Genomic DNA, 59,054 nt, shown 5'->3' on the forward strand with positions numbered 1-59,054 from the left:
ATTTCTAAACTCTCAGAACTGGTATATGTTTCCTTTTCAACAGCTTTTCCTTCAGTGATTGATACACTGTTAGCAGAGGAGGATTTGGCATTAAAGAAGCGATGACCAGGAGGATAGCCATGCTTCCTATAGCAAACTTCAATTGTATGACCTGTCTTCCCACAATGTGAACACATTTTACCACGAGTTGAGGCACCTTTGTTGTTCTTAGTGTCAGAATTGTTGGCAAATCCGTGTTTGCGATAACAATTACTCTCAATGGGACCAGTGCGACCACAAAAATTACAAACAGAAGCAGTGTTAGCAGTGGCATTAACAACATTTATAGAAGCCTGTTTTGTCTCTGCATGAAAAATGTCAGGAATAGAATATTGTCGTTCCTGTTGTGCTACATATGAAAAGATTTTGTTAATTGAAGGTAACGGATCCATCAATAAGACATGAGATCGAACATTAGCATACTGATCGTTTAATCCACGAAGAAACTGCATAGCTTGATCTTCCAATTTTCTTTGAGCAAGAATTGAAGACACTTTGCAAGTACATTTCACAGCACACACACAAACAGGATCTGGCCTAAAGTTTTCTAGTTCATCCCAAATAACACGAAGTTGAGTAAAATAGTCGGTGACTGATAGATCACCTTGTTTTATTGAAGAGGCTTCAAGCTGTAGAGCAGAAATTCGAAGAAGATCACCCTGCGAATACCGGGACTTGAGATCTCGCCAAATCTCCTCTGCACAATCCATCCAAAGAATGCTCTACCTGATTGACGAAGAAACAGAATGCACGAGCCAGGAGACTACCATGTTATTACAGCGCTTCCAAGCTCCGTAAAGACGATCAGATGCTAATGGCTGTGGGGCACTTCCATCAATGAACTCTACTTTATTCTTGGCGCTGAGAGCAGTGATCATAGATCTGCTCCAGGAATGGTAATTTGTTGAATCAAGTGAAGGGGATACCAATGACATTGCAGGATTTTCATTGGGATGAAGATATAGAAAACTGTGGACATTAAGAGAAGGATCGGTTTCATTACTCATGGCAGCAGAAGTAGGTAAGAGTGATGGGGAAGAAGAAGATCGTTAGGCTATGATACCATAACAAATAACAGATAGAATATGGCAGGGTGATGCGTAATGCGAGCACACATCGTGTAGCCCCTTTTTGTTTATATATATATATATATATATATATATATATATATATATATATATATATATATATATATATATACACACACAAGGTGAGATGAGAGAGAAAGCAAATAACAGAAAGGCAATACAACACAGCAAGCGTGAACCCAAAACTAATTCAAAAACTAATTATTGTTAAGAAACGTCGTGAGATTATTTTTAACCTGAACGGATATAATTCCAATTAAATAATACAGGAAAAAATTATAATGAGAATAAGGCAACTCTTTCTTCAATTCTACCAACAAAAAAATGATATTGTACAAAGATAGTAGTACCTTGGATACGTACTTGTGCTGTAAAAGTTTACTGATAAATTAACATTTGCATCCACTCTTTCTTCAACTCTTTCTGCATTAGTGTCTTTTGAGTGATTATTTCAATAATGGGTGGTACTGTTATCCCTGTTGAAACTTTGACTTCAGTGCTTGACTAATTCTATTGGTGGTACTCTTATCCTTGTTTTACACTTTTTATAAGTATTTTGTTTTTATTTTCTTTATCTATTTTTCCATGTAATAAACTCTTTGTTTCCTCTTCATATAACCAACATTGTAGAAGCTGAATTGATTGATCAAACAACTGCAGAAGCGGAACAAACTAAAAAGTCTGTAGATTGTTGTTGTAACATGTATGCACGATTGTTGTTGTTGTAACATGTATGCACTTATTCCTGATTTTTGTTGTCCTCTTTCTCTGTAGTTGATTGGCATCAGGGCAAAAGCATATGAACGAGCTTTCATCAAGAACTGCATTAAAGAAGATCCTACTGTTTGTGCAAACATAGCTCTTCCTCTTCCAAATGTAAGAATAAACTTGATGTTCCAAATGTATGATAAGTTTTTTGACTTTGATAATAACTAATAGTGTAGGAAAACCCATTGATTTATATAGAAAAAAAATAAAATAAAATTTAAGGGATCATTTGAATTTTGAGGACAAAAGCTTGCATGGTGTGCTAGGCAAAAGATTTAAGTTGGAGCAGCTTGTGGCTTGAGATACCTTCATTCTCAGGTTGGAAAATGAATGCACATGCATTTCGTGTAACTAATTAAAATTTACCTTCATTTATTAAAATTTATTTTAAAATTCAATTTTCTTAATTTGTTGTAATTATCCCTAAATAGTATTTTCTTAATATGTTGTATTTAATATTAAAATTTAATAATTAATATTTAAATGATAGATTAAATATAAATAATACATAAACCTCTTATTTTTATTTAATCTATCATTTAAATATTTATTTATTAAATAAAATTTCGCATTAATATTAATTACAATCATGCTAATATATGTTATTTTTAATTATTTATTTTTTTCTGATGGGATATGAACCAAAAAAAATATCAATAATTAAAAATAATATTGAATTTAAGGATGGTGTTTACATCAACAATGTCTTTGAAAGTGGACATTCAAAGACGGTACTTACGTCAGCACCGTCTTTGAATGTCAGCTTACTAAGACGGTGCTTACGTTAGCAACGTCTTAGAATGCCTACATTCAAAGACGATGCTGAGGTAAGCATCGTCTTTGAAAGTTGTTCACTTTTTAAGACGGTGCTTTCAGACACGTCCTTATAATTTGTAACTTCCGACGACGTCACATTCTAAGACGGACGAAAAACATTGTTGTATCTCACTTTGGACCATCGTTGAAGCCCTTTTTTATAATAGTGACTACTTCCTTTTCATATATCTTTTTATGTTTTAACTTTTAATTTTTTTTCTCAAAACATTTGATATTTTAGAATTTTAAAGCCTAATTAATACATTTTTTTCAAATGTATTTTTATTTAATACCCATTATTAGTACTAGTGCAAGTATTAAATAAGAATATTTTAATTCAAATATAATAATTTTAAGTTTTATTAAATGTTTCTTAATGTAATATATGTATATTTAAACATCAAAACATATGAAAAGGAGGTAGTAACTATTAGCAATAAACAAATTTAAGATGAGGGAGGATTTCATACTTTCTTTTCAGCAAATGCAGGCAACTGATTGGTGACGAACTTTCTGGTTTGGGTATTAATCAGCTAAAGCATCTGGAAAATCGACTGCAAATGAGTTTGAATAACGTTCGCATAAAAAAGGTACCATGATTCAAAGTCAAAGCAAATCAAAGCTCCTCCTTAAAGCACATGTTTGGTTTCCATTAATTATTTTTAGTAAAAAAAAAAAACGACCTTTCAATAAAATTTAGATTAGAAGTTGTTTTGAATACAAAGGCAAATTCAAATATATAATACATGCGCCATCGTTTATTTCATGCACGACTCTTACACAATCATTTATTTCATCTGCAGGATCTCATTTTCAGTGATGAGATCAAGGAATTACAACAAAAGGTTCCAGCTGCATCAGATTTTGTTTCTTTAATACTCCACAAATTTGAAATTTTGGACCGATCTTCATTAACAGCATTATTATTTGCAGGGAAGCTTCGTTCATCGACAAAATGAAGAACTTCAATTCATAAGAAGATAGACCTTATCCATAAAGAAAATGCAGAACTACAGAAGGTAAATCATCAAGAAATTAAAACATACTCTATAATTGAAGTATATGCATTCATACTCAGTTTGATAATGGAAAATGTTGATAGGTACGGTACGAATGAAACCTAATTTTGTAAAGGACACAGTGTGAAAAATAATTAAAAAAAACTCAAAGTAATAATCTTTTTCTCTCTATAACTACAAGCATTTTTCTCTCCATCTCCTCATTGTTATAAAGTCGTTCTTTACACCTTTAACCAAAAATCATTCATGCATAATGTAATGAAATACCTAAACACACAAATCCTAGGCCTATAGACGCAAAGGGCTTCAAGTTAAGTATCCAATAGATTTTCCTCATATATTTAGAGTATGTTTGGATACAAAAGCTAGAAGAGTATTTTTCTCTACTATTTTCTGTAGCAAAACTCTTTAAAAGTTTTTCTAACTTTGTGTCCAAACAGACTTTGGACCGTACGTGCTATTTAATTATCTAGAAGCTGGAAGCTTCAATTTTATTTTAGCTAAACCTAAGTTAATGATTTGGATCCTAGGTTATTGAAGCAAGGCATAAAGAAGAAGAAAGGGCAACACTCAATCCTCCACATGCTATCAGAAATGGATATGATATACTGAACCCTAACAGTCCGCAACAAAGCCAGCCTCAGCCTCAACACATGCAGTGAAACACCAGCAGAAGCGATGATTCTGGGATACTCCCTCAAATTGAAGATGCAAAAAATTTAACATGCATGTGATGTAATTTATTTTAGAGAAGTATTCGCTTGTTTTTTTATCAAAAAAAAAGTAGAAATCTTTTAAAAATAAAAGCGATTATTCTCTAAATTTAAACTGTACTAAACATGCTGTAAGTCTATAAATTTTTATCCTTTGCTTTCGTTATAAAGTAACAAGCCAAGTGTTCATTGCACTTGATTACAGCTGCATTGGTGAAAACCTGTTAGAAATCGATCGGACCCATATATGAAGATGAATATGTTTGGTTGATATGATTTCTAAATCTGTACTACTGTAAATCATGAATCACGAAACGAATAATAAATCTTAATGTACATCTATATCTATATATTGAACACTAAAGATATATTGTGCCTGGGTTTTATGATTTCTTAATTTATACTGTTTATCATGTATCATGAAACGGAATCCAAACACAACTCCCAGTACCTAGGCCCCATATCTTTTAAGTTTTACACATCAGATTGCATCCAGAAATCTCAGCCCACACCTCCTTTAATTTTATCACAGTAAGATTAATTCTGAACGAAGATTTTGAATTCCAAATTAACTCATCGGAAATTTACAAGGAGCCTCCTTTCATTACGGAAAGGTTAATCGAGAACGAAAGTTTTACATTCCAGATTACCTAATTCAGAATGTACCTTTGAGATTATTAGGGTGCAGGAAGAAGAGGCCCAGAAAGAAAACCATGCAATTTAACAACCAATTCAGAGTACACAATTACTTAATGTACCCATTTTTTGCATGGTGTACCCCCAAAATTCTTAATATTCCATCTTTACCCTTCCTCTCCCAAGCAAACCTTGCTACCTCTCCCCCAAACCTTCATGACCGCTCCACCCCACCTCCACCTAACCACCCAACACCAACACCGCACTCAAACATCACCACCCAATGCAATCTTTACAATGCACCAAATTGATGGCCACTCCGCCGCCACCTAATTATCCACCATACCACACGTATCACAATTATCCTTGAACAACCACACCTCACCGAACCATCATTCCTCTGCACAAATTTTATATAACTACCGATTACTCAATCTATAATGCATTTGATTTCTATTTTAGAATGAATTTGTGATGGAAGAAAAAATAGAGAGATAAAATATAGATGTAATAAGTATAGTTAATATGATAAAAAAATAAAATGGAAAATAAAATAAATATGTTTTGATAAGAATATATAATAAATATATTGATAGTGTAAAAAAAATTATATTTCTACTTAGCTTACATATTAAGCTTTTTACAAAAAAGAGCATTTTTAATAAAACAAATGAATTTTTATTTTTTTATATGTTTGTCTAAAATATTTTTATTTAATATAAACAGTTTTTTTAAAAAAAAATACTTTATTTAAAAGAAAGAGAAAAAATAAAAGAAAATTTAAAAAAATATATTTAAATTAAAATAGAAAAAAAAATGTTTTAACTAATGTAAATTTTGAAAAATGCTCTTCCTTTCTATTAAGCTGCGAAATGGATCATTCACCCAAGTCCAACTCAACGATTCAAACGAGAAAAACAAACGAATCATTCAAATGAAATGGGGGCAGGACGAGCCTCCCTTTCTCTCTGTGTGTAAGGGTTGGGAGAGGGAGCAGAAGCCTGCGTTCAGATGCGGCATTGGAAGCCATAGCCAAAGCTTCAGAAGACAGAGTTTCCAACATCATTCTCTACAACTACCCTTCCTTTTCTGGAGCATTCTCCGCTCTCTTTGCTCACCTCTTCCACACTCGCCACAATCTCCCTTCCCTTATATTGCCCTTCTCTGCAGTTCCCTTTCTCGCTCTCAGGTTCATTTATTATCCCCCTTATGCTTCTATTCAATAAATTTTCTTATCTTTTTGTAATGGGGTTTTGTGTTTCTTGTTGTTGAGCATTTGAAGTTCCAATTTATGTGCTTTACTTGACTTTAAGTTTGAAAACTTGAGATGGGGTCAAATGGGGTGCTCGAAAGTTGTGGTTTTTTTTTATTGATCCCTTCATGAAGTTACATATTTGTGACCACAGGGTTGAAGATTTGTGCTTTGAAGGCCTTGAGACGTGTTACCTACTTGACTTTATTCCTCCAAAGGAATTCCTTTCCGACCTTTCTCGTAAATCAAAATGCAAGTAGGATAATATTCATGTCCTGTTATTGTATAATTTCTCACGTGGTTTGGTTTTGTTTGCATATTAATTTGATTGCTTTTATCTATTAGGATTATTGGGTTTGATCATCGGAAATTGGTACTTAGACATATTCCCCCTGCCAATGATTGCCCCGATAATATTATGATTAATGTAAACCTTGAGAAGAGCAGCTCCAGTGCTGTTTATGAGTACTTTGCCAGCAAATGTGAGGATGTTAATAATTCTTATGTGAGTAAAAATATAATTTTTTTATGTGCTTTATTTCTCCAGTATCTCATACAACAATGACTGAAATTGAAAGATGCCTGAATTTCATTAAGGGTGCAGCTCCATGTTTGGTGGAATCAAAATACAAAGGCCAGGTGCAGCTGATGCTTAAGTATATTGAGAATGGAGATCTTCGCCGATGGAGCTTGCCTGGCATTAGGGTCTTTAATATTGGACTGAGTGAATGGCGGTCAAGGTTTAACTGCATTTCTAATTCATGCATGTACAAGCAGGCATGAGTGATCAATCATCTTTTAAGATTGTTTGTGTTAATGTGTTCTCTTATTGTTGTTGTTGAGCAAAAATTTAGAGTTTTACTTTAATTCGTATAAAAAAAATGGATTAAGAAACAAATTTATGAACCCATAGCATTTTCTTATTTCTAAGAAGTATATAGTTTACTTAGGTCATGTCAAATAGCTCGGCCAGGCTAACTGAAGAAACTCCTCAGTTTAATTAAAATGAATGTGTTTCAATAACAATAGAACTGTTATTCTGTAAGATAGAGATTGTAGACAAGCCTTACCATTTTTTTCCTGTCAGTTTTGTCAATTATTTATTTCCTGCTTGGGAAGGGAAAAATACATTTCAATAAGTTAATTGGTTGTTTGAAGTGAGCATGACTAGTATAAAGTCATATTTTTCTTTTCTATTTACACTGCCATAGTGTCGGATACTAATATTACAAGTCTTCATGCCATAGCAACATCTACTGTGTTGCTTCCTTGCTTTTATATGCCTTGCTGTAGAATATTCCAATTCTTGGTGCAAGTTATTGTCAATTTCTCTATAGTTATCATGTCTTTGCTGAATTTGCTCTGTTCTTTGAAAAATCTTCATGGCAGTTGCTGGAATTAAGTGCTGAAGGTTTGATTGCTAAAGGAAATTCATGTGTTTCAGCTCGCCAGAATGCTGCAAACAAATTGCTGGAAAAGGTTTTCAGGGTTCGACTAGGTAGAGGATTTTATGGAGAGTGCCTGGTAATATTACAAAATTACAATCATCTTACTTCTATTGTTATTGTTATGCCTTAATTTTTTTTTTTTAATTTTGGTTGTTTTTAAACTAATCAATTATGAATGAAATTCAAATTTGTGCCATGAACTTTATCCCCTGCTTTTTTTTAATGTTCAATGTATAACTAATTCTTGTCAGTTTTATCGATATTATGGCATCATGCAATGTGGTGCCCCCACCCACAATTTTGTGATTGAGATTTATAATCAAGTTTTGTTGCCATGATTGCTGTGTAGGGAGTTCGGGCAGATGGGAACTCCAACTTAAGTGATGAAATTGGCAAGCTTCTTAGTGTAAAAAGTGCTGCTACTGGTCTTAGGTGAGGTAATTTATTGAAAAGAAAGGTTTATCAAATTTATGTTTAATTTGATGATATATATATATATATATATATATATATATATATATATATATATATATATATATATATATATATATATATATATATATATATATATATATATATACATTCATACAAGATTTTATTATCTTGAAGATAAATCCAATGAGATACTATGTTGGTTTCAAATATATGTTGATTCTTTGTCTGATTGTAGCTATCAGAGAATCCATAATTATGTCTCGAGTATCCTTGTTTGATTAACGTTTCGTAGGGATTAGGTGAAGAATCTAAAAAATGTACTTTTAACAGATTATTTTATAACCATGATATCTTGCCACTACCTTTTGTGGGATTTTTTATTCTATCAAAGAATTATTGAATTATATAATCTGATCAATTAGATGTATTCATCAGTGACAGGCCCATAGGTGCTGTGATATTCATGCAACGGAATAATCTCAAAATGTGCTTGCGTAGCACTGATAGTTCCACTGATACCTCTGAAGTTGCAAAGGTATGCCTTGCTTGTTTCACACATGGATACATCTTTGTCTTACCTTTTGATTGTTTAACACTTAATACTGCTCTTGAAACCTGAAGGGATATGGCGGAGGTGGTTCCCCAAGTTCAAGCTCCTTCATAATAAGGATGGATGAATATAACCAATGGATTTCAGGGAACTCATCATGATGATTTCTGGGTTTGAGTATCTAATTTTGGCTTTTACTTTTTAACATTGGTGGCAATGTAAACAAGATTTCTAATCCCGAAATTACTTGCAAAGCTGGTCATTTGATTAAAAGGATCTATTCAGGAAGAGACAGATGAGGTAAAGACACTTGCATTGATCTATCCAAGGTGATGGCAGTGTTATCATAAGAGATCCATAAACAGTCCTGATATTGATACAGCACATGATGAGACTAGGATAAATAAGGTGGAGCCTGACCCTGAGCAAGATGGAAGCATTGATCTTGGGGTAAACACGCCACTGTTGGGGTCGACTTCAAGGACATAAGTTGAAGATGATATTCAAGTTAGCCAAGAAAAAATCCTGACAATTGATTTCTGATGAGTTTCTGGCAATGTTTTTTCAACCATCAGTTGCCAACTTTACAGCTTTTAGTTGCTGTTTCTGATTACTGTTGCAATTTTTATCTTTTTCAGCCCAAATCTTGATTACAAATATTTATGGAGTATTAAATAATAAACAAGTTTAGTGACTTTTGCTTTCTTCTCTTCTTTAACTTGCATCCGCCACACATAATTTTGCTTGCAAAGCGTGGGTTTTTACCATCTCCACAGGGAAAAGAGAGTGAAATTGAAATTTTACCCCCATTTGTTTGGTCAATAAATTTTACCCCTGGATAGGTACATGGTTGTTGTGGCTTATACAATTTCACTTTGCCAGATTAATGAGTCCTTTTATGTGGTCATAGTCCATCGTATCAAATAACTGATATATGTGGTAAACTAGCATGATCAATTTTAGCAATTTTTATCACTTGCTGTGGTGATATAAAAATTCTCTTTGGTTGTGTTTATCATGCAAGTAAAGTAGATTGAAATAAAATTATAGAAAGGTGTAGGATATTAACATTGTATTTGGTAACTACATAACTAATGATTGTGTTCCATTTTGCATTTTTTTTATTGTTTAGTTCACCATGACATTGGTGTGGAACACCTCCTATTCTTCCTCTGTATTGTCTAGATATTTGCAATGATATTAAAGCAACCAGGTAAACACTGGCAATAAATTGTGAAAGAATAAACCTAATTGAAAAATATAACACTGTTTTCCTGGGGAAAAAATTTTATACACATTCTTCATTTTCAGTACTAGTTCATGAGTGTTGCAACTGTAATGATAGAACAAAAACAAAACCATTAAAAGAAGCTTTCATCAATATACAGGGCAACCATCAACCACAATGCCCTTAGCCGTTGGGCAAGTTGCAAGAGGGCAATGCTCCCCAGCAGTTCCCCACCAATTAAGACTGGTGTTTTCCAGGCCAAGTGTGAAGTAGAGCAGAACAGCCATAAAAGCAACCCCTGCATCAAGTGCTGCTGATAGAACATAGTTGTATCTCTGCCACCACTTCTTCCTGTAGCGAAAGATAAAGAAGTTGAAAATCGTTCCAACTATAATCCAGGCATTGTAGTTCAGTGGTGTTGCTGGTGGCATCATTCCAGTTGCCCCCAGAAGGACTGGAAGATTGATCAAGGGAATCCATGACTGCTTGGGGAATGACTTGTGCAATATCCAAACTAGTATTGGCCCTATTGCACCTCCAAAGAAAAACCAATTCAATGCTTGGTAGTCTCCATGAGAACCAAAGATCCTCAAAGGTCCTACCAGACCCCAGATGACTGACGCATCGAAGAAAACACGGTCACTTGGACATGTCCAGGGACTGCCTTCAGGAAGGAGATCTTTATGACAAATGTTGTTGATAGAGTTCAGCAACCACCATGCTACACAAATGTTGATGGTTCCAGCAAGCATTGTACCAATGAACTATACAAACACATGGAGTGAATTAGATACTACAGAAGAAATGTAATATCAGTATAGTGCAAGCTATTTGTGTGTGACACAAAGGTTAGGCATAGAAGGGGATGAGGTGAGTGGAAGTAAATATGATGAATATACCTGAACTAAAAACATTGATCTTGGAGGGATCTTCATGTAGTGACCAAGCTTGAAATCACCAAGGAAGGAGACAGCCTGAGCCATGCTTATGTAACCATAGGTTTTGAAGCATACATTTGCTATTGGTCTTCCGGGGTAAATTATACCAAAGAGATACTCAGTAATAATATTTAGTCCTGGTGTCTGTAGGCAAAGCATAAGATTAAACAGGTTATAACTTCAAAATTTGTGGTCCTGCCCCTATGAAGGGAGCACTTTGTTACTTAAAACCACAAGTTGACTGTACAGCTAAAAATGTTACCATACAAAATACAAACTTCATGGTTTAAGCTTAAACTATCCTTAAATTCACAATTAATCATCGAGAAATCATTTTAAGCTATGCATTCATATGCTATGATCTACATTTAGTTTGACAGAAGAAGCATGGAAAGTGAATCGAATTGTCTGTGCCATGTCACAAGAAGGAGACGACAAATTTTTTTTGAACACAAATTTGGAACAATTAGTTCTCTTTGATTTTTGCTGTATTTTTTAGATGTGTGCATACAAAAAAAAAAAGTGTCAATTTTAGGGAACTGAAAGGAGATTATTGCATTTTACATGTACTGGACATTTTAGGGGAGCAAAAGTTGCAAGATATTAACCTGGTTTGTGGTGGCAGTTATGATGCTAATTGGGAGAGTAAATATAAAGGCCAAGGCTGAAGCAAAGATAAGTCCCCACCACGGCATCTGAACCTGGTTATTTAGAAAGATGCATAGCACGAGAGAAACCACAAGCGTCACGCCCATCATCACATAAAACCACCAAGTAGGTATGTCTTTGTATTTTTTCATCAGTTTTGTGTGGATATCTTCTTTGCCCTTTGCCGAAGCACGATACCGCTCCATAACCTCCCTGCATGTTAAGTCCATATTACCACATCAAAATATAACAATTTTGTTGTTCCTTTTTCACGTGCATATTCAGCCGCGTTAAGGCATACACATCTTAAGATTTAACATTAACTTTTAATACTAACTAATAAGAAAATTGTTGAAAAAACGTCACATGTTCAATATGATCTCTCTTTTTAACACAAACTTGAATCACATGTCATGAATTTTCTTTGAATTCTATTGGCATTCAATGCATTGGATGTCAGGTAATCATTTTGTACATTATGCAACTGCAGGGTATTTCTAAATCCAACAAAAAAAAGTAGAACTCATAAAATTATAAGACTATTGCACCATCTATTTGTTCCAACTTAATACTATCACATCCCTGACAAGAGAAGATAATAATATCCTTTGTGCTTGCCTATTATTAAAAAGTATAATAAACATAACCAACTGAACAACATTGCTAAATAATTTGAGTATTGATTCATAAGGAGAGCATTAATTACCTTCCATAAAAGCATACAACATGTGTAAGGGTGGATGCTACGGTGGCAAATCCAAATCCGTAAGTCAAAGAGAAAAACACACTCAGATGAATTCGACCTTGTTGATGATACTTGGCGATATCTAGCTCAAACTTTTCATTGACAATAGCAGATATGTTGTACTCTTGGCCTTGGGAAGTGAACAAGTTTGATGAGAAAATGGGAAACATATGTGCACTGTACACATTGAGGCCCCAATATGCAATAGGAATCACAACATACACTACCAGTGTGTACCCCACAAAGATATTGACAATGGCAAAGAAGGGTGAGATAAGAGGGCTGAACAGGAATGATGCTACAGCAGTCCAGTCAAGTGTGAGTGCACCAAATCCTAAGCCGTTCATGCCTGAGCCTAGTTGCTGAGCAGTGACTGACTTGGAGAATATCCAGCACACCCATGATATGTTTGTGAGTGTTGAGAAGAAGTATCCGGGGATCACATACCATGAAAAACTGCAGACTAGTGCGATAAAGAAGAACTTTGCCCGCGAAAATCGACGCTCATCTTTCTCATGCAAAGCTCTGCACATCAACAAGGTTAATTTGTATGTAAGTAAATATATATAAACTGCTTGAGAAGGTCACAACAACATTATTTTCTTTTTGGCTCCATCTGGCATGAGAAGCATTTAAATGACTGTGATAAGGAAATAAAAACATTGTTGTTATCAGAGAGTTTTGAGAGGTGATATGTGACACCAACTTGGTGTGGCCATAGGAAATCATGGTATTAGATTGACATTGACTGAATTAGATGATATGAATATAGAAATACAGTATTTTTAGGAGATGAGTATTTTTTTTGTCTTAATCCTCCAGTTCATCCATCAGGGAAAGGAAATATTGACTAATCCAATGTTCGGCCAGGAAGTAAGTAAAGCATGACAAAAAAATATTTTCGCCAAGGATCAAACTTAGATAACATCCCACGAATAAACTGAAGCTGATTGCTTAGCCAGCCTTACCATTTTGCTTATTTTGTTACAAAGATATACATGACTCCTGCTGAAAATTCTAACTGTTTCTCACGGGCTACTGTGCATTTTCTATCCTCTGTGAAACCAGAAATCATGTGAAATGAGACAGCAAAGAGATAATCCTATAGATTGCCACGATCATATTTTGAGAAAAGGTGATGCGAAGCAATCATGATTCATATCACATTTCTCCTTTGTATATATGGATTATTTCCAAACCCTCTTATTAAAATTGAAAACGATAATTAACAAGAAATTGTTGTCTGTTACAACCTAATAAAGTTGTCTTAATTCTAAGCTGAAGCACTTTGTTTCAATAAAATTCCTCTTTTAATATTATATTATTTATTTTTAATTTTTAATAAAAAAATTTATCTTTTAAAAATTATATCAATTTAAAACTAACTACAAAAGTTTTAATTATTATTAATTAAAAGTATTTTTTCTAGAAATTAAAAAATGTATAAAAATCATATAAACATTTTTTTCTACGTCATTTTATTATTAACTAATTAATTTAATGTACACCAAAAAAAAAACTAATTGATTCAATAACTAATTTTTATGAAGCACTTCCAATTCAATAAATTTAGTTTAGTACTATCTTTTAAATTTTTATTTAAAAATTATTTTTTTCTTAACCTTAAGATTTATCAAGCATAACCTTATTGGGTTTAAACAAACTATAAATAAGCTTTAATGCTTTAACAGTAATCAGTGATAAGCAGATCATAACTTTAATTTATAAGCAGAAAACAGCTTATAAAGGAAAATAACAACAAAGCCCGTCTGGTGTGAGAAAGAAATTAATGCATACATTTTAAGAATTTCACGGTGATGTACTGAAAAATATAAATTAGATATACACTAGTGTTATCTAATCATAAATATTTATTAATATATTTTTTAAGATAATATTTTAAAAAAATAATTTCTAATAGAATAATAATAATATAAAATCATTTCAGTATTTGTCGTGCTGGCATGAATGGAAAGTATAGAGCAGAAGAGCCAACATCATCACTAAAGCACATGCAAAAAGGAAAATTATTATGAAAAATGAAGTAAAACGCTTTACCGGAAAAGAGAGACCTGGACGAGGGTACTGGGCCACCACATATGAGCAGGCTCCACCACGTACTTCCTCAGCAACCCCGCCCACCCGTATCCTAACACCTGCACTCACAAACATGCACCCAACCCATTATCTTTCACAAATTAAATCTCAACAAATAATAATAAATAAATACATTCAAGTGCCAAAATAAGTTTTATGTTCCCTGTATCTTGTACTATTGTTTATTAACTATTTTTAAAAGGAAAGATCTTTAGGGAGAAAAAAAAAAAGTAACACCGTGTAATGGCAAAAGCAAACAACAAAAATTTACTTTAATTTGATATTGAAGAGAAAAAACAAAACAATGTAACCATGAGGACTGACCATGAAAATGACTCATTGCTATTTTGTTTTATAGTTTGTGAATTGTAGAGGTAACTCATCATTTCAATCATCATAATTTTCTTTTTTACTACAGTATCCTTTTTCGAAAGGAATTATGTTTGAAGCCATGATAGACATTAAATATATTATGACCTTCAAACCTTAATTCAGCATGTTACAAAAGAATAGTCTTTTTCAGTAGCTCTAATTCATTCCTGTTTATATTTCAATCATTATTTCTAAAACATTTTACTCCCCTCAGTAATTTTATATTATTTAATTTCATTTTCATTTGTAAATTTTGAAGACAAACAAAAGGTTGAAAGTCAAGACTGAACATAATCAACAATAAAATTTTTCGAGTCTCACAGGTAAAAAAATAAAAAATAAAAAAAGTTAAAAATTGGAGAATAGGATATAAAATAAGAGTAGAGAGTTGAGGCCTGAGTGGTGATGACGAGAAGCCATGAAGAAATGAAGGATATCTTCCTTCTATACAAGGCCTTGACAATGTTAACAATCCCCAGAGCGTAGGGCGAGCCAGACCCGAAGGCGCTACCAGCATTGGCGAATATAGTAATAAGGACGTGTTCCTTCATGTTGAAGGGACCCGGGTTGAAGGAGAACCGCTTGGTCCCGAACCCGGGGATCCTGAACATGGCGGTGGGGAGGACCACCGCCATGAGATGGCCGAGGGGGAGGGTGGCCACCTGCACGGTGATCTGCGTGATGACGAGAGGCTCCGTCCGGTAGGAGAAGAACTGGTTGAGGAAGGAGAGGAGGGAGCACGAGAGGAGCCCCAGGAACCACATCCGGAAGGTCCATACCGGCTGGGTCGGGTCATCGGTGTTCTTCACTGTTAGCCTCACTTCCTCTATTGGAGACTCTTCTTCTTCTTCTTCTTCTTCTTCTTCTTCTTCTTTCACATTTGTATTTGCCTTTTCTGGCTCTTCACTCTTCACTTCCGCCATTTCTCTAGCTACGTAGTTAACCTTGTTGAGTTTGTTGTGTTGTCTGTTTCTTTCTTAAAGGGAAGAGAAGTAGTAAAATAAGAGTGCAAAGTAACAGCTAAATGTTATATACTAGTATCTATTTTGTCGATGGTTGAAGCTGTTATGATTAACATTAACCGAAAATGTTGGGGTTGGATTATCCTAGTAACTTCCGAAACATGCACATGCACTAACAGATTGGTTGATATTTAGGAGCTAGCTTAGCTATTTTAGTAACATGTTTAAATGAAATTGTTACTTTTTATTATTATTATTATTAGTAAATGAAGATGGTTATTGACAAGTAACAACCTCGCTTATAGCTAGGATATATTGCCAAGATTTGGCGGCAGAACCATCTAAAGAGGCGAGTTGAACTGGTGTAGATTAGTGTGTTTGAATAAAATATAAAAATCAATTTTATCCCACGAAATACGGTAATATTATAAAAAAAATAAAAATATTTATTTATTATTTTTCTTTCACCATAAAAGAATAATTATTTTTTTTTACCATGAAGTTAATCCAAGCGTACTATAGATAAGAACTAGGAATCATCTGAAACTTCTACTAATTAGTACTCAAATTAATCATATCCCACTGAATCACCTCATTTTAGAGTATTAATCTGGCAGCACATCAACCAATTTATGTGTCATGTTTTTCAACTATTGTAATAATATTATTACCCAGTAAAAATTCTTTTTGCCTACTTCATTAAGCAAAAAAATCCTTTTAAATATAGCTAGAGTCCGTTTGATTAGCTAAAACATATGGTACTAAATATTTTTTTTCGATAACTATACTGAACATTCTTGTTTCAGGCTTGATTTAAAAAAAATGTGACAACACAAAAATTCAGCTTTTTGTTACTCATAAAATTTTGGAGACAAAATTATATTTCAAGTATATTCAAAAAATAATACATCTCCCTTTTCTCTTATTTCTTACCTATGTTATGTCTGTAGACACAACTTGAATAATTGCATTTGAATTTTACTATTAACTCGTTACAACAATCTTATCTTGCAAAGTCGTGTACATAATTATTCAAGTTAGACAATTATTTTAAAAGTTCACAACCTCTATAGAAAAAAAAAAAAAAAAAAACAAAAGTTGTAGTAGGATTTATGACTTTTGCATACAAAGTCATAGTTTCATTTATGACTTACCCCTAAATGGTTACTTTTTCAAAATCTACCCCTAATTGTTAATTTTGAAAAAAAAAATTATCCTCTTTTAATATTAAAAAAAAACATTTTGTGTTGATCACCTAGCCAACGTAGGCCATACACTGGTCCCTTCCAATGTACCATGCTTGTCTCTCCTGCAACTATTTTTTTATATGTTTTATAATGCTTTGGATAGTAGTTTACCATATCTAATTAATTAGTTAAATTTTTTTGTTTTTTTCCCCATATATATCCCTAGAAAAGAACAATTGTCATCAAGTTTTCTAAAAGTATCTTTTTTTCCCCTTAACTCTAATTATTACACCACTCAATAATTTTAAATTAAATTTTTTTATCTCAAAATCTATTGTTGAATTGAAAGTTTTTATATACATTTTATATTTTTAAAATTATTTCATACTTTATTCATATACATCAAAATAGATTTAATACATATTTTTTAAAATATATTAAAATGTAAATCATTTGATTAATTATCACATTATTATTCATCTTTTTACACAAACAATCAAATTAATACATATTTATTGAAGATGTGTTAGTGAGACCTTTTAAACATTATTTGATCTTGTGTTGAGATATGAAAGTTTAAAATGAAGACAAAGTCATAGATATAAAAAAAATTGATGAAGACAAAGTTAGATACTTATAAATTTATGCAAGACTTATCATCCTAACCAATTTTGGCTCAAGAGATTCACTCTACGAGTTTTTCTTTTTTTTAAAAAAAAAATCATTTTGGGAGTTTGAAATAAAAAATAATATTTTCCGAATCATGAAACTAAACAATTTTTTTTTTTTGCAGAAAAAAACGAAAGTATTTTGGGATAATTTGCAAATTAAGAAGTAAAATATTTTACAAATACTTCAATAAAGTCTAAAATTGAATCTAAAGACATCTTGACAAAGGTGCAATGTTAAACAGGCATTACACCTATTGATGATTAGCTGGAGAGGGTACGTTGAATATTTTTTTTATAGTTAGATGACTTATTTTAAAAATAGAGAATTTAAATTGAATAATTTACTTTGAATATTTTAAAAAGATACTTTTCAAAGTGTATTATAGAGTACGAGTGGAAGAAAAGTTGATAGCGGGAGAGAATCCAAATTCTCATTTTTAGAGTGTAGAGTGAAAGGAAAGAAGATATATAAAAAAAAAATACAGGAAGAGAAAAGAAAAATCATAAATATGCAAATAATACGGTGGACAATGAAAAAAGAAGTAGAAAAAATAAAAGAAAAATAAGACAAAAATGTAAGATAATAATATAATAATTTATTTTTATTCACAATAATAATAATAATAATTCATTTATATATCAGGCGTCCATTTTGTTGGGTTGTTGGAAGAAAAAAAAAAATTGTATGTCTTGAAGAACACGATACATTCTTAAAAAAAAAAACAAAAACGAAAGTATACGATACGAATACGATACCCTCAATTCCACCTCTCACGACCATCATTTCCTTCGTCAGCACAAAACCCTAAACCCTATTTTAAAGCCAAACCCCTTTCTTTCTCCAAAGCCCAATTCCAAAGCCCTCGTTTCACTTTTCCCAATCCGCCATGGCCGCCGCCACTGCATTGCTCCGCTCTCTCCGCCGCCGCGACCTTCCCTCTTCTTCTCTCTCCGCCTTCCGATCGGTACCATTCCGCCCTCTCTTTCGCATCTCCATTTTCACTCTTTCTACACGATTAAACCTCACTTCTAATTTTTCTGAGATGTTTGTTGAGTTATGTTACGAATACATCGAATCACTTTGTTTTTAGAAACTATAACTTATTGATTTTTAAGATCTATGAGACGAGGCTCTGTGTCCCGTGATTGTGGGACTTTGTTGTGAAGGTGAAATCTTCTTATGTGAAATAAGAAATAAAATTTTAACTCGTCAGTAATACTAACAGATCTTGGAATTTACCGTTTTTAGAAATGTTTTGAGAACCACACTTTTATATAAGATAGAGACACTTGTTAGTTTGAATGTCACTGATTATTAGGTTATATATTGGCTTGAAGTTTTGCTAGATAATCTGCGTTTTTTCTGTGCTGCTGACTTCATTGTAACTTTGTATTGTATACAAGTAAGAATGCTGTTTTGGATGTATGTAATCTTCTTTTTCCTCCATAATTGACATTTTTAGAACTGCCTATCCATTCGGGACCTAGTAAGTATATGAAGAATTGTTGATATCATGGCATCGTTTGTGCAATAGTGATTGTTGAACTTGTGTTGATCATATGTTAGCACTGTTCTGAAGGTAATTTTAATTTTCATTCACATGGTTGTGCAGTTGACGAGTGGCACAAAGACATCATATGTAGGTAACAAGTGGGCAAGTTTGTCACGACCGTTCAGGTGCCATTTGTTGTTCTGTTTTCATAATTGTTACACTTTATGTATAGAGAAAGATATGGGTACTTCCGATCTCAGATTTATTCATTGTGAAATTCGATCCTCGCTGCAGTTCAAAGCCTGCTGGTAATGATGTCATTGGAATTGATCTGGGTACTACCAATTCGTGTGTCTCTGTTATGGAGGGAAAGGTAAAGATTTCCTCTCTCTTAATTTGTTAGGTATGTTTTCCTTGATGGTGTCTGTACTGACTAATAGTTATTAAATTTTCAGAATCCTAAAGTTATTGAGAATTCTGAAGGAGCTCGTACAACACCATCAGTGGTTGCCTTCAACCAGAAAGCGGAGCTTCTTGTTGGTACACCAGCCAAGCGTCAGGCTGTGACTAACCCAACAAACACTCTTTTCGGAACCAAGCGTTTGATCGGTAGGCGTTTTGATGATTCTCAAACTCAGAAGGAGATGAAGATGGTTCCATACAAGATTGTTAAGGCGTCCAATGGAGATGCTTGGGTTGAAGCCAATGGGCAGCAGTATTCTCCCAGCCAAGTTGGTGCTTTTGTTCTCACCAAGATGAAGGAAACTGCTGAATCATATCTTGGAAAGTCAGTTTCAAAAGCTGTAATTACTGTACCAGCTTACTTCAATGATGCTCAGAGGCAGGCAACAAAAGATGCCGGTAGAATTGCTGGTCTTGATGTTCAGAGAATCATCAATGAGCCCACTGCCGCTGCACTTTCCTATGGGATGAACAACAAGGAGGGTCTCATTGCAGTTTTTGATCTTGGAGGTGGAACATTTGATGTGTCCATCTTAGAGATTTCTAATGGTGTTTTTGAGGTATTAACACTTGTTTATTCTATGCCTATATTTCATAGCCAGTAATTGGAAATAATGTTGGAAATTGTCACTAATAACTTTTTTGTGTCCAGGTGAAAGCAACAAATGGTGACACTTTCTTGGGAGGAGAGGATTTTGATAATGCTTTATTGGATTTTCTAGTGAACGAATTCAAAAGAACTGAGAGTATTGATCTTTCAAAGGATAAGCTTGCATTGCAAAGGCTTCGGGAAGCTGCTGAGAAAGCCAAAATAGAACTGTCTTCAACATCTCAAACAGAAATTAATCTTCCTTTCATCACTGCTGATGCATCTGGTGCAAAGCATCTGAACATCACATTGACTAGATCTAAGTTTGAGGCTTTGGTAAACCACTTGATTGAAAGGACAAAGGCACCGTGTAAGAGCTGTTTGAAGGATGCTAACATATCTATCAAGGAAGTTGATGAGGTTCTTCTTGTTGGAGGAATGACTCGTGTGCCTAAAGTCCAGGAGGTGGTTTCAGCGATCTTTGGAAAGAGTCCTAGCAAAGGAGTAAATCCTGATGAGGCAGTTGCCATGGGAGCAGCTATTCAGGGTGGTATCCTACGTGGAGATGTTAAAGAGCTACTACTCCTAGATGTCACTCCACTTTCTCTGGGTATTGAGACTTTGGGTGGTATCTTTACCAGGTTGATTAACCGCAACACCACAATTCCTACAAAAAAGAGTCAGGTACTCTTTAAATATTGACTGATCATTGTTTTGTAATTTCCAGGTTATGGGGCCAGTCTTCGTAAGTAATGTAACATTCAAATCATAAGATTATTTGCTTAAATCTTAATTGAAATCTCCCCCTCCCCCAAGGTTTGCAAATGTTCAAGGGGTAAAAAAAAATGTGCCTAAATCCCCCCCCTCCCCCCTAATTAGATTAGTAATTTTAGATGTTTAATCTTATATAATTTTGGTGAATATTCTCTATTTGGTAGAGTGTAATTCTAACTTGTGATATCCTTCAGGTGTTTTCAACAGCAGCTGACAATCAGACTCAGGTTGGTATCAAGGTGCTACAAGGTGAGAGGGAAATGGCTGTAGACAACAAATCGCTTGGAGAATTTGAGCTTGTTGGCATTCCTCCTGCCCCAAGAGGCATGCCTCAGATTGAAGTCACATTTGACATAGATGCCAATGGGATTGTTACTGTCTCTGCCAAAGACAAGTCTACTGGGAAAGAACAACAAATCACCATCCGTTCATCTGGAGGACTCTCAGAAGATGAGATTGATAAGATGGTCAAAGAAGCAGAGTTGCACGCTCAGAAAGACCAGGAAAGAAAGGCTCTCATTGACATCAGAAACAGTGCAGATACAAGCATCTACAGCATTGAGAAGAGTTTAGGTGAGTACAGAGATAAGATCCCCAGTGAAGTGGCCAAAGAGATTGAAGATGCAGTATCGGATTTGAGAACAGCAATGGCAGGAGACAATGCTGACGAAATTAAGGCAAAGCTTGATGCTGCAAACAAAGCTGTCTCCAAGATTGGAGAGCACATTTCAGGTGGTTCTAGTGGCGGTTCCTCAGCCGGAGGTTCTCAGGGTGGTGAACAGGCTCCCGAGGCCGAGTATGAGGAAGTCAAGAAATGAGACATTTAGGCTTGGTTTTGTAGCATTTGTTTCTTATTAATCATCACATAATTGGAAGAATACAAGGTTACTTATTTTGTATCTAATGTTGAAAGCCATTTTTTCTGGAAGGCTCTTTAATTTGTAGCACTTTTGGAGTCTGAAGTCCGAACACGGCTGTTTGAATAACTTCGAATTTTTTGCATAAAATTTGTTCACTACGTTTGGCAGTTGCTAGTATTTTGCACTTTGATTGGAGACTCGCATGCACCTGTTAAACTACTAACACGCTGCACAGCACGCTGCACACACTCAAGTGTTCCGGTTTCACATTTGCACTTTGCACGTCTTAGTACCTTTGTTTTAGTGTAGCGACACCTAGAGCAGACCAAGGAGACTAATGGAAATCTTCTGTTTTAACAAAACAGACAAAGGGATTGTCAGCAGCAATGAGTCGAACTTTTGGTTGATGATTGGAAACCTAATCGGAATTATGTTCAACAATGGTACCCATTAATCCCAAGGAAAATACATGTTCTTTTTCACACCAACCTTTTATACATACGTGAGAGACTAAAATGAATTTTTAAAATTTGAGCAATCAAAACCAGATTTACCTGAAATCTAAGGCACTAAGAACACAAACACAATTAATTAAAACTTTTATATATATGTTCTGCCAAAATAAATTTTTCATGTTTACGTGAATAAGCATTTTGTTGAATATACTCCGCCGTGGTCTTCAAGTAGTACCAGTCATTAACAACTGACAATTGTCTTGAAATTATATTATATTTTTGAAAGAAAAGAAAAATATAGCATGTCTGTGTCTACGATTTTACCCTCAATTTTTGCACTCCTTTTCAAAGTTCTTAAACTAGAAGAAAATAAAGGATGTTATCTGATGACACATTTATTCTATGGATCACTAAATTTTGCTTATTATGTTGTATCTTCTCGATTTCATTTTCACTCTTTATCGCAAGTTCCGCAAAGCTCCCGAGGGTTCTCCCAGGAAAAAACAAGTTATGGAAGCAGTTGCAACTCTCCCACGTACGATGTATCAATAGCAATAAGGCATGAGATGGACATAATTTTTCCAAATCTATATATATACATAAATCCACAGATACGAAATCTATTTCTGTTAATATAAGATAGGCTTTGCTGTTTGCAAGCATTTTCAAGAAAAGAAGTTCAATTACATACAAATACTCCAATTCATTAACTGTTCCTCTTAGTATACTCTACATTGAGGAACTTAATTTAAGCAAACGATACCCTTTATCAAGCCATATTATTGCACACATCGATGGAAGATAACCTTGAAGGAAAAGATTTGGATGCAGAGAAGAATTTAAGCGGAGAATTACGTGAAAATAGTATTTCATTAATAATAATTTAAATACATCATGACCTAACCGTGAGTAAAAAACTACACAATGATTATTAAGTGAGAGTAGTGTTTTCCTAGCAATTTTTTTCTCTCTTGCATATCAATATTAAGGGTCTAGACTGGGACGAGGGGAATTTGACCACCGAAAAAAACGCACACACCTAATCACATAATTCACAATAGCCAGCAACTAGTTTTTCGCTTTTAATCTTTAAATGAGTGTTTGCAGTATGGTTAAAATCAATTTCGAAGTGAGTAATTTATGTTTAAATGTTTGTATTTTGAAAATAAGTTTGATGAAAAATTTATCAACTTAAATGCAAAAGTTACTTTTTAACACTTCAATTCAAATTAAGGTTTGGAAACAATCAATTTTATCTAAAAGTAAGCAAATATTTGTGTTTTTACTAAAATCACGTTTGACAGAAAGCAGAACCAATTATAGTATTTTTTCACCATAAAATCAAATACATTTTAAGACGATAATTATTTTCTCTCAAATTTGGATGACGTTATATTTTAAGAACTGGAACTTAAAACTACTTAATAATCTCAAACCGACATTAATATTAAACCTTTCTTTTGTGTGTGAAAATATCAATACAAATTAGCAAGTATAATAAATTTATTTACTCTTATAAAAATGACTTAAAAGTTATGTATATAATGATTTGTGATTAATTGGCTAATTATTAATATATGACTATTAAACTATTTTCATAGCTATAAGTTGTAGCACCATTGACCCAGTGCCAAAGGGAGGGGGACATGGAAGGATCATGCCCCCTCCCCAATTTTTTTTCCCAGAGAATATTTAATATATAAAAAATATTATGGTCCCGCCTAAAATTTTAAAAAAATATTGAAAAGTGATATATGAAAACTTTCTTATTGGTTGACACTTAAGGAGAAAAATGGAGAAAAGAGAAAAAAGTATAGGTATAATATGTAATTTAATATGATAGAAATAATATGATAAAAAAATTATAGGCATTAATGAAGTATTTGTAACATTAAAGTGTCCACATACAATTATTCAAAAATATTTTATGCATCTAATTTATGTTTTTTTTCTTATACTATCTCTAATGATATATAAAAGAAATCAATAACTAATATATCAAGATCAACAAAAATATTTAAGTTAGTTAATTTTAATTAAAAATATCGTGTTTAAATTTTATTCTAGAATACCAATATAATTCAATAATTTAAGCAGTGGTTATATTTAATAACATTACTGAATATTTTTTTCCTATGAAATTGACTTAAATTGTTAATAAATTAATAAATGCATTCACTTGTATATAAAATGATTGATTATCTCATTAGTAAACTTCACAATAAATTAAGGATATAAAAATTGTATCTATTTGTTTCTTATATAAATGTATAATTAATATATTTAAATACAAGTTTGTCTTTTTTTATAATTACAAGAAAAAATATTATATTTGTTTCTTATATTTATATAAATGATATAATTAGTTAGATAATAATGTTTTTTACTTGATATTGTTATATATATTTTTATAAAAAAATATTAAATATATATCATATATTAAACCTTTTTTTATATGTTATATACATGTAAACATTTTTTTTTCTTGGTCTCCCTCCCTCGAAGCAAATTCCAGGTTTGGTCTTACAAGACACTTGTGACTTGTGAGCTTTCTCCTTCGGGATGCTCTAGCTTGCAAGCTTAACGTTGATGATGGCAGCGGGTTTGAAAATTCCAACAGAATGAAAATGAAATATCCTTTTTGAGAGTAATTTGATTGTTAGATATTTAATTTGGTTTTCATGGCATCGACAATTTTCAACAAATCTGCTCAGAAAAGAAAATTCATGCCATTCAAAACGGTTTAAGCTTAATTTAATGGATTAAATTCTTTTCAACGCTATATATATATATATATATATATATATATATATATATATATATATATATATATATATATATATATATATATATATATATATATATATATATATATGATGCTTCGTCATTGCGTAGAAAGTTTGGGTCTGAGCATCAAATTATTGATTTCCTGTTAACAGATGTATTTGTTTTGTTTCTTGCTTTTCTTAGAAGCTACTTTTGTCTCATTTCATTTGTGTCAATATTTATCTATCGTCTCGTTAATTACCATCTTTAGAATATTAATTAAAGAATTAAAAAAAATATTTATTATGAAAATTAATTATAAGAAAATATAAAAATGATTATGTGCAGTGTAATTTTATATCTATAATAAAAGTATTTCTATTTTAAATTATTTAATCAGTGTCCTTCCTTAGGACACTATTAGCATTTGTCTTCATTTCTTAGGAAGAGTTAAAGGACACCTGTTAATTTGCTTTGACGAATTTTAATACCAGGGAAAGATGATAATTATTACTCCTTCCATTGCATCCCATCCCATCCCATCTTAATTATCATGTAAGAAAAAAAAATATTCTAAAATAATTTTTATTTTAATTTTTCAATGTAACATTAATTAATTTTATTACTTATATTTCTTAATATTAATGGTATACAATAAAATATATAAAGTTAGTTTTTGATGATAATCTAAAGTTAGTTTTATAAAATTATTATTTTTATCTATTTATTATTTTGTATTAGTTTATGTAAGATAATGTAACACGACAATTATAATAGAAATGAGGGAGTAAGCTGCACCCACTTTGTTGTAACTTGGCAAATGTCAACATGGTTTTGTGACTTTGTGTAGGAGAAATATTTAGTTAGGCAGCTATCAGCTATATGTTACCCTCAGAAACAGCATCTGCACTGAAAGCATTGTTTTCCTATATGCTATGCACCAAGGGGAAGTATTGAAGAACAAGTTTCATATTGGTGGATTAGAAACAAGTTAAAAGGTATATATATGAATATGAAGGCCACAATTCCAAATTTCCAAGCATTTGTAGACAAATAAACCACTCAAGCTAAAAGTTTATACTCTTGCACACTCTTTATAAATTGGCTGTTTGTTGGTAAAGAGAATTTTAACATGTGTTGAAGAGATTTTAAGAAACTTTTTTTTTATTTTTAAAATTGAAAAAGAAATAACCACCAAGTATATGAATTCATTGACGTAAAATTATTCTTGCTTGACCAATTGTCTTGAATTCGAGCCCTAGCTACCTTCTTTTATCTAAACCAAATTTGAAAAAAGAATGTGAAAAATCTCTACTTAAAATTCCCAAGATTAGAGTTTTGAAAAGATATTATATTATGGGAGGTCAAGAAAAGCCATTGTTGCTTGAAAAAAAAAAGTCATTGTTCAAATGTTATGCAAATGTGGGACATGTGTAATGGCATTGTTCAAAGAATCACGGTTGCAATTATAAGCTTGATATGTGTCCAAATTTCAGAATTTTAACCATTAAGACTTAAGAGTAAAAGTCTATAAATATTGGTTCCTTGATAAAAAATTTGTTTCATCAAAATTGTCTGTAACACTAAACGCATTTTCATAATAATTATTATGTGAGATTCGAATATATATTCCACTATCAAATTAATTCAACTTCTACTTTTTTTCCCTTTTACTTGTCTTCTTTAACTTTATTTTACCCTTTCTAATTTATTTAATCATTATTTCTAATACTTAGTTTGATTTAGATTTTAAAGACTCTTATTCCTTTAATTTTGATTAAACTTATGAACTAACCTCTACAAAAGTCTTATTTAAAAGATTTGATTTTAAGTTATTGAAATTCATTTAGAATCAACAATATTTTTTATTATTGTTGTTAAAAAATTATTCACCATTGACACCCGCATAGATTCTAATAAATAATGTCTTGCAGAATTCAGTAAAGCTAGATTTGGTTGAAGGCCACTCCTTTTTGTTCCTTCGTTTTAATGTTCCAATAACAAGTGCTTTGTGTTTTCTACTTTTATGTTAGTCTTTTCCTATTATTCTGTTTACACTGGTGTTTTTTTCTATAAAAAATTCTGTCAAGGGTGAAAATTGAGTAATGAGAGCTGAGATATTTTAGAATAGCAGGGTTCAAATATTTGTTCTTCAACGATCCTTAAAAAATGAACTATGTATGGTGTGGTGTAAATGTTTTTTTACTAGCTACCCATGAGAATGGTAAAATGAATTTTAATTTAGAATTCTACACATGTGTCCATTTGAAAAATTGGATTGCTATAGACCTATAGAAGCCCAAATTTAAATGTAATTCTTTGCATAATTTTAGCATTGATTTTCAATTAGAAGTAGATTTTCGTGTCGATAATATGTACAATAAATATTTTATATTAAAACTTAACATACGTTTTAAGACAAAATTCTAGTTTTGATTAGAAAATAACAATAAAAATATTTTAAATCAATGCATCTAAGTTTTGCATCTGATAGAACACTCAACCCTCTCCCATTAACCACCCACTAGAACAAGGTTGTGACCCATCAACCTTGGATGCTGGACCTTTAATTTGCTTATATAATGAACCCACACATAACACTCTAGTCATTTTTTATGTACATCCTCTGAAAGTTTATCATTAACCGAATAATAAAATTTCCATAAATTGAGGATAATATCATCAAGTAGGATATAAAAGATAATCCAGCCTACCAAATGAAATAAAATAACGTGTAACAAAAAAGAAATAACGTCTTTATTGTTTTTTTAGGGTAAAGTTATTTTCTATTCTACTTTTTTTCTTTAAACACAAGGCATCACCATCATCTAACATTTTACATTTTAAAATATTAATTATTTTTTGAAATGTTCTTTTTACGCTATATATTTTAATCTCAATTTTTTCAAAATAATTATTTTTACATTACTTACCATCTCAAATATTTATTATATATATACAGCCCAGTATCTTCTTTTAAAATTTTATTGTTATACTATTAATTAATGTTTTAAAATTTCTGCTAATAATTATGACTATCTTCCTTTTTCATAATATTTATACATATTTTTTCACATTTCAATTTTTTCTTCAATATTTTAAATTTATATTTTTAGAATTTACTGAAATTCAAATATGTATATATACTCACAAAATACTTATAATTTGTGATAACATGTAGGTTTATAGATGTAAGATAGCCAGCCGTAAAATATGACTAAAATTTTGGTAGAAAGGCCATTGATAAAATGGAATAAAGTCGTAGATAGATGCTACTCATTCATGAAAACATACTCATTTACTTAAGCATTCTAACTAACATTTTTTCTTACATTTCAATTCTACTTGGACCGAAGGGATCTCAAATACACAAAATAAAGATGACACAGAGGGTTAATTCAGTAGTATCTTCAACTAGTTGTTTTAATAACTTCCTTACATACATTTTATTTTAAGACTATTATTGCCAACTATTATGCTTGAGACATTGGTTAAAAAAAATTTAAAAATATTTATTGTATAAATTATATGAAAATATAAAAAAAATCAGAAATAATACAATTTCTGGTACAATTTGTAATTGAAAAGTGGTTAATTATATTGACTCACAAACGTAGTTAAGCATAAGTTAATTGTCCACTGGTATTTTGCTTTGATAAAAAGTCAAAAATATAACAATTACACTTTTTCCAAAATAGATTGCGCCGCGCTATAAAAAAGAAGAGTGTTTCTTCCGTACATGAGGCAGCCATAATAATAAAATCATTGAGTTTAATTGTTTTTAGTGAGAAAAATTGTATACTGTTAATATATTATTATAAAAATTAATAAATTTATCATAATAATTGATTATTTAAAGTAAACATTATTTTAGCAGATGTATTCTAATTAAATTCATAAAATATTTTGCACCTTGTTTTTAAGTATATATAAAAAAAAAATATAAAGACACAACTCGAGCAGATTACTTCCATTTGAGAACATCTGCTGTGATCTAGACTAAAAAAACAGAGACAGAAAAATTAAAGGTAAAAACTCAAATTCACATTTATATAAAATATAAAATGTGAAATTTACATTTATATAAAATATAAACACGTCCTCATCCAACAATTTATTATATATCAGTTTCATTATTTTAACATCAAATGATTGAATATTATCTCTAGTTATTTAAATTTTTACTTAATTTTATTTTTTAATTTTTCCATACAAGTTTCATAAATATTTTATCAAAGTAAAAAGGGAGGGATTTATGAAGTATCTCACTTGAAAGATTTTTCTTAATTTTATAGTTCCATTGGGTATAAAAAAAAAAAAATTCACATAGCATGTCATGAAAGTAGTTGCATGCACTGGTGTGAAGCTGCAATGAAACTTCGAGGGGAGACTGACCCTTCTTTAATTCAAAGGAAGACGTGGTGGCAAATGGGACATTCGATTCTAGAGAAAACGCACTCTTTGATTAATTAAAATTCCAGACTATAAGTTTACGACAATTCTAGAGAATAATTCTTTTTTATAAAATATTACATAAAATTAATATATATATATTAAATTACTCAATTTATCATGTCTATTTTTTTTTTAGCAAAATGAACAACAATATCTATTTTATTAAATATTGCTAACTGGTATTTTAACTTATGCAATGCATAGATAAATATTTATTTTAATATAACTAAAATTTGTAATAAATATATATATTTTAAATATATTAACTATATTTTAATTAAAATTCATAAAAAATAAATATTTTTAATATAAATTATATTTTAGAATTATGATAAATAATTTATATTATGATATTTGATATTTTTTAAGAATATGAAAATTTAAATAAAGATGGAAACAATACATTGAGATACATAGTTAAAAAAAAATACAAGAGTAATACTAACTCTTAAAAGCGTTTTTCTTTAAGAAAAATTCCACAAAACATTAGTCGAAGATTAACTTTAAAAAAATGCTTTCATGCAAGGTAACTATGCTAGTAATTTATATATATATAATATGTTGTTGAAAAAATTAATACAATCATTTTCAATTTATTTTATTTTCTTTAATATCATTTAATATAATAAAAATAAAAAAAAATATTATAAACCCTAATTATAAATTATTATATAGTTGATAATCAATGAATTTTATAATAATGTAACTTAGAATTAATTAATACCGATATTTCATCCAAATTAAAGTGAATAAATAAATAAATGCACAGCATAGCATTATCCGATGGGTGCATCAAATTAAATTCTGCAAGTTGGTCAAACGCTGGTATTAGTTGGGGGTGGAAAGGTGGGATCCAAAATTATCTTAATTGGCCATAATATCATGCATGCATTCAATATTTGATTGCTGCATTTTTGTCCCCTCAAGTGTTGTGTTGAAGGATGACCATTTCCAGATATAGTCTTCTCTGCTTTCTTTTTGCACAAAATTTTAGTTGCTCTTTAACAGATCAACTTAAAAATTAGCATAAATATTCATTTCGACTTTGAAAATATTAAATGCGGACACTTCCGTTCTTGAAAGATCAAAAATAATTTTTAGTTCTTAAATATTAAAAAAGTATGAGAAAATAATCCTTCTCTTAACTTTAAATCCTTAATTCTCACGGCTTTACGTTTTACATATATGACATTTTTAGACCAATTTGTCATTATTAAGAATATACAGTGTGTTGATAAATCAGTAAGACCAAATTGTCAGCAATAAGTTTGGAATTTTTATACGTCTAGAAAAGTTTTGTTGATCTTTAGATCTCTTTATTTTATAATCTATGGTTGAGATTAATTTCTTATTTCTCTTTTTTTATTTTCTCTATTGTTCTCAAACTTTACCAATTTGCCCCTTCACCTCTCCTCTGGTCTCTCCCCCCTTCCTTTTTCTACAACATTTCCAGCTTCCTTGTTCTGCCAATATTGCGTTTTGGCTTAGGAAGGAAGCATTGTGATTGGGAGATTTGGGTATTTGGGGCTCGAATTTGATGTTGGAGTGGTTTAGTTTTTTTTTATGACGATTTTTAACTGCAAAAAATTATTTAAATTTATTTATTTTTTATTCTAATTAATTCTGGCAACTAAAAAACTATCAGAAAAATGCAATTTAAATTTAGAAGATGAAGATTTTATTGACAAAATAGTTCCCTCAACTCTTGACAAATAAGTCTATTACTCATGACCAATTTGATCCTTAACTCAACAATATCCTTTCATGACATTTTAGTCTAAAAGTTCACATATGCAAAATGCTGATAAGATTATTTTATCACACTTTTCAACATTCAAGGATTAAACATTATTTTTCAATCTTTTTAGGAACTGAAGTGTCAACACTTTCCAGGACCCCAATAAGTGCTTACTCTAAAAATTATGTGGACAATTATTGTTTTTTTTAAAAAAAAAAATTAAAGACATTTTTAATCGCTAGAATCATAATGCATGTTTAAATAGGGTTTTTATAAACTTATTTGTTGTTAACTACTATATTAATAAATTTTAATCTCTCGTGAAGGACTAAAAATACATAACTTTTGTACTTTTAAAAGACTTATTAAAATAATTGAAAAATCATATTTTCAGCCATAAGCATAAAATATACATAAAAGTACCATATATTTATATGGCGACTCCCCGCGCCAATTGTAAGCTCATATATGTTACTGAAAGATCAGTTCAAGTAAATGCAGACACCGTAAATGAATTGAATTTCATTGATGATTCGAATTTTGAGAATCTCGTGAAGCTAGTTTAGTTCATACCCTGGTAATTCTCAAGGTAAAATACTTTATAAAAAAAACATTGAAACTCCAACAAAACCCAGAACAGCATAACGAAGAACTCCAACAAACCCAGAAAAACATTATGATGATCTTACGGTCCCTCACAAATTAATTTTTTTACATTTTATAATCTCAATAGAAAACTGAATAATAAACATTGGTAAATTCAGATTAAAGTATAATAAACATTGGTAAATTCAGAGGAGGGGGAGGGAGGCCAAAACACAATTTAGAAATTTAATCAGCAGACAGAAGGAAGTTTAAGCACTACCCATAAATTATTAGCAAACAATACTCGTAATATTTAGTGTATATATATAAACCATGAAGAGAAAAAAAAAAAAACGCAAAACATATTTAGTGTATTATTTGTTTCAGAATTAACATAATCACAATCTTAATCACGCAGAACCTTGGTTAACCTTGTTAACCACCTTACCATCTTGCCCCACCGAAACCCCACCCGGCCTAAATTCCTGAGGCGGAACCCCTTGGTACTGCGGCGGCGGCGGCGCGTGCACCATCCCTCCCTGCGCAGTATAGTAAACCTGCCTCCCACTCGCGCTATCATACGCCACCTGCGCGTACGCCGCATTATCCGGCACCCCCGCAGGCCTCACCACGCCGCCACCATATCCCTCCGAATACGCCGTCCCCTTAGCCATCCCCGCCGAAGAAAACGCCGCTTTCGACGGCGCCACGCCGCCGTAAACCGCCTGCTGCTCGCGGTAGCCCTCGGAACCCATCCTCTGCACGGCGTAGTACCCCTGCGCCGCCGCCGGAGGCCGCACCACTGGCGCGTGGTAGAACGTCCCCGGCGGCGCCATAACATACATCGGCTGGTCACCTCCTCCTGGAGCCGTCGTCACCGTCGTCTGATATCCCTCCCCGGAAAACTGCTTCTCCGACCAGTACGCCGCCGCATTCTGCGGCGGAACCTTCTCCTGCACCTTCTGCATATAATAATCCCCTCCGGCAGCAGCAGCAGCAGCATAACCGGCTGCAAATCCATCCTCACTCCTTCTACGATATTCATTCTCCGCAATCTGCAATCGCTCCATCTCCTGCTGCAACTGTCTCTGAATTTCAATCGGATTCACATTCGGATCCGATCCAACAACCCGATCGGAGCCTCTCGATTGATACTCTACCGGCGGCGCGACAGGCTCCGGCACCGGATCGTGGAATTTAACCGCTGCGAAGTTCGGAGGAAGATTTGGAGGAGGAGCAACGGCTTTATCGAGACCGAAGAGATAGTCAACATTAGAAGGCGTAACGGGCGGGGTTTTGATCGGGTCGGGTTGAGAAGGAATCGGACCCGAATTAAGAGCCTCGACGAAATGGTCGCGTTCGGAGGAGAAAGAGGAATTAGGATTTGAACTAGAGAGCGTGAAGAGGAAGAGTCTCATTCTAACAGGTTTTAGGTTAGGGCGATAGAGTCTGTCGTACTCGTGCATCATGTGTTCGAGGTCGTCGTCGTTGGTGACGGAGATGAGGGCGTCGAGGTCCTCACCGGGGAGCTGGTACTTGAAGGTGAGGTCCTGCGGGGCGGAGTCGCAGACGGCGGCGAGCTTGGAGAGGAAGGCGGGGAACTTGACGGAGCGGTCGACGGCGAGGATCTTGGTGTCGCCGCCGACGTAGGAGAGCTGGTTGTCGTGGGTGCGGGGCTGGATCTTGCCGCCGTAGCTGCACATGAACTTGGCCTTGTAGTTTTGGTTCTGCTGCTCGTCCCACGGCGGCGGGTTCTCGAAGTCGATCTCGCGGGAGCGCGGCGACGACTCGCCGGAGTCAGGGTACGACGCCGGGTACTGATAGTTCTCCATTTTCTGTCAGAGATGTGGAAATGAGTAAGAGTGAGAAGACTAGGGATGCCTCCTTTTCTCATGGCTTATTATTTTTTAATTTAATAATGTGACCTACTCTAAACTCTAAAGTCATTTTACTATTTTAGAAAAGATCATGCTTGCTGTCAGAGTCTTGTAAATTTACTTGAGTTTGATTCTTAAAAAATTAGAATGAAATCATTTTACATTTACAATAAATATGTATTAATGACATTTTATTTTTATTATGTCAAATAATTAATAAATAAAAACAGTTAAAGTATACAAATCATAACCTTTGTCTTATGGGGCGATAGGGTGTTGATTGAAGGGATAAGAGAGTGACAATAACATTTTTTATTATTATTTGATTGCACACTACACAATCCTTTTGTTCTCAGGTTTGGAAGCATCAAATTACCAATAAGCAAATATGATTCTGTTCTTGCTTGGCTAGTTACTCTACCGTTTCAAAGACTCGTAAGAAAATGCAACATATAATGGAAATGAATCGTAAACATGCATCTAATTTATGCATCTCCTCTAATGCCCGCTTATATTGAGTAATAAATCATTTTATTTTAAAATGCAACTTTAATTTAAAATTTTAATGGAAATGAATCGAATAAATTAATGGTTTTGGACTTTAGTTATATGAACAATTATACGAAGCAGCAAACTAAACCAATAATCTGTCTAGGTGATCCGCCAGAAATTGGACATCCTACCATAACTATACCCACTGACCATGCATGTTCAACGGCTTAAATTGATCAAATATTTTGATATGACAACACATTTTAATTAATTTTTAATTTTTTTTATTAATTAAATATTTTGTTTGATTTTTTGATATAAAAAAGTTTTTTTTAGTAACTTTTTACTAGTCTCCAGTGTTTTTTAAATGTTATTTGAAGGATTATTTTTTAAAACATTAATTTTTTATTTTTTTGTATTTTTATACTTAATATATTTATTATATTTTCTTATTACTTTTTTAAATAAATCATAATTTTATTATTTTTATATCATTTTAGATTTTTTTTAGTTACTTTAACAACTAATTTTATGAAACACTTATAATTTAATTAATTAATTTTGACGAGCATAACATATTGCTAAGGGAAAAAACAAAATCCATTGGGATTGGGGATACGGCAAATTTTGGAGATTGGAGATCAAAGAATGTATAGAAATAAAAGAGTAGAATTTAATGCTTTAATGTAAAATAGTTTTATAACATCATCTAAAATAAAATAATTATCAGTAATTCAAATGGTAATTTATGATTAAATTTTAGCATATCCTTTTTCTCAAAATGAAATATAGAGGTAAAAAAATATGTAAACTCTAAATAGAGCCAAAATCAGGGAAACACATGCAACAAGATGGAAACCCTGACCAGGAAATCCACTTTTCTTTTCTCCTTTTTGCTTCTATGTGGTGCATTATATATACATATATTGTCCTAGAAAGAGGAAGCATGGTATGGCTTTTTTTCGTCATAAGGATCATTTTGTATTTAAAAACGAAGTTACTAGCTAGATACTTTCTAAGTTGTTCACGCACTTACGTTACTTAACACTCCCACGTACTGATCTTGCACGGAAACCTCAGCTTTGATCCAGAATACATACAACAAAAATAAAGTTTTATCCCACTAAGTAACGTCGGTTACATACATAATCATACGATATCATCTGGTACGACTAGAAATCAAAATTTAAGAAATATTATTAAGTCTAAGAGAATACATATTGTTGAAAGTACTAAGAGAAATAAATTTCATCCCACATAATATGATCTGATAAGGTATAAGTAACTTCAATCTAAATAAGATGTGTCTGATGATTAGATAAAATTAGATATATACGGAAATGATGAGTGTTCTATAATAGTATCTCAGGTTAGCTTCAAGTGTATAAATAGTGGGCTTAGGTTTGAAATCTAACCAACTCTCATTTTTCTATTTACTCTCCTCTTACAAATACTGACTTAAGCATCGGAGTACTTGCAAGTACTCCATCACTGCCATGAGAGTGAATGGTCTGTGAGCATAATTTTTATTTTGGTACTATAATTTAAGGTTGTAAGTAGCTGATACAAAAAACTTGAGATGTTCAATAATTGAGCATGACTTTCGTCAAAGAAATAGAGTGGCTTAACAAACTAGTCTTTTGTTTGGATATATATATGTAACGTGGATGGAGGATGCTCCCCCACCGTGAAACTATTTCCATGGTTGTCATACATAGATGCTTGTAATTCCCTTGCTAAAAAGTAATCTCCCACGTGAACAAAAAAATGCTCAATATCAATTGTGAATCACACAAAGTGATTCAATGAAAGAGACACATTTAACTGTCTTTACTGTTGTTTAATGTCCCTTCAGCAATTTATAGCTGAACTAGCATTGGACTCCGTTTTCACCAGAAGAGTTATTCCCTTTGGATCAACCGCAATAAGACTAAGGGGAGTGTTCTTAGCTGTCACAGGCACAAATTCCTTTTTCCTGCTACATGCTTCTCTGAATTAACAAATATGTAGGTGACTGTTACTAAAAACAGATTGAGTGAAAGGTAATTTTATTTTGATAAATGAGCATAGAGAGATTTGTTCCTTTGACTTTGAAGTAATTGAACAAAGAGCAAGTTAACCTTTTTTTTGCCAAGATTCGTTCCCTTGAAATTTGAAGCAGGAGCAAGTGAACTTCTCTTTGACTAGGTGGACATTGCTATTGCCTATCTAATATTATACGGATCATACTTAGTTTGTATTTGGATCAACTTTGATATAATTGATTTTGAAGTGATTTATGTTTGGATGATTTTGGTTGGAATTGATTTTAAAGTAAAATTCAGTATAAATCTTTTATTCAACGCAGAAATTACTTAAAGTTGTTTTAGCTTATAATCAATTTTAGGCCTAAAATTAATTTTAAATTCTTCTCTAACATGTACAAAATTATCTAAAATCAATTTTAAACTCGCAATTAATTTTGCAACATGAAATCAAACACACAATGACAAGAAAAAAATGATTGTAAAACAACAATCTCAGTAATACATGACTATATCAGCTACAAACGCTAATTGTTATTTTAGCTTACTAAAAGTACTTGCATATAATAGTAATATTCTAGCTTATAGAAAGTAAAATGGCTACAAATAAACATATTCACAAAGTCTCTAGGTATCCAAATTAGGATAACAAAGTTAAAAACAGCTCAAAGTATTTTGTCTATAGTCCAAATTTAGTAAAATCTAATTCCTAGCAGTTCACCTCTGTAGAGCGTTTTTCTTTTTAGTGTTTATTTGAATTCCTAAGAAAATCCCTCCCAAAAAAATTGCTCGTGTTATATTTTAGAACCATCTTCATACCAAAGATAAATCTATTTAACTTACGAAGTGATACATTGACACGATTCAAATATACATGAGGATAATACTTGATTCTCGCTGTTTTAGTCTACGCAACATCCAATACACTTTCCAATTTCGTGCCATTTGTTAAGTTTTTAATATCGTTCACTTTAACAACACTGATCCAATAACAAATTTAAACAATTAAACCAATGGAGTAACGATATGAAAACTGCCGTAAATTTCAATTCCAATTCGATTTTTTTAACACTGCCATAAAACTTTATTTTTTAAAAAAAATTATACTACGTCAAATGAGCGCATAAATTTGAAATTTGCAGCCTCGTTCTTTCAATCATCTATATATTTGTTTGTTTCTTTCCCCGTTTAGTTGAAAAAAATGGAAAGCAAAAGGCTAGTGTTCTACAAGTCTGCTTTTGAAAATGGGGAAAGGGCGACAATTGGACAATTGTTGCGGGTGACAGATGTTGACTTGGCCGGGGTAAAGTATGAGATATGAACTTATTCAAAATTGATTTGATACGCCATTAACTTAAATATAAGTTTAAATTATAAGTGGCTAATTTTAATATTGATTGATTAATTAATTAATTAGTTTAAAACCGAACGTGGTCAACAATGAATTTGTGACACGAGTGAGGCAGGCAACCAGTCCTCTTCCTAAACTGTTCCATCAACAAACAGAAGTGTTTTGTGACTGTGCTACCACACTCGGGTCATCTGATTTCCAATAAGGTTATACTTGGTTTAACAAATATTTTCTGCAGACAATAATTGTTAGGTTTCAAGACAGAATCAGCACAGTTTGTATAAACTGAAATAATCATGTTAGATTTTGTAACAGTGAACTTCAAATAGAAGAACCAATGCTTGAATGATCCTGGACACATACAAACAAGTAGAAGAAGCCAAATCCCTTATTTCTCGGACTTCTCATCTGCAACATCACTAGGGAGGTCCAGCCCTGAAGGTATCTTGCCTGGATAGTTAGTGGTTGACAGTTCGGATCCTATCATACTGGCGGAAAAAACAAACAAATCTTGATTATGACAAAGAAGCCTGTTTTTTTTTTTTTTCTTTTTATGTATATTTTTGCAAACTCACCTTCTATCCACAATGACCATGGAGCGAAGTTCACAATTAGCAAAGCTGTAAGGACATGTGAAATGAAATGAGTCAATCATTTACTTCAATATATAAACTGATGAACATCAGCTAGGATTGGGTAGATTTGTAATCATGTTTAACAGTTGTAGGAAAACTATCCCTACCACATAAGAACAACATGTGCCTCACATAACAAGTGCAAAATATGGAAATTACCTTCTACATATCTAAGGCTGATAAGTGATAACAAAGCCAGTAATGATGTCTTTTAATAAATGTAGACATCAGGAATAAATCATAATTCCAAGAAAGAAACAGAAAGATATTTTCAAAAAAATCGTGCATATTCAACTAGGTTAACTAAGAGGGAAGCAAATCACAAATAACTAAGTCAGAGGCATGAGAGCTTACTGCTTGGATATTTCTTTCTTTACCAAGGGATGGCAATCACTTCCAAAGGCATTTAGAGTATGAAACAAGAATCCACTATGTGTCACAATTGCTATCTCCTTCTCTTTTTGTGTCCACAACTTTTGATGAAGTGAAAAGTAGAAACAGTCTCACAGATTTGAATTACATCACATTTGATGGCAATTTCCAGTTTCTTACATACAAGTAATGGGAGGTTAAAACAGAAAAATAAACTTTCTCCTGAACAGAGAATTACATAATTCTTCAACTAAATCACTGGATATCAAAATTGATACCAATATACCTATTCCAATAGCCATAATACACCAAGTACATATGAACTTATTTCTCACAAAGTGAGACATAAACATAGTTATCCACTGTCAGGCAAATTAATTTGTCTTCCAATTTCAAGGGTCACAGGTGAGTTCAGTGACAGCCTTTTGAGCGGCTTCAATTACATCATTACATTAAACACACTCAGCTATATATAGTAAATTTCATAAAATATTGCAAAAATATAGGTTCATTTTATCTTCCTATCGTGAAGAACCTTACATAGTAGAATTATATTAACTTGGTATACATCAAAGTCCAATTTTAGTGTGTTCCCAATATGTAGTATTGCTGACATAACAAACTCGTAAAATAAACCTTTAGAAGTTTCTGATGATAACCAACTCATACCAGTTCAGGAACTTCAGCCCTCTAGCTGCCAGTTCTTCCTTTGTCTCTCTAATATTGGCCTTCCACCAGGTATCCTCATCACTATCTAACTGAAACAAAAACTTGAAGAGACTAACATAAACCCAAAGAGAACAAAATAAAATTTTGGCCAACTTTTTAAAGCTAAAGAAAGGAATTATCTGTCTTCTATAAAATCATAAACCACAAGCATTCAGGCATTTGAAGTCTAAGCACTTGCCAGTGAGAAATCAACAGCAGGAAAAAGAAATTGATACTCGCTAACACTTCTTCTTCTGTCACAGGGATGAACTCCCTGCACGAGGAAAACATGGAGAAATTTGTAAGAACCATACCCCATATGCCAATGTTAATATCAAGCTTTAGAAACCTTATAAAACAATTGTAGTAAAACTGTCTCTGCTCATATAAGGTAAGCTTTTGATAATTTTATAGTTGGAAAAAAAGCGAAAAGGCTGAAAATGCATGAATTGATTGCTTACTTTCTATTTTATCAGTAATTTCCGTGAACCTAAAAATTAAAGTTATTTTTCATTTTTTTCATCCATCATTTTGATGTCTCAAGCATTAAATGACCTGCAGTTAGATCACTGCTCAATAATTGCTGCTCACACCATCAAATTGATTATTTGTAGTTGATCTCCTATGATGCATGGGTAATTTAACTGGTTGTTGTACCTGTACTAGGTACATATTAGGTACAGATACTGGTTGGATACACACGTGTATGCCATGTCCAATGCTTCTTTTTTTTTTTCATCTTTCTGAATTTTGCTATAAAATTCTTTTGGTTTCATTTTGGTTAGCACACATACAAAACATTTGCAGGTTATTGTCTTTATGTGTTCATCATGAGTAAAGTTCAACCTACTATGGTGACATCTGGAGAATTTAAAAACTAATGACTTTCCAAAGTCCAACCTATAAGGCTAATATTTAAGCAAGACTACAAAAAATGAATTGGGAACCGATCTCACTAGTTATTCTAGCTAGTATGTCTGGATTTATGCATACTCTAGCTATTAGACTATTAGTCATGAAGTAACAAATTTCTGAATTTCCCTCCCCCTTTAGAAATAAGATTCCAAATTTATGATGGGTTTGCGAGCATTATCTTCATGACTTAAAGATTTGCAAGACCAAGACGTAAAAATTGCCTATGTTGAAATGGTGATTGAACTTGTTAACAAGAATACATGTAGCAACCAGATGTACTCTCTCTCTTCTAAACAGGTAAAAAGATGTTCACAGTGTAGAATTCCATACCAAATGTTCACGACAAAGTTCAACAGCAACAACTGGTGGGGAATTTAGACTTGAAATTGCAGCACGGTAGCTATTTCCTGCATTTGCCACCATAAGAGGAAGCACGTCTGTTTTATCAGTGTAACCCTCACCTCCAAATACCCCAACAGCTGTTTGTAGAGTCCTAAAGCCATGCCATACATAGTAGCATACAAGTCAAAGGCCATCTTTTGCCTCAATGCAGATAAATGGTAATTTTCCCAAGCAGAATATAACCTAAATACCTTTAGGATTAATGAGAGAAAAAACATATTGAAGTTAAATACAATTTGATCCATAAATGTGTTCCTTTATAGTGCACATCTATATAAATTGATCCTCAAAAGTGACAACTTCATATCAAGTGAATCCCTCCATCAGTCGGTGTTAGAAAGACATAATGAAAGTGCTGATGTAGAGTACCAAACACACACAAACAACATTATTTGCCAACTAAATTTCCCTACATGGAATCCCAGTCCCTAAATGAAACATTTTATTTAGAGAGATAAGGGAGTTTACATTACACAAATAAAAAATGCTTGTTAGGGACATAATAGGTGGGAAATTTCAGTCTTCTCCAAGCATGTGTGATGACATTGTTTAAGGATTCCATGTAAGCAACCTAGTGCATGTTTGTTTTTCAGCAAACAGACGTTTGGAGCAATATGAAGTTTGCAAAAGCATCCAAAGCCTTCCTTGCAAAACTGAGTTTGTGGACCATTAGATTTACTTCAGAATTCGTGCACTGCATTTTGAACTGAAATCCAAACATCCACCTAGTTGTCAAACAACAACAAAGATGCACACATGACGATCCACATTGGCATTTCCATTATATCTCACTGACACTAGCTGATTAAAAGATAAACTTATTATGTTGTCTCTTATAGCAACCAGATTGCATAAGCACACACTTATAGGGACCAAAACAACCAAGTTGCAACTTTTAGGGATCAAATTGTACATCAACAAAAACACATTATATTCGGAAGAAAAAAAAACACATTTTTACGACATATATATTAGCAAGTGAGGAGAGAAAACCTCATCATAGGAGATGCAATGACGAGATCAATGGTGTTGATAAGGCCAGAGTCACGAACATGCTTACGCAAATTGTCAACCTGTTCACAGAGGCACAATAGAGAGAAACGACGAATTATAAGAAAACAAATAAAAAAAATTGAAAAAAAAGGTGGTTATATTATTTAATAATTTAAATAAATAAACCTGTTGCCATCCCAAGGGAGTGAGATGAGCATCGAAATAATCGGGGTTGATGTAGGCATTGTAGTTCTTGTCACCCTCCACATTGTGGATCCCCTGCGCGTGCCTCACCTGCAATAGAATAGGGGAATGAACGAAACAATGATTGATGCGAATGAGATAATTGTGTTGTGTGTGTGGTGAGTTGAAGAGGGGAGAGTGAATATTACCAACCAGGTGAATGGTTTTGCAACGATGCAACGGAAACAAACTCGAACCAGCAACGCAATCCATCTTCTTCTTCTTCTTCGATTGAATTCAGTGAAGAGCTTCGTTCCACGTAACGTGCCCTAGAAATATATAGATTCACAGAGAACGGAACCTTCGTGGTGAGTGAGTGAAGATGCTGATGTATTTTTTTTCTTGAAGATGCTTCTTCTTCTTCTTCTGTACCTATTTTTAATGTTCATTTTTTAAGATCTAATTGTTTTTTTTTTATCTTTTTTTAGCAAATCTTATTTCTAATAAATTAGTTTTTCACATTTTATTTCAAAATTTTAAAAGCTTGTAAATTTTACCTCTGGCATTTGTTCGTTAATAAATATAAAAATTCATAAAAAAAACTTAGAAATAAATTTGACAAAAAATAAAAAAGATGAATGCAAAGTTTGTCAAAATATAAATTTTAAGGATAAAAGATACAATAAGTTAGGGGTAAAATGATGAAAACTAAAATTCACACAAATTTTAAAAATAAGATATAAAATATGTCAATTTAATTTATTAAAAGTAAAATTCACCAAAACTTAAAAAGTTAAGAATGAAAATTACAATTAACCTGCTTTACTTGTTTTTGAGGTGTTGTTTAAGAAGTTGATTTTCATGTTTTTTTTATACATATGAGTTATTGATTAAATTTATGATCACATATTTAAAAATAAAGTTATTTATTAATCATGTAATAGTATTTTTAATCTTTCAAACAAAAGAAAATAAATGTAATTTTCATAATAAAAATAAAAATAAAACTCTTGTACTCGTTCCTTTTTATCATACCCTAAAAGATTACACATTTGTAATTGTTATGTATAAGTATCAAAAAGTAAAGAAGAAGAAAAAAAAAGATAATTAATCATTTTTCTTCCTAAATATAAGATATTGATAAATTCGTTCTAAAAAATAAAAATTTTAAATTTTATTATTTTATTATAAGAGGAAGTTGTACCTTTACGTATTTATTCAGCACAAAAATCACTATTTATCTAGAAAAAAAATTGAAAATGAATATGGTTGAGCGAAATCGAAGCATATAGTCGGAGCATGAATTGGACACCGGCATCACACGGCGGAAGACGAGAATGTCTCCAAAGCTCCCTTCACATCTCTTCCCGTGGCTCATCCTACTAACATTCGCATCTTTCTATTTCTTCTCTTCTTTCCTCTCTCTCAGCACATTCTCTTCTTCATCTTCATCTTCATCACCAACCTCACAATCTCTCTCAATCTCCAACACCTGTAACCTCTTCAGAGGCCACTGGGTCTCGGATCCCAACCACACCCCTCTCTACGACCAAACTTGCCCCTTCCACCGAAACGCATGGAACTGCCTCCGGAATGAGCGGCAGAACATGACCCTCATCAACTCGTGGAGATGGGTCCCACGGAACTGCCACTTGCCCCGGATCGACCCGGTTCGGTTTCTGGGTATGATGAAGAATACAAATATTGGGTTTGTTGGGGATTCCCTCAACGAGAATTTCTTGGCTTCTTTTCTCTGCATTCTCAGTGTCGCTGATAAGGGCGCCAAGAAGTGGAAGAAGAAGGGTGCTTGGAGGGGTGCCTATTTTCCCAAATTCAATGTAACCGTCGCTTACCACCGTGCTGTTTTGCTCTCTAGATACCAGTAATGTTCTTATTAACCATTTTTTTTTGTTTGGTTCTGAACTTTGCAAATAGATATCTACTACTTCTTTTTACTGCGATTTAAGTAGTGATTCGTTGGTACGTGACTTGTAGCTAAATAATTTTTCGGTGCATTTCACATGAAGGGGTGGCTGCAAGCTTGCAACTTTATGTATAAAGCTTATTTTGGGTAGATCATGTAGAGAATTAGCTTAGATTCCCGGAGATTTGTTGAGGTATTGAACTTTTGGTGGAAGATTGATGACAACCAGGTGGTAATAGTTTGCATTGGGTACCTAAAATTTAAGCAAAAGGTATAACATTTGAGGCATGCATTTTGCCTTATGTCGCATCTATGATGTGTTGTTGTTGATGGTTGACACTCATTGTTGAGGGTCGTTTGTCAGTGGAATACTGGAATCAAGTTTGATAGCTGGTAGTTTACGGAGGTTAAAACCACAAACTTGATCATGAATTGAAATAGGTGTGTTTTTAAACTACTGGGCAAGTAATGCTCTAGTTGGCAGATGTAGTTAATGAGTGGAAGTACTGGCTGGGTTGCAAGCCGCAACACTGACCTATTCTACTCTCACAGTTCTATCTACATTTGTGAATGTGATGTTTCCATTTTGTGGTTAATTCTCCTATACTGACTGTTGCCCACAGCTCATTTTATGGATCAGAAACACATATGGCCATGGGCTGAAGCTGAAGCCCTTCTTTTGGACTAGTTTATGATGATTCATTAATACACTAGAGACACAAATGTAATGACTACGGCATCTCAGAAATCTAAACAAATACATTTTATCCACCCTTTTATTTTGAAGGTGCATAGCATTCCTGTTACAGCTTCTGCATTGAATTTGTATTAACAAGTTCACTTTTCTGTGCATCATACTACTTCCTTTATGCGTCTCTACCAAAAAATTCATTATGCCACAGAGGGCTTCTTACTCCTCAACTTTCCTATTTTCGGATTTCAAGAATAGATATACTTCATTTTGGCTAGTAAAATATTTTTATGGATGTTAGATTGCTTCTTTTTGCTTTGGTTTCAATACCACTAGTATGTTTAATTGTAATTTTAATAGGGCATTGGGAACTTTTAAATTACGCAATGATGATTATATTGGAGTCTTCAAGTAAATGTTTGTTATAACTGAACTTGATAAAAATTGGGATTAAGGATGGCAATCCATAAAGTCGACCATCTCTGTTTCCTTATTTTACCTTGTTTGGGTATGTTCTTGACAGTTTCAACTTTCAGCTTATTTCTCAGAAAATTTTCATCTACTGACTCTATCTTAATTAATTGTCTTATTTTACTTTGTTTCTTTGATGTGAATTTTGAAACGGAAACCTTATGTGCTCATTACTGATTAAACAAAGGTGGCAGCCAAAACAATCTGAAGCTGGGGTGAAAGATGGATCAGAAGGCTTTTATCGAGTTGATGTTGATGTTCCTGCAGATGATTGGGCTAAAATTGCTGGTTTCTATGATGTTTTGGTGTTTAATACAGGTCACTGGTAATTCTTTCTTCATTTTTCTGAATTTTGTAACTTCTGGATGATGCAGTACCACTTGATTATTAAAAGCATTGTTAAAAAGCAATCAACTTCAATGAATTAAATAAGTAATGATAGTTAAAACATTGAAAAGAACTCGGAGTATTACCTATGTTGCAACATATTTTGTTGCAACTGGTCTCTAGTGAATTTTTGGGTTGCCCAAGTATTTTTATGAACTGTTCTGATGATTGAAAATTGAATACATAATTACTTTATTTTGTCTTTAATAGGTGGAATAGGGACAAATTCCCGAAAGAGAAACCTCTTGTCTTTTATAAAGCAGGACAACCAATAGTTCCGCCACTTGGGATGTTGGATGGACTTAAAGTTGTTCTTACTAACATGGTTGCATACATTCAAAAAGAATTTCCTGGAAACACACTTAAATTCTGGCGATTACAATCCCCAAGGCACTTTTATGGTGGTGACTGGAATCAAAATGGGAGCTGCTTGTTCAACAAGCCCCTTGAGGAGGATGAGGTGTGTATTTTTGAAACTTGTCTTGATTTTTGTGTATCCTAGGTAAAGTTTCTTTTTTCTTTCCTTACAATGCTAATCACTTTCATGGTCCTCCCTACTTGTGCTATGAAATTGCTACACTTTAGGAGTTGCTTTCCTGAATTTCATTGTCATATACCTGTGTAACATCTCATATGGATAACCAACTTTGGCTGGCATTTGATAGAAGTCTTAATTTAAACAACTTGAATGCTTCACCGTTTTCTGAGGGACCTGTTGAATAGTGTTTCATGCCCCATGTGCTTTTAAGCATTGGCTTAAGGAATGATATACTAATACCTGGACAGCTTGACTTATGGTTTGAACCCAGGAACAACGGAGTTAACAAGGAAGCGAGAGTGTTGAATTTTGTGATTGAAGAAGCATTACAAGCTGCAAACATTCAATTGCTTGACTTGACTCATTTAAGTGAGTTAAGAGCCGATGCTCATCCGGCAATTTGGTTAGGAAGGAAGGATGCAGTTGCAATTTGGGGTCAGGATTGCATGCATTGGTGTCTGCCTGGTGTTCCTGACACATGGGTTGATATCTTGTCACAACTGATCCATGACGGCTTAGGAAGAACTGGTCGGCTGTAGAAACTGAAGAAGCTATTTGAATTCCATCTTACATACCATAAACTGAAAATTTCCATCAAGATGCTGGGGGGCATGCTGCCAAGTTCTGGGACCAAGAAATGAGAATTTTGGGTTGTGCTTGAAATGTTCAAGGCTGATCTTGGTTGGAACTTGGAAGGAAAGCTTTGATGAAGGAAGTAAGCGACTGATTGGTCGAGCATAAGCTATACTGAAAGCAGCTCCGATCTAAATATCATTCATCATTGGGCCTTAACTTGTCAAATACATTTAATCATTTAATCCTTTCATTCAGATTATTATTGTTGTTGTTAGTACGTAATCTTCTATTCAAAATTTGATATTTAGCAAGTGCAGTACATATTTACGTCAGACTAACTAGCTTGTGAGGGAAATTATAATAAGCAATGACTCAATGAGTGCATTATCCTTTTTTATTTAATTAACTGTAAGTTGTGTGACCAAAAATTGATGATGTTGCACGATTGATCAATCAAATCCATAAAAGATCAGATATTAATCCACAAAATGAGATGGGCGGATCAAATCCGTAGCCTTGATTGAATCTTTACAAGTTATAACCACTGCCACACTTTGTAATTAACTAATTATACTGTGATCTAGATGGCACACGTACAATTGTTATTTGAGAATGCTATGAATTATACCATTCTAGACACTACTAGCATATACTAGTTCTTCTTGCAAATGCCTTCATGTAAACATGTTCTTCCAATTTTATTCATTATTCGAGTGATACTAGACTCAATATCTTTAGGCAAGGCAAGGGTTTAAATTTTGTGAATGAAAAAAATGTGATTAAAAGAGAGATCCCACCAAAGAAATAATCAATTAGGTTTTTTTAACGGAAATTAATAATTGACAGATATTCATACCATTAACATGGTAAAAAAAAAATAGCCAGCACGTTTATATAAAAAACCACAGAATTGTCAAAGCTGTACTGCACTCTTAAAATATATAGAGACATTCACAAACTCAATATAAAAAAAATAAAAAAAATTGACCTGTCTGCATGGTCCAATTGTGGCTTTTGCTGGACAGTTTGGAGTATAGACACTTAAATATTTGCACACCGCTTTTTGATAATTTAATAATTGATTGCTGGCAAAAAAATGACATGTGAACCATTCTGGACAAGTTTCTCTGGTTGGCAGAGATCCATGTGAGAGCATGCTATAGGTTTCTAACCCTCATAGCTTCCTGAATCTGATGCATTTCCAACAGTTAAGTGAGATCTTCGTGTAGTTGAATCTGGCTCGCTAGATTCATTTATGATGCTATCTCCAAGATCAAATAAACCTTGGTGGTAAAAAGGGTTTGCAATGATCTGGTTCACAATGTGGGCATCAAAGTCAATATTTCTGTATTCATTCCCGTTCAGTGATTTTTCAAATAATTATTACAGAATATAAAACATTTATAATCAGACAAAAAAAAATACACTGTCAATCTCTATTTACATTAAATTTTTACTTTATAATTGATTTTTTCAAACAAAAAAAAACTTTAAATCCTTTTAATAAAGTTACTTTTTAATAAATAAAAGTTTTCTATTAAAAATTTTAGTGATACGATTTAATCATAATATTAATATATTTTTATCGTCATTTTTAATAATAAAAAATTATTATTAATTCCTGCAAAACCGCGAGAGTGATTTAAAAAATAAAACAATTGGGAAAATAAAATGGGAGAAGGGTTGGTTTTTGTGTCACTCAGAAATCCAACTTGCGGCTTCAACGCACATGTGTGTGAGTTTGCCTTTCTACCCTTTTATCCATGGGAAGTGTGAAACATGAGAACAGAATCGTCATTCAAAAGTCAGCTAGAGTATTTTTTTTTATGTCAACTAGAGTTTAGCCTTAAAAAAAGTCAAAATTTAGTGCATAATTTTAGGTATTTTAACGTTGTTTTATGTTTTAAATTATAGGTTTTATTATATAATTTGTAAACGTTATATAAGTTATTAAAATGAAAATCAATTTTTTTTATTTGAATAGTAAAATAGACTCAAATTGTTTAAATAAGACTTGAATTCAAATTTTTTTTTATTTGTGATAGAGATTAATTATTAACAAAAATAATTCGCAACAAAAACATGAAAATCTAAAAATTTACTAAACAAAATTTTACTTTTAATTATTAAATAACATAAAAAACAAAAAATCCAAAATCTTCCAAACATATGTTAGGGATATAAGGTTTAGGTTTTTATGTATGAAAACTGCTTCCCTCTTCATCGGCAATTATTCACAACTAACTTTCCTACTATAATTTTTTTTTGAAAGCTGTTAATTTGTAACCTTTTTCATGGCGACCTATGATTATGTAATATAGAGTTTAATGTTTATATACTATTATAAATGTAAAAAAAATTACATTATCAAAAGAAATTACTATTGATATGACATTTAACATCACTTTCAATATCATTGTTAACAAGGATTGCTTCAAGCTAAGCAATGTTATATAACAAAATTTATTATTAAAGTACATAATCTAACTTTACTTATACAAGCATTGTAACTTGGAAGTTAAGCATTGTATAGTGCTTAAACTTATGTGACAGTATAGCAGACAAAAATATGATAAGCAATCCATTTAAGCAATAATATATTTTGAATGTTATAAGATGATTATCGTAAATGTTAACAAAATTATAATACTGTTTTTACTGCAACAAAGTTATAATACATGTTCATTATTGGATTACAGTTTAACACTATTGACTATATTGTCTCTATTTTCTTATGTTATGGGACATTAAGATCCTTACCGACCATTAGGCATTGGTATGAGCGGGTCATATTTTGTGTCTATTGGTTTGACTATAACCAAAATTTGAAACTGATAGTACCCAAAAAAAAAAGATTGTGGACGAAGAGAGTGAAGTAAAAGAGTGTATTCAAGATTATTCATCATTACAGAATATCCGGCACTAATGCAACTATCATGAAATTCTCCTACAACAATCAAGGAAGGTGTTATTATTTTACCATCCAAATTTGAGAGGCAAATCTTGACTAAAAGATAAACAGGATAAGAAATCAAAACCAAGAATCAAATACAGATAACGTCTTAGACTCATTTATACTCCGCTCTAACATTAATGTTATTAAAAAACAAGAATCATCTGTTGTCATGAGGATCATGAATTTACAACTGATCTATATCAGGCTCATTGAGAAAAATACATGTTGAATTCAATTGGACTATCGATGTCCAATTACTTCTGCATAATGTTAAAAATAATTGAAAAAATTAGCCTTCATAGGGCCTCAATCTACTATTGTAGTGTACAAAATGGCGAGGGTTGCAGCCCCCACAAGAATCAAATAAAACTAAACCAATTGAAGAAGAATCTACTTCTGAACCCGTTCCATCTTGACTCTGATCTTTTCTTCGATCAAGGAAATTTCTGTCTCAAGATCGTACATTCTGTTAAGGGCACGCATATTCTCAAGTACCTCACTCAGACTACTATCATTTTTCCCATCACACCTTAGGTGCTGCATGGGACCATGAAGTAGCTTATTCACAATACCCATACTAAGGGCATAAATTGCATCTTTCTGTTGCTTTGAGACATCAGGACCCATCTTCGACAAACACTTCTCCATCTCAGAGGCTCTTATCCTCTCAACATAAGCTCTAAACTTCTTAATAGTAGGAACAGTTTCCAGAGAGTCTTTCCAAGCTTCGAATTTATTCAACTCCTCTAGTATAATTCCCCGGGCTTCCTCAGCTTTCTGAAGCCTGTCCTCCTTGTTAGCTGCAACAACTTCCTTCAGATCATCCACATTGTACACAAGTGCAGTCTCCAGATCTGAGACACCCGGTTCCACATTCCTAGGAATAGATATATCAACAAAAAGCCGCCTTCTCCCATGATTAACCAGAGGAAGCATCTGCACATTCTGTTTAGAAAACAATGGTGATTCAGACGCTGTGCTGGTGAAGATCACATCAGCTTCAGCAGCACACGCCAGCATATCTGAAAATGGTCTAAATACAATCTCAACATCCTTCAACTCTTTCCGAATGGCATTAACTTTCTCTTCAGTCCTGTTAACAACAACCATTCTTCTGCACCCTTTGGCAGCCAAATGCTTAATTACAAGCTTCCCCATCTTCCCTGCACCAACCACCAACACTCCAGAATCAGCAAAGGAGGAATCCGGAAGCTTCATCAGTGCGAGCTCCACAGCAGCCGAGCTGACAGAAACCGATCCAGACGAAATGTTAGTCTCAGTTCTAACCCGCTTCCCAACCGAGATCGCCTGCTTGAACAAACCACTAATTTTCTTATCAAAACCAGGCACTCCCTGTCCAGCTTTCACAACCTGCTTCACCTGAGCAAGAATTTGACCTTCCCCAAGAACAAGTGAGTCAAGCCCTGCCGCCACTTCAAAGAGATGCTGCGTGACATCCGCGTTATACAGCAAAACTTGGTGCTCACAAAGCTCAGGTATTGAAATCCCGCTCACCTAAACAAAAAAACACAACCGTGAGTTTTCTTTCTAAACTAAAACTAGAACAGAACATGGGTAAATAACCTATTTCGTCCCTGATCCCAGTCCTCAAAACTAAGAAATCCTCGGAATTACAATCCGTCAATCACGTTAGTCCAACTGATGTGACTTAAGTGATAATATTAACATATTGGCAGGGACCAAACAATAAATAATTAAGTTTCGGGACTTATAGATACATTTATTCAAAATTTTCTTAGTTTCAGGGATCCATGAAACATTGCCTAACACTTTCAGGGACCAAAAAAGGCGATATACCCAGCATAACATTCTTAACTTGTACAAGTATGATATACCTTAGACATCCAATCAGTAACTTCCTTAACACCACGGTGCTGGGAAAGAGCCACAACATAGATCTCCATGCGGTTACACGTGCTGAGAACCGCGGCTTCTTCGATATGGTTCAAAGCGCAAAGGTCCTTAATAGCCTGAGCCCAATGGGATTCTGGAATTGCAAGCTTCTCACGCATCTCAACGGGAGCAGTGTGAATGTTCAGCCCTATGCAAATAATGCAACTCTTTTCCTTCGTATATCCTAAAAACACAACACAACAATTCAATTTCAACTCCACACATTCTATAACAACGCATCATTTACTTATATCAATCATATGAAACGGTTAAAAAATTGATTTTTTTTTCAGAATTTGTGAATGGAGGAATGAGGAATGAGGGACTTACTGTCGGCGGAGGAAGCTTTGAGCAACTCGAGAGGGGAGGGTTTGGAAGCGACGACGTTTTGGGGAAGGGAATTGTTGTTATCGGAGAAGAAGGGACACGTGGCGTTGACGGAAAAGCGCGCGCGTGGGAAGAAGAGTTGAGAAGGCGGTGGGCGGAGGGAGTGGCGGAATCGGGCGGAGGAGAAGAGGGAGGAGGAGGTGGTGGCGGCGGCGGAGGATCCACCGACGGCCGCCATGGGAGTTGGTGAAGGAATGAATGGAAAATAAAAATAAGAATGTGGTGCAATGAATAACGAGAGTTTTTTCAATGAGAAGAATGGGTGCGCTTTGTTTGACCAACCAAAAAGTGAGGTTGGGTGGGTTTTTATATATTATGGGATGCGAGCTGTCTCCACACCGACCCATTCTTTAACCACCCCATTGGACCAAGCTCAATTATCTTTTTCTATCTTATTATCCTTCTACTCCTTCAACTTCAACCTAATTTCTTTTGACCAAAATTTTAAAAAATACAAAAAACGAATTTAGGAAACAAAACTATATCTCTTATCACAAAAAATGTGGGATTTGAATTTTGAAATGATTTTCTTTTATAGAACTTGTTAGAAGATGACACCCAAGAGTGTTTGTTTCATATGTATAAATTCATATCTTTTATTATCTATTTTTAACTAAAACAGTTATATATTCCATCTTGAATTTTCCAATATATTGAATCCAAAAACATATAAAAAAGTATTTAGGAAATGAAATTATATTTCTTATCACCAAAAATGTGGGATTTGAATTGTGAAATAGTTATCTATTATAGTACTTGTTAGAAGATGACACCCAAAAGTGTTTGTTTTATAATAAATGTATAAATTGATATCTTTTTTTTTATCTATTTCTAACTAAAACAAATACATATTCGATCTTAAATTTTCCAATATATTAAATCCAAAAAAAAAAACGAATTTAGAAAACGAAATTATATTTCTTATCACCAAAAATGAGGGATTTGAATTTTGAAATATTTATCTTTTATAATACTTATTAGAAGGTGACCCGCAACAGGGGCTGTTTCATAATAAATGTATAAGTTCATATCTTTTTTTCTACTTCTAACTAATTTTAAAATTATTTTTTCTCTAAATTTATTAAACCAAAAAATGCCGATTTAATTCCATCTAATCAAAATTATTTCCATCTTTGATACCAAGCAGGACATATGATAAAAAAATATATATAATTAAAGCATCTCAGCATATATGTCAAACAACATAAGTGAGTTGCCATACCCTCTTCCACAAATTTACCCTATGATGCACCTTGTCTTTAATATATTCTTCCTACATTTTGCATAAAGCAAAACATATATTTAGACAAAACAATTTTGAATATACATATATATAGAGAGTGTATCATATAAGAATGATGATCTTATGTAAGAATTAAATTATTTAATATGAATTATTAAATTTAAAAAAAATCTAGATTAAATCATTTTAAATTTAAGTTAAAATTTTATTTAATAATAAAATTTCTATAAAATTTATCAAACAAAAAATAAAATATACTAAAGATTTAATTTATGATGTCTAATGCTTTCCAATATTATTTTGATGATGTCAAAGACTCAAGTAAAAAATCAAGAGCTAAGCAAGTTTCAAAGAATCAAAGGTCAAGCAAGTTTCAAGAATCAAGATCAAGATTCAAGATTCAAGTAAAGAATTAAGACTCAAGATTCAAGGATCAAGAGAATACTCAATCAAGATAAGTATTAAAAGAGTTTTTTCAAAAACTATTGAATAGCACAATTTTGTTCAAAAGAATTTTTCAAAAGAAATCTTTTACCAAAGAGGTTTACTCTCTGGTAATCGATTACCAGAAGACAGTAATCAATTACCTGTAGCCAACATTGTTTTCAAACTGGTTTACAAAGCTGTAATCGATTATCATAATCATGTAATTGATTATCAATGTTTTAAAACGTTAGATTTCAAATTTCAAGAGTCACAACTTGTGATAAAACTTTTTCAAATCATTTCAAACTTGTGTAATCGATTACACAATACTTGTAATCAATTACCAATGTTTCTAAACGTTTTGATTTTCAAATTTAAATATGAAGAGTCACATTTGTTGATGTGTAATCGATTACACTATGATGGTAATCGATTACCAGTGACTTATTTTGAAAAATAAATTACAAAAAGTCACAATTCTTAAGGTGACTTGTTTCTGAATATTTTTTCAAAAATCACAACTTTTAAAGTGACTAGTTTTCAAAAAGAGTTACAACTTTTAAGTGACTAGTTTTCACAAAAGTCACAACTCTTGAAGTGACTAATTTTGAAGAAGTTGCCAAGAGTCACAATTTTTAACTTGAGTCATCAAATGACTATAAATATGTGACCATGACACGAATTTCAAAGAATGTGTAACAAATTTCTTTTATTCATTTCTCTTTATCTTTCTAAAAGTTTTTGTTCAAAACTTTCTCTTTCAAGAAAAGTTCATTGACCAAAAACTTGTGATATTCTTCTTCTTCTTCCCTTCTCCCTCTTGACAAAAGATTTCAAAGGAATAATCGTCTGAGATATTTTTTTCCTTTTCCCTTTATACAAAATATTTCAAAGGACTAACCGCTTAAGAATTCTTTGTCTTAACACATTAGAGGGTACATCCTTTGTGGTACAAGTAAAGAGTACATCTACTTGGGTTATAATATTGAGAACAAGAGAGGGTACATCTCTTGTAGATCAGTTCAAGTGGAGGATACATCCACTTGGCTGTTCAAAGAGAACAAGGGAGGGTACATCCCTTACGGAACTTTGTTTGTAAAGGATTTTACAAGGTTATTGGAAATCTCAAAAACTGGTGGTTGCTTGGGGACTGGACGTAGGCACGGGTCGTGGCCGAACCAGTATAAATCTTGTGTTTGTCTTCTTCTTCCCTACACTTTTTACTTTTTCGCTATGTACTTTTTATTTCCGCTTTACTTTTGTCTAAGTTATTGTTTTTGTTCTTTACTTTCTCATAACTTAGTAGTAAAACCTAATTGAATCTAGTAACATTAAGAAGGATAATTTTTTAATTAGTCAAGACACGTTCATAATTAATTTAACCCTCTCTTCTTAATTATTTCGAGGCCACTTGATCCAACAAGTGGTATCAGAGCCAGGTTTCTTGAGAAAAGTTTCACAACTTCAAGATTCATGGCCTCCTCAAATTCTCTATTTTCCGAGGGAAACTCGATCCATAGGCCACCTATCTTTAATGGTGAAGGTGACCACTATTGGAAAACCCGAATGCAAATATTTATAGAAGCCATAGATTTAAACATTTGGAAAGCAATAGAAATAGGACCTTATGTACCCACCCTAGTAGATGCAAGCGCAAACACAACAATAGAAAAACCTAGAGATAAATGGACTGGAGAGGATAGAAGAAGAATCCAATATAATCTTAAAGCCAAAAACATTATTACTTCTACCCTAGGAATAGATGAATATTTTAGAGTGTCAAACTGTTCAAATGCAAAGGAGATGTGGTATACTCTCCAACTTACACATGAAGGCATCACTGATGTGAAAAGATCTAGAGTCAACACTCTTACACATGAATATGAATTATTTAGGATGAACACTAATGAGAACATCCAAAGCATGCAGAAAAGATTCACACACATAGTCAATCACCTTGCCTCCTTAGGAAAAATATTTCCTAGTGAAGATTTAATTAATAAAGTTTTGAGATGCTTAAGTAGGGAATGACAATCCAAGGTAACTGCCATTTCTGAAAGTAAAGATCTTTCTTCTATGTCTCTTGCCACCCTTTTTGGCAAATTACAAGAACATGAGATGGAACTCCAACAACTAAATCAAAATGAAGAAACCGACAAGAGAAAACGAAGCATAGCACTAAAAGTCTCCTCATCAATGCAAGAGGAAAATGAAGATGAAGAATCAGGAGATAAAGAAGACTTCTCACTCTTTGTGAAGAAGTTTCATAAATTCATCAAAAATATAATAATCGAGAGGCGTCAAAATTTCAACCATGGAAAAAGATTCCAAGAAGACTCTCCAACTCTTAGATGCTACAAGTGCAACCAACTTGGTCACATCAAAGCAAATTTCCCCTCAAATGAGCAATGGCCTGAGAAGAATGAGAAGAAAAGTCATAAAGAAAGAAGATCCAAGAAGGCGTATATTGCATGGGATGACAATTACTCATCCGATGGTTCGGAGAAGGAGATCAACCTTCTATCCAAGGATTATGAGAGCGATGAGAACATCTCTCAAGAAGATTAAGCAAAAAGCAAAAGTCTGACTTCTATCTTTAAAGATCTAGGTACTTAAATCATGAAAAATGTAGCATCAAAACCATTCTCTTTTAAATTAAGTTGGTTGAAACTTTCCTTTCAATTAACTTGTTTATACGATGACTAACAAAATTTTATTTGTTTGTCTTGGTTGATTGCTATTGTGAATTTGTGCTTATATGTTTGATTGAGTTAATTTTCTTTCTCAAAGCATGAAGTTTTTCATTTCAAAATGTTTGATAATGCCTATGTTCTATCTCCTTCAATCCTTGTTTGATTCTTGTTTGATATATTTGAATATACATGATTAATTTAATTTTTATGATTATGCATAGTTTGACATGATTGAATTTTTGTTAGAATTATATTGGTATGCAAAATAGTTGAATTAAGTAAAGAATTACCATGATATGTGTTGATAAGTTTTACTTAGATTTTTAGGGGTTAGTTCTTTGGTAATCGATTATCACTATGTGCAATCGATTACAGTAGAACAGACTTCTTGTAATCGATTACAGGTCTACATGTAACTGATTACACGAAAAGTTTTAGTTCTGGTAATCGATTATAGGATCTATGTAATCAATTACAATGCGTCTCCCTATATAAATTCAAAACGACAGAAATGCAGTCATTTATGATTTCTTCTCCGCGACAAACCCTTTTCTCCCAAAATTAATTGTCACAAAATTTATCATGTAAATTTACATGTGCGTTAAATATACATTAGAAATTTTAATGTTATATATAGCGACATTAATTATTTTATAACATAATTAGCCTATTAGCTCAATTGGTTAGAGCGTTGTGTTAATAACCTGAGAGTTACATGTTTGAATCCTACATGGGTCATTAATAGACCTATACAGATTGTCAATCTGTAATGGGTCCATACGGAAAAGCACCATTATTTTGGTGACTTTCACACACAAGTGTACCTTGTAGGATAGCTCCTATGCCATGTAAGGAAGCAACCTTACCCTTATTGGTCCTCCTTGCCACCCTTCATGCATGAGTGTTTAGCCACAAAGTTCTAAAGAGTTCTCTTCACTCTATAAATAGAGGCCTTGGCAGAATTAATTCGAGAGTATAAGTACCTTAGAGCCTTGAGGCTTGTATTAGCCAAGTTAGACATAAGGTACGATTAAATATGGTAATAGTATGTTGTAGATGGCTTAGGGCATGGCCTTATGCATGGGTCTAAGGGGTCAATGGTGCAAGTGTGTGAAATCCTAAGGGTATTGGTGTCACTTTACCGTGGATTTGGATAAGATATATACTTATTCCTCATATCTTCTCAAAGGTTGATTTGTGATCAGTGGTTGTTCAACCAAAAGTATAGATCCATACAATGCCAATATTAATGATGATGGTTATGACGAGACAAATCTTGAACTTAGAGTAGAACTCTAGGATCCATATAGGACGAGTTATATATATTTTGCTTGTGTTTTGGAGTTAGAAAACGTCTCAACTCTTTCCATAAAAATGACATGGAAAGAACATTACCCTATTCTATACCTCTTTGTTTTTTTTTTTGTATGTCATGCTTTGCGAAGGTGGATTAGATGTTCTCGGATCTCGAAGTGGTGTTCAGACTGATGGGTAGGGGTGGGAATAGGCCAGACCAAACTTTAAAAGATCTGAGTCTAGCCTATGATGAATTTTTTAGGCCTGAGCTTGGCCTATAACCTATCAAAAGATTTTATTTTGGCTCGACCTGACCTTTTTAAAAGCCTAGTCTGGCCTAATAGTCTTTTTAAAAGCCTTATTCACATTAAACCTTTAATATTCCTTTGATAGTTGTTTTTACCAAAAAAAATAACACATCTTCTATAATAGGCTAAACAAGGCCTTAATATATAATTTGGCTTAATTTTTAATCCAACGTTAATTTAGTTGGTAGTCCTACAAATATATTAATAATATAAACTGTCACCAGATGATATAAAATTATCCAAAACAAAAAAGAACCTCATACTTGAGGTTGCATCATCCAAGTCTACCAAACCAACATATTAACTATTACAAACAAAAAATAAAGTCTACATATCCATTCCATTTGAAAAGAACTGGTACATAGTTGTAATGACATGCAAAAAAGTATTGATAGAAATCATATATCACCAAGTAACAAAAAACCAACCTGATGCCTAAATCAGGACTCATAATGAAAATTGTTAAAGGAATAAGAAGATGAAAGAAAAAATGACAAGGTTTTGAAGTTTTACCTTTATCAAAGCTTGAAGTGAACCAAATACAATTTTTGTTTGCTCTGCAATTTTTGTTTGTGTTCTCTATTTTACTTGAACAGAGAGAAACTTAATAGGAAAAAGAAATGTTGAAAGGAATAGGAAAATAAGCTAATAAAAATAATGAGGAATATAAAGAAATATAAGGGAATGAACTGAATCTCTTAAAACTAGTAAAAAGAATGAAATGACAATCAACACATGACTCACACCACTTAAATTGTAACTAAAGTCTTACTTAATCAAAGTCTGCTAGTTTTAAATATATATATATATATATATATATATATATATAGGCTGACCTACCAGACTTATAAGACTTTTTAATAAGCTTAAGCCTAGTCTATTTAATTTAATAGACTTTTAAAAAATCCGAGTCTAACCTTTTTATTAAATAAGTCAGTCTGGATCAGGCTTTATGTAGGCCAGGTCGTAGGCCCTTATAGGTCGGCCTGACCTATTCCCACCCCTATTAAGGACCATTAGATGTACTTCGCTAAGGAGAGGCAACACTACTATTTTGGTGATATCACTATAATGCTTCTTCTTATCTATATCTGGAGTTTCATTAGCGCTAGCAAAGTTGACTTTTCACACATGTCTGTCTTTCCATGTTGATTGTGAGCGACAACCCATTGTTGATGACACTGAGATGAATTCCTATAATTAAGATTAAAATAATCTTAAAATTCAAATTATCTAGAATAAAAAAATAATAATCTCTTAATAATACTGAAATAACATTTTAACAAATATTTAAAACATCATAAACATTTAAAATAATAATAAGATATTGATTAATACTTATAACATATATATATATATATATTAATATTATAATCTTCAAACATATATAAAGTAAATAAAATAACACTAATAATAAATATAAACAATATTAATCAAAATGTTAAAGATACAAATAATGGGAAACTAATACTATAATCTTAAGAAAATTAAAAAGAATTATCA

At 32.8% G+C, this 59,054-nt stretch overlaps 7 protein-coding genes across 9 annotated transcripts; 3 read left to right on the forward strand and 4 right to left on the reverse strand.

The window, feature by feature from the left end:
- Window positions 1-6,017: 6,017 nt before the first annotated feature.
- Window positions 6,018-9,460, forward strand: LOC114420646 (the record flags this gene model as incomplete). The annotated part of the gene is made up of 8 exons (XM_028386490.1): window positions 6,018-6,268; window positions 6,486-6,587; window positions 6,677-6,836; window positions 6,929-7,108; window positions 7,721-7,855; window positions 8,129-8,211; window positions 8,650-8,749; window positions 8,836-9,460. Coding segments are annotated over 8 exons (1,101 nt in total), but the record flags the coding sequence as incomplete, so codon positions are not given.
- A 680-nt stretch (window positions 9,461-10,140) lies between these two features.
- On the reverse strand, window positions 10,141-15,715 carry LOC114420647 (oligopeptide transporter 4-like). Its single transcript, XM_028386491.1, has 6 exons — window positions 15,188-15,715; window positions 14,382-14,479; window positions 12,285-12,848; window positions 11,539-11,791; window positions 10,892-11,074; window positions 10,141-10,756 (listed from the first exon to the last, which is right to left on the reverse strand). The coding sequence occupies exons 1-6, from the start codon at window positions 15,713-15,715 to the stop codon at window positions 10,142-10,144; spliced, it is 2,241 nt and encodes a 746-aa protein (XP_028242292.1). The 3' UTR covers window position 10,141.
- A 2,658-nt stretch (window positions 15,716-18,373) lies between these two features.
- On the forward strand, window positions 18,374-21,967 carry LOC114419432 (heat shock 70 kDa protein, mitochondrial-like). The gene is made up of 6 exons (XM_028385087.1): window positions 18,374-18,577; window positions 19,226-19,290; window positions 19,400-19,478; window positions 19,561-20,127; window positions 20,220-20,840; window positions 21,125-21,967. The coding sequence occupies exons 1-6, from the start codon at window positions 18,500-18,502 to the stop codon at window positions 21,746-21,748; spliced, it is 2,034 nt and encodes a 677-aa protein (XP_028240888.1). The 5' UTR covers window positions 18,374-18,499; the 3' UTR covers window positions 21,749-21,967.
- Window positions 21,968-32,034: 10,067 nt separating this feature from the next.
- Window positions 32,035-33,826, reverse strand: LOC114419433. Its single transcript, XM_028385089.1, has one exon. It carries the CDS (start codon window positions 33,619-33,621, stop codon window positions 32,200-32,202), a length of 1,422 nt encoding a protein of 473 aa, XP_028240890.1. The 5' UTR covers window positions 33,622-33,826; the 3' UTR covers window positions 32,035-32,199.
- A 3,899-nt stretch (window positions 33,827-37,725) lies between these two features.
- On the reverse strand, window positions 37,726-42,145 carry LOC114419434 (phosphoglycerate mutase-like protein 1). Of its 2 annotated transcripts, XM_028385091.1 has the most exons (9): window positions 41,955-42,145; window positions 41,745-41,852; window positions 41,559-41,638; window positions 40,494-40,656; window positions 39,448-39,522; window positions 39,200-39,298; window positions 38,523-38,641; window positions 38,109-38,153; window positions 37,726-38,021 (listed from the first exon to the last, which is right to left on the reverse strand). In XM_028385091.1, exons 1-9 carry the CDS (start codon window positions 42,012-42,014, stop codon window positions 37,922-37,924), a joined length of 849 nt encoding a protein of 282 aa, XP_028240892.1. In that variant the 5' UTR covers window positions 42,015-42,145; the 3' UTR covers window positions 37,726-37,921. The 2 variants fall into 2 exon arrangements, with proteins under 2 accessions (XP_028240892.1, XP_028240891.1); XM_028385090.1 differs by lacking the exon at window positions 38,523-38,641 and having other exon boundaries at window positions 39,210-39,298.
- Window positions 42,146-42,957: 812 nt separating this feature from the next.
- LOC114419435 (protein trichome birefringence-like 12) lies at window positions 42,958-46,751 on the forward strand. Of its 2 annotated transcripts, none has more exons than XM_028385092.1 (4): window positions 42,958-43,623; window positions 45,015-45,152; window positions 45,425-45,674; window positions 46,001-46,751. In XM_028385092.1, the coding sequence occupies exons 1-4, from the start codon at window positions 43,079-43,081 to the stop codon at window positions 46,289-46,291; spliced, it is 1,224 nt and encodes a 407-aa protein (XP_028240893.1). In that variant the 5' UTR covers window positions 42,958-43,078; the 3' UTR covers window positions 46,292-46,751. The 2 variants fall into 2 exon arrangements, with proteins under 2 accessions (XP_028240893.1, XP_028240894.1); XM_028385093.1 differs by having other exon boundaries at window positions 46,024-46,173.
- A 2,626-nt stretch (window positions 46,752-49,377) lies between these two features.
- On the reverse strand, window positions 49,378-51,877 carry LOC114419436 (glutamyl-tRNA reductase 2, chloroplastic-like). The gene is made up of 3 exons (XM_028385094.1): window positions 51,529-51,877; window positions 51,141-51,382; window positions 49,378-50,799 (listed from the first exon to the last, which is right to left on the reverse strand). The coding sequence occupies exons 1-3, from the start codon at window positions 51,761-51,763 to the stop codon at window positions 49,675-49,677; spliced, it is 1,602 nt and encodes a 533-aa protein (XP_028240895.1). The 5' UTR covers window positions 51,764-51,877; the 3' UTR covers window positions 49,378-49,674.
- Window positions 51,878-59,054: the final 7,177 nt, after the last annotated feature.

This window comes from Glycine soja, chromosome 7 (genome assembly GCF_004193775.1).
Source record: "Glycine soja cultivar W05 chromosome 7, ASM419377v2, whole genome shotgun sequence".
NCBI classification, from domain to species: Eukaryota; Viridiplantae; Streptophyta; class Magnoliopsida; order Fabales; family Fabaceae; genus Glycine; species Glycine soja.

Bases quoted from the DNA above. Each gene is read 5' to 3' on its own strand.
- LOC114419433 (XM_028385089.1), bottom strand. From the start codon at position 33,621: ATGGAGAACTATCAGTACCCGGCGTCGTACCCTGACTCCGGCGAGTCG.
- LOC114420647 (XM_028386491.1), bottom strand. From the start codon at position 15,715: ATGGCGGAAGTGAAGAGTGAAGAGCCAGAAAAGGCAAATACAAATGTG. The intron at 12,849-14,381 runs GTAAAGCGTTTT...GTTGATGTGCAG, and splicing joins GTCCAGGTCTCTCTTTTCCG to AGCTTTGCATGAGAAAGATG. The intron at 11,075-11,538 runs GTTAATATCTTG...CTTTGCCTACAG, and splicing joins TAACTGCCACCACAAACCAG to ACACCAGGACTAAATATTAT.
- LOC114419436 (XM_028385094.1), bottom strand. From the start codon at position 51,763: ATGGCGGCCGTCGGTGGATCCTCCGCCGCCGCCACCACCTCCTCCTCC. The intron at 51,383-51,528 runs GTAAGTCCCTCA...TTGTGTTTTTAG, and splicing joins CAAAGCTTCCTCCGCCGACA to GATATACGAAGGAAAAGAGT. The intron at 50,800-51,140 runs GTATATCATACT...TTTTTTGTTTAG, and splicing joins TTACTGATTGGATGTCTAAG to GTGAGCGGGATTTCAATACC.
- LOC114419435 (XM_028385092.1), top strand. From the start codon at position 43,079: ATGTCTCCAAAGCTCCCTTCACATCTCTTCCCGTGGCTCATCCTACTA. The intron at 43,624-45,014 runs GTAATGTTCTTA...GATTAAACAAAG, and splicing joins GTTTTGCTCTCTAGATACCA to GTGGCAGCCAAAACAATCTG. The intron at 45,675-46,000 runs GTGTGTATTTTT...ATACCTGGACAG, and splicing joins AGCCCCTTGAGGAGGATGAG to CTTGACTTATGGTTTGAACC.
- LOC114419432 (XM_028385087.1), top strand. From the start codon at position 18,500: ATGGCCGCCGCCACTGCATTGCTCCGCTCTCTCCGCCGCCGCGACCTT. The intron at 19,479-19,560 runs GTAAAGATTTCC...TTAAATTTTCAG, and splicing joins TCTCTGTTATGGAGGGAAAG to AATCCTAAAGTTATTGAGAA. The intron at 20,841-21,124 runs GTACTCTTTAAA...GATATCCTTCAG, and splicing joins TTCCTACAAAAAAGAGTCAG to GTGTTTTCAACAGCAGCTGA.
- LOC114419434 (XM_028385091.1), bottom strand. From the start codon at position 42,014: ATGGATTGCGTTGCTGGTTCGAGTTTGTTTCCGTTGCATCGTTGCAAA. The intron at 40,657-41,558 runs GTTTTCTCTCCT...GCATGGCTTTAG, and splicing joins ATTGCATCTCCTATGATGAG to GACTCTACAAACAGCTGTTG. The intron at 38,154-38,522 runs GTAAGCTCTCAT...ATGTCCTTACAG, and splicing joins AAGAAAGAAATATCCAAGCA to CTTTGCTAATTGTGAACTTC.